Raw genomic sequence first — 72,089 nt, forward strand, 5'->3', positions numbered from 1 at the left:
AATGTCAACCCTGTTTCATCCAAAATGCAAGGCACACTCCACAAATCTCCACCTTGACTCGTATTTCTAAAACGCCTTCTTTATCTAACCTCACTAGAGGCTTAACTTGATATTTGTAGAGTGTTTACCAAGTCTAAGCAATGCTCAAACTTGGAAATTGGAAGACTCTTTGTTATATGTTTGTTGGATTGTTCTCTATACTGGTTTTATGAATCTGAACATCTCATTGAGCAATCACCTCTTGAACAAGGTGGTATCGAATATCTATATGCTTTGTTATTTTATGATACATCTGATCTTTCGTGAGATGTATGGCACTTTTACTATTGGGATATATGATACTTTTTTGTCATTTTTATCAACCAACTCCCTAAATAGACCTCTCAAGCAAATCGCTTCTTTCACGACTTCTGTGATTTCCATGTACTTAGCTTCAATAGTCGATAGAGTCATAGTGGCTTGAAGGACGGCTTTTCAACTAATAGTGCAAATTTTGAAGGTGAACAAATAACCTATAAGAAATCTTTTTTTATCTAGGTCTCCGGCATAATATAAATCTACATAGTCAATACTAGACTTTCTGAACATCTTCCGAATTCCAAAAAAGTACTGAAAGTCCATCTTAAATATCTTAGAATCCACTTAACAACTTGCTAGTGTAATTTTTTGGGTTTTGCCATATATATACTTATTACTCTAACAATATGTAAAATATCAAGATGAGTACAAACCATTGCATGCATTGAGTACAAACCATTGTATACATTTGGCTTTTGCGACCAACCTCGCATTATATTTTATGTCACTTTAATCCAAACTTTCTTTCTTTTTTAACACCCACTTGCAACCAATTATTTTATGCTTTGGTAGGTCTCATTCTTTTGAAGAGACTCCATCTTTTCTTCTATAGAAACAAGCCACTTGTTAGAATCAGAAGCCTGAACTGCCTCTGAATAATTTGAAGGGTCAGCTAAATTGATGCTCTTCATGACACTTAGAGAATATGCTACAAGATTTCCTTCAAAATATTTTTGGGATGGTTTGATCTCTTGCCTTTTTCTGTCTTGGGCTAACTTACAATTCTGAAAGGTTTCTAGTTGGGATGGAGAAGCTTCAGAAACCTTCGCTGCATCAAAGAAACAATGATTTCAAAATTTTTATGCGATGTCGTGATGTTACAATTCTCCTCGCTAGGACGTTACCCTTGTTCGTCGTGTCGTTATGATATCATGCTCTGTGACATCATGATGTCACCATCTATATTTGTTTTTGGCTCTATATTGCTCGAAACACTAGACTTTTCGGTGTTATTTTGACTTAGTGATCCCATTTGTGACAAAATCATCGATGTTTCATCAAATGTAACATATCTATTGACGATGATCTTACTCATTTCTGGGCATCATAACTTGTAACATTTTATCTTAATCACGAAACCCAGAAAAATACACTTTACTACCCTTAGTTCAAACTTTCCCTAACTAACTCAAGCATAAGTAGGACAACTGAATACTCTAAGGTTAGAGTAATTAGGAGGATTACTTGACCAAATCTCTTCGAAAACCTTTCCATCCAAAACTCGATATGGAGATTGGTTCACCAAGTAGCTTCTGAGATTAACTATTTCGGCCCAAAATTCATTTTCTAAACCTGCATTGGAAAGCATACATCGGGCTTTCTCAAGTAATGTTATGTTCATTCGTTTGGCAACACCATTTTGTTGTGAGGTACCAACAGCTGTGCGGTGCCTTTTAATTCCTTCCCATTTGCAGAAATCATTAAATTCAGCTGAACAGAACTTGAGTCCATTATCCATTTTGAAGCACTTTACAAACTTCCCAATTTGTTTCTCTAGTAGGGTCTTCCACTACTTAAAGATCTCGAACACTTTGTTTTTGTGCTTTAAGAAGTATACTTAAACTTTTCTAGACTGGTTATCTATAAAAATTAGTAGATATCTACCACATTCTTTAGAGACGATTGGAGCCAGACACCATAAATCAGAATTAATGTAGTTAAGGGTCCCTTTAGTCTTGTGCACTATCGAATCAAAGCTGACTCGAGTCTGCTTCCCATAAACACAATGCTCAAAGAAATCTAACCTTCCCACTCAAATGCCTGTGAGAATACCTCTTTTGCTTAACACGGTTATACATTTTTGACTCATATTACCAAGTCGTAAATTCCATAGCTAGTTTGATTCAGAATCTAAAAAGAGAAGATTTTGTCGCATCGTCATTACGTCAGAAAAGTTTTCATCAAGACGTAGAGACAATCTCACCTCTACTTTCGTAATTTCTATCAAATTGAACATCTTTGCATCTTACAGAATGTAAAGGTTGTTGACTTTCTGCCCTCTCATCAAAACAAGGGCTCCACAAGATACCTTTATGTCATTTGGTTCAATGACAATCTTGCAACCCATTCGATGCGAGAATATCCAAAGAGATGAGATTCTTCTTTAAATCAGACACACGTCTAACATCTGAGAATGTTCTGATTATCCTGTCATACTTCCTAATCTAAGTGGTACCAATACCGATTATTTTTCAAGGTGAGTTATTTCCTATAAGTACACCTCCCCATTCAATCGAGCTGTATGTGGAGAACCAGTCCCTGTAGAGACACACATGAAAGGAACACCCTGAATCCAATATCTACTTGGATGTGAACTTAAACCTTTCAGCCATTGATACCAGTAACTAACAAAACAATAGAGCCGTTGATCCCTGAAATTTTTCTATGAATAGGGCAAATAACAAAACAATAATAGAGCTTGATCTTCACATCAATATGGGCCTCGACAATCTTTAGGTCATTAAGGAGAGTGAGAAATTCATTACTGTGAGCCCTAATAGACTCACTTCTGCCATACGAAATGTATATAATCAATGTTTCAATAACAAGCAATTTGCGAAGGACTTTGTCATATAAAAAAGCTTCTAATATTTCCTCCACAAGGTTGTTGTCGTCTTCTCCATAAGTACCTCTTACCATACATTGTTAGTGAGGCACAACTGAATTGTTGACAATGATTTTTCATCAAGCTCTTACCACTCTATTTGATTCGCATCTGTAGGCTTTTACTATGTAACAACCTTTTTTAGGCTGTTTTGAACTAGAATTCTCATCATCCAAACTTGCCACAAGCTGAAATTTGTAATTCCATCAAACTTCTCGATGTTATACCTCATTACCAACTCTGAACGGGTTGAATGCAAAAAATTGGATCGATGTTATACCTCATTACCAACTCTGAATGGGTTGAATGCAAAAAATTGAATCAAATTCTAATACCAGTTTGTTGGGTCAAACCCAAATTATACAACAATCTCGAACGAAAACTGAAAAAATTAAACACAAATATTTACGTGGAAAAACCCCTCTGAAAAGGATAAAGAACTACAAGGAAAGAAAACTTCACTAAAATGGCAAAACCAAAATGAGAATATAAGATGGAGAAATAAACTCTAAACTCAAAATACAAAAATTCCCACAAATTCCCACAAATTCTCTCTTAATTTTTTTTATTCTATTCTCTTTTATATAGGGTTGCTAAGAGGACTATTTATAGGTTAAATTTCATATAAAAATATGACTAAAACATCCCAAGAATAATAAAAGTTAGATTGGGAAAATATAACAGAGTTTAACTAGGAGAAGAACCCGATTGAATAGGGAAAGCATCGCCACATCATGACATGACATTCTGCCTCGTTGGGACGCCCTTCATCATGTCGTTGGGACATGAAGAATCTTCTCGTCGTGACATCAGTGTCGTGTTGTCGTGACGTTGGCTCTTCCTCATCTCGACATTGACCTTTTTTTGTCTGAAATGTGAGGTACACTCCACACTTTCAATCTCAATAAAAATGCACTCGTTAGAAAACTTCGAAAACTTAAATTTAGGATTTTTAGTTGCGTTGGGTAGTCTAGAATATATATATGCACACACATATGAGATTTTTGGGCTTTTTGTGAAAAATAAATAAGTAGGATAAACTATTTATGATATTTATGGTTAGAGTTCTAACGATTTTTTAAACAAACTTTGGCACTCATAAATGCAAATATATATTTAATTTTTTTGAGAATCTCTCTAATTTTAAAGAGACCATTTGCTATGAGGGTTCATTATGATTTTTAAACATACTTCAAGACCTTTAAAATTTAAAACAAATCATGTTCGTAACTTTTTAAGATTAGAAAGCAGATTAACAAAGGAAATTGTGAAATTTAAAAAAAAAATCTCAACACTTATAAGTGTTGGCATCAGTTAACATCATTACTCAATGATTGAATTTCAAATTTTATCATAATTCTCATAAAATATAAAGAACCTCCACACTCATAAATATCAAAATATCTCTTAAAAAAATCACATGCGGGAATTAATCCCAGTACTCCTTATTTTGGATTTCTATTTACAACAATAGGATAATAAAACTGAGATTCTAATATAACCTTAAAAGTAACTTATAAAAGAAATAAACATCTAACAAAACATATTAATAAACGTTCAAGTTTTTTTTAAAAAAGAATAGATTTTTTTAACAATAAACTTATACTTTATTGAAAAGAGGTGTCAGATACAATTCTCATACCCCACTGACCAACTTTTCTTCTACCTCAACCTGATTGGTCAAATGGGTGATACATTGAATGTAAAAGAATTAAATCAAATGGAGATAAATGAAACCTAAAATAAACCAGAACAAAGCTTCAAACAAAAAACCAAAATAAATAGTAAAGAAACTATGAGAAACAAACCATCTTTCTCTCCATTTTACATTCTCAATTGGTACATCAGTGATTAATTGAGTAGATCCTTTTTTCTTTCTTCGATTGCAGGTGTGATTCCGTGTGCAGCTCGATCCCTCCATGTTGGTCTGAATTCATCGGAGTCTAGATGGTTGTAGTTCTTCTGGTCTCAGAAAATTCATTTCTCAATCCTCTTCTTGTAGTCCGTATCGTTCTTGATCTGTTATTTTTTCCACTCTTGTTGGGCCTTTTCGATCCAGTATATGGGGGTGTCGTATCACCTTCCCTCCTTTGGCAAGCCATGTGCTACTTCTTTTACTTTCCGAGGTACATGTTGAAACTCTATGTTGTCAATCTTCGAATTCTTTCTTTTAATTCTTTCACTAGAATGTTGATGTTTGATTTATCCTCCTCAATGACCTTACTTTCTTAATAACAGTTAAGGCGTCCCCTTCTACCAATATCTTCTTAAAACCCAATTCTTTTGCAAAACTTAAGGCTTGCAAACATGCTCACGTTTCTGCCTAGGTTGAGTCTTACACATGTTCATTCAGGTGATTACACGCTGCCATACCAATACCTTCCCTGTTTTTAATTAAGATCCCTGAAACCGATCTATTTGATTGTTGATGAAATGAAGCGTTAAAATTTGCTTTAATGTTTTTGCCATCTGGCGGCTCCCATTTGGTTGCTCTTGGGTTTTGCACTGGTACTGCTATATCTTCTAATTTCTCCGTTTTTGAAATATAAGTATTGATAAACGCTAATAATTCATGCATATTTTTCCTTCCACCTTTATGATATATTTTGTTTCGATTGTGCCATAGTGTCTAATAGATGATTGCTACTTTTTTCACATAGGTTGACTATTGTTTACAAATTCCCTTACTAACTAAATTTTCCAAATTTGCTCTCTATTTGTGGTTGAGAACGCCATACTGAGTCCATGCAGGATTTACCGAGTGAATGGGCATTAACAAAACAAGTGCTCTATTGATTCCTCTTCAGATTGGCAGACAAGACAAAGGCTTTCTACTGCAAGCCTTGTTGTTTGTAAAATTTTTAAAGTAAGAATATATAAATTGGCTATTTTCCACATTGCAATCCTGATTTTGTTTGTGATATTTAAATTCCACAACTTTGTATAGAAGGCTTTTAGTGTTGTAGAATGTGTTGGGCAACCGTCTCTTAATTAACCCAAGTCCTCTGTCACAAGTAATTTGTCTCCACGCCACACCACTTCATCTGTTTGTACACTATTAGAGAGAAGGATTGCCAATGTCCTTTTCACCTATTCTTTATCTAATAATGACTTTAATACATCAGATTTCCAGGTAATGATGTTTGTATCAATTAAAGTTGAAACAATTGTGTAATTTATGTTGATGTTCTGAGCTTACGATCTCCCTAGACCAGGTCTCGGTAACCAAGAATCATTCCAGAGATTAATTGTTGCTTCATTGTCAACTTTCTAACTTGTGCCTCGCTTGATTAGTCTTTGGGCACTCTATATGCTATACTAGGAATAAGAGGGGTAAGAATCTAAAATTCCACTCATAAAATCTCCCATTGAGAAATATTTTGCCTTCATAACTCGTGCTAGCAAACTATTGGGTTTCGCAATTGATTTCCAGCCTTGTTTCACTAAAAGGGCCACATTGAACTTGGATAACTCCCTAAATCCTAGCCCCTTTTGCATTTTTTTATTCGCACATTGAACTCTACTAGCACCAACATATGCTTTTATTCATTTTAGCATTACATCACCAAAATCTACCAATTATTTTTTCTAACTCATGACATAACTATCTTGACAAAAGAAAGTATTGCTTTGCATAAATCAGAATTGCTTGTAAAATCGACTTAATATACTTCAATTCTCTACCCTTTTGATAAACCTCTCCTTAATATTAAGGAATGCATTATTCTTTCTTTACCTCACCATTATTGGTAATCTGATATACTTTTCCAAATTGCTTGAAATTTGCACTGCAAGTACATTACTAACTCGTTATTTCATCTCCATGGATACATTCCTAGTAAAATAAATGAGTGATTTATCGAATTAACCAATTTTCCTGAGACTCCTTCATACTTTGACACTACTGCTTTCATGACATTGACTCCCTCTACATTTGATTCACCAAACAAAATATATCATCTGCAAAAAATAGATATGTTAGTGATAAACTACTTCTCCCCACTCTTGCCCCATGAATTAATCCATTGTACCTAGCCATATTTAGTAGACTAGAGAAGCCCTCCTTATAGATTATGATTAATATGGACTTAATGGATATTGTAGTTGCGCAATTCATCACTAAAGAAATCTATTCATTGTTGAAACCTAATCGAAACATCATCTTTTCAAAAAGCTCTATTCTACTCTATCATAGGCCTTGCTCATGTTTAACTCATTATAACCTTCCCTCCTTTTCTTTTTTTTTTTTGAAAGAGTGCAATATTTCAAATGTAATAAGTATGTTATCTGTAATTTGTCTCCCAAATATAAACACTCCTTGAGTTTCATCAATACAAAAATTAAGTATCCGTCTAAATTTGTTAACCACCACTTTAGAAATATTCTTATAGATAACATTGCAAAGACTAATTGGTCTAAATTGAGCCATGTTTATTGGTGTATTTATTTTTTTTATTAGCACTACATTTGTTCAGTTGATAGCTTTAATTTCTCTCCTTTCATTTAACATATTCATGCAATACTGAGATATATCTCTCCCTATGATATGCTAATATTTTTGAAAAAAATAATTTTGGAAAGCCATCCTTATCTGATGCTTTTAGAAAAGCCCTGCCCTTAATTGCTTCCACAATTTTCTCAGCTATCAGTTCTTCATTCAAGTTTTCAAAAATGCAATATTGAATCCGAGATAAAACATTTCACAGTCCTTCACAAATGTCAGTGTAAACAAATCTTTAAGATAATTTGTTACAATTCCAACCATTTCCTTTTCTCTAGTTACCCAACCTCCATTCTTATCCTGCAACCCCCTGATGGTGTTCCTTTTCTTGCGATAAGACGCAAAATTATGAAAAAACGTATTTTAGTCTCCAAATCGGAGCTAATTTGCTCTTGCTCGTTGCTCCCAAAATATCTCCTCCTAATTTGCTTTCATATTTAAAGCCAATTTAACCTCTGTTAGTTCAACTAAAATGTCCTCATTAGGATCTTTCAAATTCAACTTACTTAGCACATTTAGTGTTAATTTTATGCGATCCCTATCTATTTAATTTGTTTTTTCCCATTAACTTAGCTTGGATCCTAGTTTATGTAGTTTTGTAGGAACATCCGTGTTATTTAACTCCCAAAAACTCAGTATCTGATGCTCACATGTTTCTTTAAGTACCCAATTCGCATTAAAATAAAATTGAGACTGTTTCCTTAACATCTGACCTCTATTACTTCCAATTGTATCAATCAATACTGGACAGTGATTGGAAAAACCATGAGGGAGATGTTTAACCATGTAGCCCAACAATAGATCCCACCAATTCGAATTGGCCACCCTTTGATCTAGTCATTCTCATATATTATTTATCGGTAGCTTACCTCTTTCCCATGTAAACCATTGTTTTGAAAACCTTAAATCACTAAGATCACATTCCTCCAAAACTCCTCAAAAAGCTAGCATTTGTCTCTCTTCTCGAAGACATCCTCCTCTTTTCTCGAATGAATACATTAGTTCATTAAAATCTCCTATTGCTAACCATGACAATGTATTATTTCTACTAAAATGTTGTAACAGGTTCCATGATTCTACCCTTCGACGTTCTAATAGTGATCCATAAAATCCGTGAGCCTCCATGATACCGTCTCTTCCCCTTAAGTTAGTTCAACATCAACACGCGATAAAGAGAAACTCCTTAAATTAACATTACAGTCGTTCGTCCAACCCAGTGATAAACCCCCTATTGAGCCAAAAGCTTCCACATCGATGTCATTCACAAATCCACATTTCATTTGTACTTGCTTCATTCATTTTGCACTAATATTTGTTCTTACGAGAAATAACATTTGAGGCTGAATTTGTTTTAATTTGTTCTTGAGACACTTAACTACCCATGGTTGCCTTAGGCCACGGGCATTCTAGCTTATTATTTTCATTGCGACCAACTGACCTGCTTAATAACAGCCGCGTTCATTAGATGCTCCGATTCTATTGAATCATTATTGCTTGAAACAGTTGGAATCATTTTATATATGTATGGTTTTTTCTTGCCGTCAATGACCTCAATAAGGTTATCCTCCATGTCCAAGCCCAGTTCTTTTTGCCCATCCAAGTTTGGCCGATGATTTAATAAGTTATGATAGTCCTTGTTTAAATGAATATCAATTTTGGTTGAGGAAGTTAAATAATCTCTTGTTTTCCTTCCCCTTACCAGATAAGAATGAGGAGTTTAGATGTCCTTAAAACTCCTCTCATCTCTTCTCCGATCCAAATCTATCCCTATCATATTACCATCCCTACTGTCGTTCCGTAGCCACCTACTTGCCACCAACAACGCCTTTCTTGATGGTGCTCTCAATGATATGCCCCATCCAAACACCACCTCTTGTGATCCTAACGTCAGTCAAACCAGACAGAAGCCTTTACCGTGACCCAACTTTCCATACAGAAAATAGACTAATGTAATTTTTTTCATATTGAAATAAGGCGTAAGTTGATTTATTTTGATCTAAGGCTATTTGTTTTTTCCTTTTCACAGGAAGTCAAACATCTAGCTTTAATCTTATGTGCATAAATCTCTTAACGCCCCTTGTTACTAAAGCAACATCATATTTTAAGAACTTACTGATGAAATTTCCAAATTGCCACACCATTCCCTTTGACATAAACCCCCATTGGCAAATTGTAAACTTGAACCTAGAACTCGGTAAAGACTAGAGGGGCTTGTAACGAGTCTTCTCCCTTTTCTAATAGATGAAATACGATGAGATGCCTATTGAAGAACCAGGGCATACCTTCAAGTACTTTCTTCATATCTATCATGCAATAAAAACGAAACAAGCTTCTTTTTTCCCCAATATCTGTAATGGACACCGCTCCCAACAAATGCCACAAATTTGCCAATATGTTTCTCATTGCCGAAAAATGGACCACATTGTTTGTTAAAACTCGCCACACCAGGCATAAATTATAATCTTTCTTGACCACATCTGTGTTTCTGTGGGCATGTAATGGCTCCGATATTAAGATTTCCCAATTCATCCTTCATCTTTCTTGCTCAAAAAAACACCTCAAATCTCGTAATTAAAACCAACAAAAACTATGAGAAAAATGTGTTGTAAAAACAAACAGAGAAAAATATGCTATGAGAGTAGACCCAAAAATTCATCTAAAATTATAAATTCAATTAATGTGTAGAGATTTTTTTTATACATAATATATTTTGTGGGGAATATGAAAATAAAATAAAGTAATAATTATTGCTTCTGCCTTTAAGCTTTTATTTTACAAAATTAAATTTTAATTTCCCAATTTTTTTTTAAGAGCAAACTCCAGCAACTAATTAACTCCAGCCATAAAACACAGTTCAATATTATTAATTCATTTTTAGCATTGAGATTTAGGGGTTTGATTGGACCACACCAACACAATCGATGTTTGTTAAATGTTATCATTTTTGTTAGACTTTCAAGTTCATGTTGTTAAAAATAATCAATTTTTACTTTGGGTAAAGTAAATAAATAAATTAATAAAAAATATATTGTCAATATTTTTTTTTATTTCTCATTGAAATAAATTCAGTTGTTAGTAAAAATTTAAAGATAAGAGGTGTGTCCTGATTAAATCCGAATTTTATAATTAAAAATATTCTAATAATAATTTAGTTGAAATTGATTTTATTTAAGTAAATGATGATTAGCTCATCATCCTAAGGAAATAATAATAATAATGTAAATTATTATTGATATAAATCAAATCCATAATGGATTGCGGAATTACGCACTAATTAATATAAAACACGCTAACGAGAGCATGAAATAGATGTAAATTACGTATAAAATGGTATTTTAATTAAAGGTGAAATATAGTTGGCATGTCCATATCATCCATACATACTACACATTACTGTTGAATGTTCATGTTCTAAGAACAAATCCCATGTTACTTACAGCTGGCAAGGTGTCGGTTTTAATATAGGATCATCTCATAACACTTTATGCATTTCTTAACTTTATTTGTATGAAACAGAAAAACAAAAATATCATTTAGAATGTAAGTTTAGCTATTTTAATGTGTCGGATTTAATATAAGTTAATGTACTAAATTAAGCATTAAAATTAAATAGGTATATTTACCCTTTATCTTGAGAATAAGTGCCTTTTTTTTTTTCAAATTATAGGGATTTGGAAGAATATAAGATTAAATAATATTTTAATAAGTGAGGATAATATAAACGCTATTTACTTTAAAATAATTTTTTGAATAAAATTTATATATTTAAATTATAAATTAAAAAAATAATAGATAAGTGAAATTAGAAATGATTAGTCTTTATAAATTGTAAAACGAACATGAATGATACCTTGATCATACTAAAAAAAATACCATATAACTTTTAAACAGTATTTGGTGCTTAGAAATGTGGTTTCGGAAAATATGACTTTAAAATGTTTGTTTACATTAGAATGTATTAATTAAAATCCCGATAAAATTATATTATCTCATTTAGTTCACTAAACACTTTGCTGAAAGTATAATGATAATTTTCAAATTTATTCTTATTTATATATTTAATATTTCACAATAAAATTTATTATTAAAAAATATTTAAATTACAATAATATTTCACAATACCATTTAACAAGTTAATGGCCCAAAACAAAATAAAATAGGGTTAATTTTGTCTTAATATTTTTTTACAACTTTTCATCTACATAAAAAAGTATCTTTCCCGTTTTTTACCATAAGAATCACATTGTTATGTTCATGAGAATATTAAATTCTAAGTAAATAAATTATAATATAACAAATGTTGGAATCACTTTTCAATTAATTAAGTTTTTAGGAGTGTGATCACTTTTTATTGTACTAAACATTACCTTAATGTAAAATGCATTTCCCTTTGTAGGCTTAGTGTGAAACATACTTACCATATGGTTTCAAGAATATTTAACACTCAATTTGGCCCTCGAACTATATTCGTTGTCTCAATTTGACATCTAATTTTTATTGTCCCACATTTGTGCTTAGATCACCATTTCGTTACCTGGCGCAATCTAATTTTTTCTAACGACATTAGAAAACTAATTAATATATGACATCAATAGAATGTGCTTGTGGCACCTTTATCTATTTAGAACTTGACTTATACTCTACATTTTTTAAAAATATATTAAAAGTATTAAAATTTTAAAGTTGGTTATACTTTAACATTTTTTAAAATTTTTAAATTTTTTTAAGTTTTTTGAAATTTTAAATATATTAAGAATTTTTTTTTGTCTTTACCCATTAAAAACAAAATATAATTATGATTGATAATATTTTCTTTTTAAATTTACCTTAAATGAAACTTCAACTTAATAAACGAACTTTTAACTCTATAAAAACTATTTATTCTAATTTATGTTCCATTAATGTGGACTTTATATAGATTTATTCTAGTTATAGAATTGATCGTATTTTATAATGATTAATTTTGATTATGATTATTTAAATAAATTATTTATAATTGTAATTGTAATTATAAGTGTAATTCGGAAAAAAAACTTATATATTAATTGAAAAATGTATTAAATTTAATATTAGAATGTAATACAGTTTATAATAATTAAAATATTTTTATAAATAATTAAAATTTTATTATTTATAATTGAAATATATTAAGTATAAAAAAATAGAAGATATAAATATTTTTCATAAAAAATAAATACTTTTTTATCAAGCCCATTAGTTTGAATATTTTAAATTAATACTCTTATAGTTTTTACACAACAAGGTTAAAATAGATCTTGGGAGCCTAAAGGCAAAAAGCAAGTAAACAACTGTGTTGGGTGGTTACTCTGTCTTGTCAGGTCAATGTTAGTTAGGTGCTGCTAATGACAAGATAGTAACAGAAACTGTATTTTCTTTTTTTAAATTTTATCCATCTAATACAATATAAAAAATAGTTAATATTTGATAAAAATAATTTATAATATTTTGTCATAAAAACTTAAAATATAATATATAAATAATGCTAAGATGGTATAGATATATGAATATTATAAGTTTAAATTTTTTTTCACATTATAATTTATTTATGTTATAATGTGAACTGTAATAAATAGAAAAATATAGAGAAATTAATATTTTATTGGAATTATTATTTATCAACAACCAGTTGAAGAAAATAGGAATGTATTTTTTCTAATATATTTAGATTAAGATTACTTTATTTAAATATCATCCCGATCCGAATTATAATTGTTTTGACTTGTACGAAAGAATGATTAAAACTTTTATTAATCACCTATATATAGATGACTACAAACTATAACTTTAATCCACTACGTATGTAGCTAATTCAACAAAACATTTTTTTGTTGATTTCAATGATGCATATAAAAAGTTTGACACGTCTATTTTACTCACAAATCGATTTACCATTTAGATCCAACTCATTTAATTAGAAAACGAATATTTCTTTCTAAATTTATAAGTTAATTAAAAATATTTTTTTAATTTACAAAAGAGGCATGACTAACCTTAAAAAAAACCCAATTTCTCGGTAAACATAGACCCAATGGTTTTGAATTAGATTTAAGCCCAAATATAATAATAACGGAACTGAACTGTTAAAAACAGAAGAAAGTAGGGGCTAATTAGTAAATTGACATTAAAATGGAAGCGGAAAACCTACGCATCTTTTTTTTTGAAGTAAAAAAGCCGTCATTTAATTTCCCTCCAATTCGCTCGAAGGGCACGCATTCATTTTTGGGTTTTTCTTTATCCCCCCATTCCCATCATTACTCTCGCTTGCACCACTCTTCACCATTTAAAAAGGCTTCTCCCTCTTTCCTTCTGTTCTAAAATCCAATCCTCAAAACCATGATACTCTGAAAGAAAGCGGAGATAAAGGTGTTTAATTTAATTAACCCATCCTTCTTTTTTTCTCTTTCTAGTCTAGGGTTTTGTTTTTCTTTCTTTCTTTCTTTCTTTCTCGAGAAAAACAAACACTCTAGGGTTTCTTTCATTTCTTACCTGCTTCTTGGTTATACTACTTGTTTAGTTGGTTTTATATAGTCGCAAGCAAGAAATTTAAGTGGATTAACTATTTTTTTTTCAGGTTCTCGTTGAATCGGGTGGTGCAAGGTTAACAAAGTTATCGATTTTTTGTCCTTTTTGCTAGCCATTTAGTACTAGGGGTAAGAAATTGAACTCTTATTTAATTGTATTTATTTATTTTCACTTACATATTATGTATTCAGTAATTTTGTAAGTTCACATTTTTAGGGTTTTGATTTTCAGGTGGTGCAAGATTAACAAGGTTTCTCATCGTTTGTTTGTTAAGTTGACGTGGACTCTTAAAGCCCAACGTTTGATTGGATAAATTAACTGCAAGTTTATCTTTTTTCACATGATGTTTTATGTCATCTCTATATGATTTATTGACAACATAATGATTGTTAATGAAGGAATAATACTAAATCAATGTGAAATAGGCCTGAGATGACTCTTCTTTTCGGAGAAGAGAGATGGCTTTTGATTAAGTGTGCAATATATTTTGCTCAATAACTTTAGAATTAGGGGAGAAGGGAATATGTGCACAAGAACCTAAACTCTCTATTCTTGATTGGGTGATCTGTTTGCAAGTGCGGAAGTTTTAACTTGTTTGTAAGATGTTGCTACATATGATGTTCATAGACCAAAGATACAATGAATCTGGATCTATACATGAGTTCTCTTATCGGTTAGCTTCAATTTGTATCCCCCCTCCCCAAGGAATGTAACTTTATCTACAATCCTCCATAATTATTATTGCCTTTACTGTTTCACTTATGCTCTTTCCATTAAATCTCTGGTTTGTAGAATCTAGGATTTGCTACTCTGCTATCATTAATAATACTTACATTTTTCTAATCCTTCAATGGCCGCATGCTATCACTGTCAGTATTGCTAATGTCATTTTGGTAATTGGTTCTGCTGTAAGAATAACATGTAATTGAAGTCATGCTGGTTTAGTTAGAATAAAATAAGACTGCTTTTGGTTATTTCTTACTAAAGTTGCATAAACTGCTTGTGAAGGAATTGGCTAATGAATCTATCATGATAAGAATTTCATAGCCAGAACCTATATGTTGTTCATACCGGGTGGATTTGGAAATTAAGTTTCCTTTTTAGTGTTACAAAGTTTCTGAGTTTTTGATTTCTTCAATTTTTATTTGTTCTATGCCATTTTTAGGTGTTCTACTCATGTTCTTACTATGTTGTATAATTACTTAATTTAACAAGAACTTCAGCTTTGTTGATTGCTTTGGTTTTTGTTACATTTATGGGTCCTATATTTTTTCGTCTCATCTTTATGATGTATTTGCAATATCTGGTGGTCCTAGGTCAATTAGATATGGAATCTGGAACGCAAGCATTTCAACAACGCTCGCTATCAGTGAAATTGTGGCCACCTAGTCATGGCACAAGGCTGATGCTTGTAGAGCGGATGACGAAGAATCTTACAACCCCATCCATTTTCTCTAGAAAGTATGGCCTATTAAGTAATGAAGAGGCTGAGGAGGATGCTAAGAAAATAGAAGAGTTAGCTTTTGCTGCTGCAGATCAACACTACAAGAAGGAGCCTGATGGTGATGGTAGTTCTGCAGTGCAAGTATATGCCAAAGAATCCAGTAGACTGATGCTGGAAGCTATTAAAAGAGGCCCTACTGTAAAGGATGAAGAGATAGCTGATAAAACCAGTATTCATGAAACTGTCTTTGATATATCTGGAGGTCGCAGGGCATTTATAGATGCAGAGGAGGCTGAGGAGATTCTGAAGCCACTTAGAGAGCCAGGAAATTCATATACTAAGATATGTTTTAGCAACAGAAGTTTTGGCTTGGATGCAGCAAATGTTGCTGCACCCCTCTTGTCATCCGTTAAGAAACAATTAACTGAGATAGACCTTTCAGATTTTATTGCTGGAAGGCCAGAGTCTGAAGCACTTGAAGTCATGAATCTTTTTTCTTCTGTCCTGGAAGGTTGTCAGTTAAGGTACCTGAACCTTTCAAACAATGCCTTGGGTGAAAAGGGTGTTCGGGCATTTGGGGCTCTCCTGAAGTCACAGAATAATTTGGAGGAGCTTTATTTGACTAATGATGGTATTTCAGAAGAAGCTGCACAAGCAGTTTCTGAGCTAATTCCTTCTACCGAAAAGCTGAAAGTTCTTCAGTTTCACAATAACATGACAGGGGATGAAGGTGCAATTGCTATCTCTGATATTGTGAAACGTTCTCATGCATTGGAGGATTTCCGGTGTTCATCTACAAGAGTTGGCACAGATGGTGGTGTGGCTCTAGCTGAAGCACTGAAGACATGTACCCGCTTAAAGAAACTTGATCTGCGTGACAACATGTTTGGCGTGGGAGCTGGAGTTGCTTTGAGCAAAGCTCTCTCTCTGTTTGCAGGTCTTACTGAGGTTTACCTCAGTTACTTGAACCTAGAGGATGATGGGGCGGAAGCACTTGCCAATGCTCTGAAAGAGTCTGCACCTTCACTTGAAGTTCTGGACATGGCTGGAAATGACATTACAGCCAAAGGTACAGCTTCTTTAGCAGCCTGCATTGCATCAAAACAATTCCTCTCAAAATTAAACTTGGCTGAGAATGAACTCAAGGATGAAGGTGCTATTTTGATTGGTAAGTCATTAGGGGAGGGTCATGGTCAGTTGAATGAAGTTGATATGAGCACAAATGCTATTAGGAGAGCTGGGGCAAGGCTTTTGGCCCAGGTGGTTGTGAAAATACCTGGATTTAAGTTGCTGAATATCAATGGAAATTTCATATCTGATGAAGGGATAGATGAGATTAAAGAATTGTTTAAAAGTTCCCCTGACATGCTTGGTTCTTTGGAGGACAATGATCCAGAAGGAGAAGATTATGAGGATGAAGACGAAGATGAGGAGAATGCAGAAGAAGGGAATGAATTGGAGTCCAAGCTTAAGGATCTCAAGATCGAGCAAGGAGAGTAGTCATATGCTATGCATCCCAGCTGCTTTTGCGGCATCTGAAAAGCCTGTCTATTTTCTATTTTGATTTATTATAAGGTACTATAGCTGTGCAACATTAGTGTGGTAGATCCAATTGTAGTTCAGGTTTGTGAAGCTTAATTCCTCAGTCAATTGAAACATCCTGAATTGTTGTAGCATTATTTAGCAGGGAGCTGAATTTAGTTTGAACTTTTTACTGAGCTATGTACTTCTTGGACAGTCTATTATCATTCCTTTAGTTATAGCTGCAATGAACTAGGATTCAGCAGTCTTATGTTCCAGATCATATCATTGTTCAATGGTTTAGCATGCAATCCCCACCCCCCCCCTTCAAATGCATAATTCAGAACGACATCCTGCCTAATGCCATCTTGCTCGTGTTGTCATCTTGTTCAATTATGTTTGTAATTACCTTTTTCTGTTGTGGGCTTGCCACTTTTACTGCTTTGCAATTGAGACCTTATCCTGACGTCAAAGTACGTCCACCCAATACTTCTTTGGGATGACAAGTTGCTTGGATTATCAATTACGTAACTGTATTATGGTAGTAGGTTTTATTCAATTATTCTTCTGATTTCTTTATATTAATAAATGCATGCCTTGCGGAGGGTAAATGATCCTACGCTTGTTCCGTCTTGAAATGCATTATGGAAAGATAAAAGCTTTATTTATTATCAGAGGAAATGAATTATGTAACACAGAAATGAGGTGAAGGGGAAGGAAAACAAAAATGCATCCTCATAAAGTATTGCAGAATGGAGTGGATCTGAGTTTAAAATGACACTTGATAGTGGTCGATCAGACAGCTACTGGAACTTTAAGGGACCCTAGTATCTTATCATCCATCTCAAACTGCATAGGCTTCTTGTCACGCCCTATCTTCACATACTCCTCGAATCGCTCCTTCAAGTCTTCTGGCAGATTTGTGGTGCTCTTCCACCCCAGTATGTCCTTTGCAGCCCTTGGTTCGGCGTAAAAGTGCTGCACATAGGAAGGATAATGGTGATTATATACTACAGTTCACATCAGCTTTGCATTTGTCTAATCGGTGGATTCAAGACGAAGATATCATAATGATATTTACCATATTACGGAAAGGAAAAGCTTTCTTTGCATCGATTCCAATAGCTTTCGGATCATAATGAACAATTTCAACTGGTAAGCCAGCAGCTGCAGCACACAATTTGGCCATTCCATCCAGAGTCACTGCCCGGTCACTCACACAATTGAAGATATTACAACATGCAGCTTCTGGCTTCTCAACAGCTAGGGTAAGCATAGAGGACAAGTCCCAAACGTGGGCGATGTTTGTAAGTTGCATCCCTGAGCCTGGGATTGGCACCGGTCTCTTTCTAACAATTCCTATATATATTATAAGAAATGTCATCCATGTCATTATCTGATAGTGAAGTTTTACGGATAACAAAGTCCAAAATGTTTCTTCACTTACGATCAAAGAACCACTCCTCGCAGTCTTTGTTGTTTCCGGATCCAATCATGTATTGTGGCCGGAATACAGCCCAGCTACTGAAAACTTCTGCAACATATTTCTCGACTCCAACATGGCCGGCATCAGCTTTAACAACATCCTGCAATAGCCAAGATTTTGCTTAAACTATGCATCCAGTAAAATTTTTCATGCTTGAGGCATTACATATACATAATGACATATTGTCATATACCCCTTCAACATGAGGAGGCTCGTCGGTTGGCTTATAGATTCCCGCACTACTGATGAACAAGAATTGCTTCACTCCAGAGCTCTTTGCCCAATCTACCACCGGCCTATGTTGAGAAGACTGGAATTAGAATGATCTGCCTTTTCCTTTTTGGCCATAAAATGAAACGCTCTACATTAAATACAGGTATGCAATTTCTTACTTTTCCTTTTCTTTAGCCTAATGATTGTTACTCTTCTTTGATGTTTCCAATTTTAATCAATTACTATGGTAACAGGTATATAGACGGACACATGTGCGCACGAAGGTGGCATAAACTGAAGGATGAGTTTGTTTGGAATTAATGGTAACAAACCTGACAGTGTCCAAGTCCTTGCCATTGTTATCCAACACCACATCAAAGGTTGCCCCTGCAACAACCTTGCCAACATCTGCAGGGTCTCCCCACACCGTCTTCCCTCCAGCACTCGTAATTTCCTATAAACATTTCTCAAATTCCACATTAAAATAGTGATTACAAAAACCAGAAAACAAGGCCTGGAGGCGGTTGCTATTTGATCTTACAGAGAATCTGTTGAAGGGGGGCTTCTTCATTTTATCAGAGCCCTCTTCTCCAACAGTGAAGATGGTAACCTCATGGCCAGAACCCAGCAGCTCTTTGGCAAAGTAGAAACCGATAACTGCATGGCCGCCACTGTTTGTATTAACTATAAGGACCTTCTTCTTCTCTGCAGCAGAGGCCCTGATAGTGAAAGAAGAAGCAGAGTATCGTCTAGAGCTGGTGGGGTAGGCATGGGAGGAAGGAGAAAGTGAAAGAGAAGAAGAGAGAAAAGAAGAAGTGGGAAGAGACAAGCGTAGAGGAGGATATAGAGAAGGTGAAGGAAACTTGGTAGGTGGAGATGAGAAGAGGAGAGAGGAGGACGAAGAAGAAGCAAAAGCAGCCATTGAAATGAATGTTACCTTTTCTTTTTGGTGCTTGCTTCAGAACCAGCAGTTTCATATGGATCATGGTCAAGGCTTTATCTAAAGGTAACGGTTGTTGATTGGCCCCTTGCATTTACCCCTAGGCTGCTACTTATTTTTTTAGTAAGTCGGTATTTAATTTCACTAATAATTTTTTTCATTTTGGTAAATTTATATAATAGTTTGATGAACGCTAGATTTATATATTAAATATTTTTCATATAAAGGATCTATTAAAAATTTTGATATATTATAACAAATTACGTGTATTATTATTATATTTATTATACATTTTGATAAGAAAAGGATTTATTGTTTTTTTTATAAGATTTACCAAAAATAAAATATTAAATTATTATAAAAATATATTCTAGAATTGGGGCTTCAATTTTTTTCATTACTTGGTAATAATTTTATGTTAAAAGAATCTAAATTGATGTTGAGTGGTCAATTAATTAATGTAGTAGTTATGATGGTGAGTTAGCTAAAGTGGTTAATTAGCTGAATAGTTAATAAGTAGTAAATTATTAGTGATAATTATAACAATTTTCTCTTTGTTTTTCATTGTTTTCGTCCATCATTGATGTGTTTGACATGGTATTGGAGCTTGGATAAGACTTGAAAACATTTTGTTGTTTGTTCAATTTCCTAGATTTTTATTGTAATTTCTTTTTTCTTGTTCACAATATTGAGTGAACCAAAAGATCACCAGTGGCTCTTCAATGGTAGCTGTTAGTTTCAACCATTCACTCTATCTACACCTTTTTAATACGTCAAGTACATTCTTTATTCCGTAACAGTTGCTGGGTTTTGAGAATTATAATGTGTGGAATAGATTGATAAGGATTGATTTGCTAATTAGAAATAAATGGGGTTTTGTTGATGGCAACAAACCCTGGTGGGGAGAAATAATCCTATGATCTGATGCTTTACTCATAGTAGGAAGTAGCATTTATCATGATACGTGAGTGAGTAAGGTCTTGTCAAGTCGAGAACAGAGCAAACAAGAGAAATTTGAGCTATGAGGTTGTCGAAATATCTTGAAAGATTCTAGAAGTCCGAAGAAGGGACCGAATCTTTGTAGAGCCATATAGAAGATTATAAAACTCTAAAATCATCCACCCATGTATATCATTTAATAACATTAGGTGTGAAGATTCTAGAATGTAATTTGGAATGTCCATTGTAATCATTTGTAATCATCGAATCAAAAAGGGTTTTCCTATATAAGTAAAGCCTCCCCTCCCTCATTTGTATACACAAACTAGCTTTTGAGAATAATAAACACTTCCACATTTCCCATCTTTTTCTTCTGCTTGTTTAGGTTAAGTGTGCCAAAAGCTCTTCAAGTAAGTATCGACTTGTTGTCATACGAATCGAGCTGAGGGTCAGACATGACTAGAGCTAAAGTCTCGACACGTGACATAATGCTATCTACTTTCTTGGATTTTAAATACATTGCATGGAGAAACATCTAATGCCTCTTAGATTTGGCAAAATTTTAAGGAAAGATTTGAGAATTTTGATGGCTTGAATATATTTTATTTGTAGAGAAATTTCATTGTAAATTAATTCCAAATCAATTTATTTTTCTTACTTAGGCAGCTATGGAATGAATATGATGCATTGTTTTATTTTTCTTTTTATGCTTGTGATGCATCACCAAACAATGTTCAACATGTGATTTAACAGATGCTCTTTTAGTTTTTGTGGTACTAAATGAAACCTATACTATTGTCAGAAGTTAAATTTTGTTGATATAGCTTTTGTGGTTTATCAACCAAGCATATTTTATACAAGTCCAAAGAGAGGCAATGGGAACGCTTGGTAGGTTTCAATTCCATACATTTATATGTGATAATTTCAAACCTTTTAAATTTATAAAGAAAAAATTGTAAGGTTATTTAACGAACAAATTTACAGCATTAAACAATAATAGTACACCTAAGTCGGCTCTTGTTTTACTCAAAAAAAATTTATTTATTAAATAAATGATTGTTGGTTTATGTTGTTGTCAACTTGACAGGTATGTTGTATAATTCAGTGAAAGATTCATTTTTGCATTGGATTTTAGTACATATTTCTCATATAGGCTATGTACTAGGCCAATTTCAGCCCAATCTCATTTACAAATTAAAACCCCATTTACAAAACACTAAATCTCTTAAAACCCAAACCCATTCACACTTTTACAAACCCAAATACTATTAACCCAATAAGCCCACTAAACAAAACAAGCCCAAACCAATACCAAATTAACTTAGCCCAGCAGCCCAAAACAAATTAGCAGAGAGGAAACCGTAATTCCACTTGCCTCCCTACTTGCGCCGCACGCCCTTTTGCCCTTGGCTACCACGCCCCACTTTCTTCTGACACCAGCACTGGCCACCTGCTCCACCATGCCTCTGCCACCGCCGTTCGCCCATGCCCTGCAAGAAACACACGAAAAGACAACAATATTAGATTAATATTGACAAATGGTTATAAAAACCAAAGGGAAATACTTTGTAGGGGGTTCTTTTTTTTAGATTTTTATCAATACAGACATATATTTCAAAAGAGAAACAAAAGCCAGTAGACAGAGCAGGAATATCATCCGAAACAGACATCAACACACAAAAAAAACACCAAATCAGCGCACCAAACACAAAATTGCAAATCGAAAATAGAAGGTGATTTTATATTTATTGTCATTTTTATTTATTTTCTCACAAATACATATATCAGAAAATACGACAAATATACGAAAATATAATATAAAAATGTAAGAAATAAAAAAATAAAAAATTGGAGTTTTTTACCTCTCCGGCCACCGTGTACGGTGGCCGGCGCCGGTGCCGGCGAGGCTCCGGTGGCCGTCCGGTGACCGGCCCCCTGCCGGAGCTCCCTCTTCTCCCCTCTCTCTTTTCTTCGCTCTCCCCTTCTCTCCTTTTTTTTTTCTCTCCCCCTGATACAAATGAAATTTTAAAAAAAAAGTTGACTTTTATAGGGGACCAAAACGCACCGTTTTGGTCCCCCCGACCAATAAAACGATGCCGTTTCAAGGGTGGGTCGGGTCGACCCGACCCGCCCCAGCAGGATCAGCGTGTTTTTAAATGCGGAAGGGCTATTTGCGCAATCAGCCCTTCCGCATTTTCAGTATTTTAAATCAAGTTCTGTTTTAATTATAATTGGGCCCTGTTGTTTTGCTCCGCGTTCGATTTGGTCCCCCCTTTGCTACACAGTGTTTTAACAAACGAGGTTATTGCGCTCTTGGCCCCTCAATGTTTAGAGCGCGTTCAAATAGACCCTCTGACTTATCTCTTATTTTAAAATTCGGCCACAACTTTGTTTTTTATTTAATTTTAGTCCTTTTTTTATTTTTTTTGTTTATTCTGGTTTTCCTATTAAATATTCTTATTATTTATATAATATTAGTACTATTATTATTATTGCTATTATTATTATTATTATTATTATTATTATTATTGTGTATTAGTTTATGTTTTATTATACAATTATATACTTATAATACGTATACACGCTTAATATATTTTGTATATACTTATATAATATTAGTACTAAAGTTTTTATTTTAATATGTATATATTACCTAAATGATTAGTATTATATGTATACGCATATTCTTCATATATTATGTTCTTAATACTATATCTTACATATATCGTATATTTTTAATATTGTATTATTATGGTCTAATACTATATTATGCATATTTTTTTTAACATATATATTGTGTACATATTTTCTAATTTCTTATATATTATATTTTATGTTATTTGCTATATGTTTCTTTTGTTATTACACATATCTTTATACCGTCTTTATTATTATTAGCCTCAATACACATTTTATATACGTATATATTATGTATATTTTTCCATTACATTATATGTACGTATTCAAATTATAGTGTCTTTAGCTACACATTTTAGTACTATATTATTTTATTAGTTTCGCTATTATAATTATTAGTTTTGGTTTCAACAAATATTATAATATATATATGTATATATATACTTTAGTATCATAGTTATATACTTTCATACGGTCTTGTGCATATATATTTACATGCATATTTTCTTTTATATACATTTTTATCATATGTATATATATGTTTTACTACACTAGTTAATCTTTCCCCTATTTTATATATATATATATTTCTCAAATACTTGACATAGTATATTTATGATTCTTTTATTATATGTATACGCTTTTAATATATTATTAGGTACATTTTCGTCTTTTTTTTATCTCATGTTTAATATTCTCATTATTTACGTTTGATATCGCACGTATAATTATTGTTTTTAATATTATCATCATAGCTATTATTTATCTTAGCATATACTTGGTACTTTTATTCATTTCTATTTCATATCAATTTGCTTTGCATCACTTCGAAAACCATATTCTTGTTTTCCCATTAATTTCGATAATCAAAGGCAATGTACCGATTTAACATTAAGTCATCGAGTTCATTGCTAGGTTGGGTGAATGTCAATTGACTCGTGTTAAAGCGATATACCCTTCTCAAAAACCGGGATGAACCAAAATTTCTCGCCTTTTTAACCGGATCACGACTAAATTTTGCATTAAACTCGCATTTTTGAAAATTTAGACAACACGTGTTTATGAGATACCAATTTTTGGGCGTCGCGAGGGTGTTAATACCTTCCTCGCGCGTAACCGACTCCCGAACCCTAATTTTCCTCTGGCTTTTAACGTAGACCTAAATTCAGCCTTCCTTTTGTTTTAAAAAATGAATCTAATAGGTGTCCGATCACACCTAGGAAAAAGGATCGGTGGCGACTCCCTCTTTATTTTAAAATCAAACTTCAAGTTTTCAAATTTTCAATAAATCGCCACAATTAGCGACCGAAACCAAAATTTTTACATCGCTACAGGCTATATGTAGTTACCAAAATAAAAAAAATGAAAACTTTACTAATATTCTTTATCTACTATAATTTTGTTACAATTTATTTCAATCCCAAAATTAACTTAGATCTAAATTGTTTCGTCTTTTTTTTTTTTTTATCTTTGACTTTTGCATAATCTAAGATCTTTGTACTAAAAGGATGAAGGAGATTGATAAAAAGCAAGGTCTCTACATCCTTGTGTCTAACCAAAAATCAATCAACATTGTCTCAATCTTCTTCCATGTATTTTTTTTGTTTTCTTCTTTTACCAATTTTCTTACTTAATTTTGTTCTTCTACCGATGTTTCTACTTTAGTTTGGCACGCTCGACTTGGACATGCATATTTGTAGAAAGTGAATTAGATTTCACATTTTTAAATTCATTTGTAAAAAGCACACTACAAATTCTTCTATTTGCCCAAGTAAGTTCGTTCACACTTTCTTATTAGTCATTCACAGGTACAAGATACTTTTTCACTCACACACATTGATCTCAGAGGTCCTTATATTATATCAACATATGGTGGTTGATGATTTTTTTTTTGACCATTTTATATAACCACACTAATATTACTTGGCTTTATCAATTTAGGTGATGCCATTATTTGCCTTAAATAATTTATTTCTTTAGCACAAACTCAATTTTTTGTTCCCATCAAAATCATTAAGATTGATAATGGCAGTGAGTTTTTCAACATTGAGTGTAACCCTTATTTGTCATTCCTTGGCATCATTCATTAAAGCTTATGTGTTTGCATTCCACAATAAAATGGGCTAACTATATAAATGTAGCTTGTGCTCTTATAATTAACTCATATAAGTTATACACCAACTTAGGAAATTTCTAGATGTTTGTTAGCTATGCTTCAATTTTGGTACCTACACTTTGATGCACATCTTAGTTATGAACCCTGGATTCATCAATTACTAGAATACATTATTAAGTTCGATTAACTAAAGATTTATTAACCACTAATTAAAGATTTGTTAACCACTACACCACTACAATTTCTCCTTGCACTTGTTTATTTTTATGTTCTTAGTGAATAGTAGATTAGATTAGATTAGATTTAGTTATACTTTCTCTTGTTTGTTTAATTAATTTTAGTTGATTTTAGATTTAATAATTAGTTACTTTAATTAATTAACTTGGGTTGTATTATTTATTTATTTAGTTTGGTTATTAATTTTTCTGTGAGTTTAATAAAGTTATTTCGTTGTAATTTATTATTTGATAACAATTTCGTATACTTGCAAGGAGTTAGTAAAGTGATAACAGTTTTTGAGTTACTATTTTCATCACCACCTTTTGCAATACCACAAGTCACAGAACAAATGTATTAGTATGCAAGTTGCACTTCACATAAATCTTAATCTATAAAAAATATCGATTGGACTTCTCTTAAACTTGGATAGGTGAAGCTAAACTATAAAATCCTCAACTAGAGAAGTGTTTCGAGATACTAATGGAGCTTGGGTAATCAATTATGGTAGGAATGTAAAGGTAAGCAAGGTTACCTAGGTAGAATTATGGAAAATCTTTAATGGTGGCATAGGATAGAAGAATTTGAAAATTAGTACCGGAATGTAACAAATCCATTGTAGTACACATTCTCAATGATGAATCTAAAGAAGTGAGTCTATTTACATTGGTTCTTAGCATCAAGGAACTGTGTCGGAGGAATTGAGAAGTTCAAGCTAATTCCATACACATGGAGGCAAACTTAGCTACCAATTTTATGACAAATTTAGTTGCATCCCGAACAATTAACGTGACTAGCGTGACTTGAACTCAAGTCACATCTGGGGCGGTAAATACCCTTAACCATCATGCCATCACATAGGATTCTAATTTATCTAATTTTTGAAAGTCCACTGATAAGGATAGAGAATATTTTACTAAATGATATCATAGGTATTATTACGACTTTACCTTCCTCTTTGCAAAAATAAAGAAAAAAAGAAGATAATTATAATAATTACAATAAAATCTTATCCTATTATGAATATCTTATTAATTGGATGTTTATTAAGATCAAGATAAGTTTTGATAGACTTTAAACTCTAATAGTCATTAGAAGTAGATAGATCTACTTCATTTATACTTCTTATACCTGTAATAGAGACTTTGAAAAAGTTTTGTAAATATCCTGATTGATTAATAAAAATACACTCTCTCTTTGCTCTCCCATTCTTTTTGTTCTTTATTCTCTTCTTTTATTTTATGACATATATATCCTTCATTTTCTTTCTAGTTTTTCATTTTTTTCCCACTATTTTCTTCTTTTATTAATGAATTTAACAATTAAATTATTAATTATTAAAGAAAATCAAAATATAAATTTACCAATTGATCAAATAATGGTATAATAACAAATTACTTGTTTCTTTAAATTAATAATAACAAATTAAGTGTTAAAGCTTTGTTTTCTAAATTTTAGTTGGATAGCAAGTTGAATTTCAAATTATAAAAGTAGGGCAAGAGAGAAAAGTAAAATCTTCTATTATATTGTCTGAGTTCTTTAGTTTGTTTTAAATTTTTGAAATTGTGATTTATTTTTTTCTAATTTATAATATAAGGTACCCTACTTTTTTTTTTCTAAACTTGTCATTTCTTTTCTGTAACTTAACTACTAATTGATTGCATTTTAAACTAAATTTTAGTTATGAAATTTTGAATTTTTAAATTTATAATATAAAGTGTTATTCTTCTCCAAACCTACCATTTTTTCTCTTAAATTTTATGTCAAAATTTTACTTCTAGTTATAAATATAACATATATATATATATATATATTATTTTTAATGGTCCAAGAAGAGCGAAGTTGACACTAATCTAAATTAAAAAAAAAAGAATAAAAGAAATATGAAAATGAAGAGAGTGTAAAATAAGAAAGCAAATGAAAAAACAAGTAGGATATAAGTGAATGGTTATTTAATCTTATTTTATTTTGTGAAAATTCAAATACTGTGATTGTCTATATGAATTTTTTAATATATTATTTCAATATTTTTACAATTATTTTTAAAAAAAATTAAAAATATCAAAATCGAATTTTTAGTTATAGCTGAGAGATCAAATTAACTATTAGTGCTTTGAATTCAGGGGCAACGTTACTTTTTTTAGCAGAAGTTAACAATTGACTGACAAAAAAATAACAATTTAATAACATTAGTAGCTATTACATAATTTTTAAAAGTTAGGTCACTAAAAATATTTTTAAACAAAGTTTAAACACAATTAATGTAATTTTTTTATAAAAAAAAGGAAAAAGAAAAGACAAAGTTTGGGCTTGAGCCCAACTGTTTTAAGAAATCCAGATTCCAGCATTTACAAAATTAGCCTTAGCTAAGCTATAAAGTAGGAGGATGGTCAAACTCAATAATTCCCTAAAATTCAAAGCATCATAACAAACCAACAAAATTCAAATCAAACCCAATCTTTTCAATTTCAGTTTAATTAATACAAATAAACAATGCTGAACTGATTAAAATTCAATTAATTTTTAAAAAATAAGCTACTAATAATATATTTTATTTTATTTTATTTTATTTTTAAAATAGTAAATATTTGAAAATTTAACCTTTTTTAATATATATTAAAAACTATTTCATTAAATATTTAGCATATTAATTTTTAAAAAATAAAATCATCTACATAATTTTTAGGTATATAACAATTAAAAACAATAAAAATAAAATTATTTTTATCGTATTAGATATATGAACGTTAGCCTTAGCACCGATCGGCGCACTCTTTTTAAATTCCCAGCGTCAAAATTAGCCGTTACACTCTTACTTTTCTGCTTCTTTCTCCCCTTTCGCTTTTCTCCTCCAATAGCCATGGCTGCTTCAGTCTCTGTTGATACTCCCTCTCCACCTCCTCTTACGAAGGTTCTTTTCTCTTTTCTACCTTTTCTTTCCCTTCTTCTATGCTTTAGTGGGGTTCTTCTTCTTTTGTTTCTCCATTCTTCTAATATATCATTTTCTTTGGTTTGTAATTTGAACACGTTTGCAGGATCCCACTAGTTTAATGGCTGCTTCTTCTTCATCTCCACTCTTCAGCCCAGCTTCAGACAAGCGTTTTTGGAGCACCCTCCGTAGCCGGGTCGATGCACTCATTGGTGACCGGAATGCCAAGATCTCCGTCCAAAATGTGGATCCTTCCTTCCCTACGGAGATCGTAAGTTTTTCTTCATTTTTCATCTTTTTGAAGTTAATTGTGCTATGCTATGAAAATTTGCTTGTGGGGGTGATGTTGAATTGATAAGGTTTTTGCTCCGTTATTTTCTTTGGGGGTTGCAGAATTCAAGAGAATCCAACAGAGCTAAGCGATTGAAAGAGGATTCAATGCTCTTGCTTAGAGGGTTTGATTCCATCTCACAAACACTCTCTCAGCTATCTAATAACCTTGACAATGCTCTTCAGGTAATTTTAAACAAATTTTATTCCAAATTTAAAGCAAAACGGCCCTTAGAATTATGTTCATGAGATTAGCTTTGTAGCTCAAATTTGCTAAACTTCTGCTCTGTTATAAAGGGAACTAGAGAGCTGGCTAAACCTCCAACGTTGACCGATTTGTTTCATAGTAAACTGAAGAATTCGGAGACTAAAGAGGAAGACCCAAAGCAAAAAGGAAACCAAGAAGAGAGTAAGATCGGTCTGAAAAGGAAGTTTGATTACAGTGAGTGCTCAGATGATAATAAAGGAGATGATGGTTCACAAAAGGAGAATGAGCAAAGCCCCCAAAACAAGAAGATGATGAAGAAAACCAAAAATGTAAACTTCTTACTTTGCTTTCACTTGTTCATCAACTAATAGGCCACGCTCTCTCAAGTTTCACAAACCCTTTTTGCTTCCCTTCTTTCAGCTTGCAATTTCGATGGCCACCAAGGCAGCTTCACTTGCCAGAGAGTTGAAGTCCATAAAATCTGATTTATGTTTTATGCAAGAGCGTTGCAGTTTGCTAGAGGAAGAGAATAGAAGGCTTCGAGATGGGTTCACCAAAGGGATCCGACCCGAGGAAGATGATCTGGTGAGTTTCTTCTGTATCCACTTACAGACAGTAGTTTCTCGTCTTGGCAGATTGTAAATCACTGTTTGCCTTTTTTGGGACAGGTGAGGCTTCAATTGGAAGCACTGCTAGCAGAGAAATCAAGACTGGCCAATGAAAATGCAAACCTGGTGAGGGAAAACCAGTGCCTTCACCAGCTTGTAGAGTACCATCAAATGACTTCCCAAGATCTATCTGCATCATATGAAGAAGTGATAAGAGGAATGTGCTTGGACTTCTCATCTCCCATTGCAGAAGAAGAGGAAATCAATGGAGGAGGGGATAGTGATGATGCTGATAATAGAGTTACTCAAACACCTCGAACTGATATCTTTGGCATATCCACGTCCCTTGATCACTACTTTGATGAAGAACAGCATTAGGTCACTCGCAAACCAAATTAAGAAATAATTTTGTTAATTACTGTGTCAAGTTTGAAGTAGGTTTTAAGATTGTATACTTTGCTTCCACTTCCATCAATCTTGGTGGAAGTTATCAGTGTTTCCTTCTCAATTGGAGATGGTTATCATTGTCCTATGAATCTCAAATAATATACAACTCTTGTTTTTGCAGAATTTGTCATCATTTTTTTCTGCCTAACTACCATTTTCATTACACAACAAAACATTGTTTTCCATCTGTACAAGTTATTTGATGAATATCTTTCAAATGCTGCAAGAATAACAAGATGCTATGAGTTTGCATAAAGAGAAGGGTTTAATTTCTAAATTCTACAGTAGAAGCACCACCATATACTGTACTTTTCTGAATCATGACTAGTTTTAAAATATGCCTAGAAAGCAACATAAGAACTACTCAAGTATGGCAAGCAAAACAATCTCAAGTGCTATCGTACTAACATATCATCAGATGGCCCTAAGTGTTGAGCTCGGGCTTCTGCAAGACTAAAGGCTTAAAAAATCAAATAATCCCTAAGTGTATAGGTCCTTTACCCAAAAGAGATTGTTGTTCTGTTGATTTTAAGATTGTGCTTTGCAGGATGGAAGACTAGGTACCCATTTATCAGTTCACATTCGAATATTAACACCATTCCCAACCTTCCAGCATAAACTGTCCACGAGACATGCCTTGCATTCCAAAGGCTTCGCCAAGTATAGGTGGGTTCCTACCCACAGGGAAGTACCTAGCTTATAGAACTTTGCTTACCAATGATTGAGGTTTTGTAGTATTTCACCAAATTTGTTTGGCAAGCATAGCTAAATTGAATGCATGCATGTCCCTAAACCCCAATCCCTCACTAGTTTTTGGCACGCAAAGTTTTGACCACTACAACTAGTAGATACCCCGACGTTCCTCACGCATTGCCTTACTGGTTTCAGCACACACACAATTGTAATTCAAATATGTAGGAATAGATTGAAGCACTGACTTGATAAAAATTCCCTCACCACTCTAAGCAGTCATGCACTCCACTGGTTCTCTTTAGCAGCAATGCACTCTGATTCCAGTAAATGCACATTTTTTGTTCCACCACTAATGTAAGTCCAAGGTATCTATCTGGTCCAATCGTAGATTCCACCTAAAAAATATTTGAGATAGAAGCTTTAACATGATGATTTGTAGTATTAGGACTAAAATAAATGATGAAATTAATAACTTGGCAATTTGCAAAATTTCCTTAATCTCAATTGAGGCTCTGCTAAAAACCTGTTAAGTATAAACAAATAAAATTTCCTTAAATCTCAATTTTCTTAATTTCATCATATTTGATAAATTGTTAAAATGGTTAAATTATTTATTCATGAAAATAAACAAATTTCATTCATTATATATGTTAGATTATCCTAAATGATTTTTTCTTGTAAAGTAAAATATATAAGTAAATATTTACTCATTCACTAATTAAAGTTCAACCAGTATTAAATTGCATTTTATGGTCAAATTATAATGTGAGAAGATAACATATATTAGTAAGTAATCTAAATTGCCTATAGTTTAAAGAATCAAATTGAGCAAATGATTTATTCAAAGGACTAGTATATAATCTATAAATTTGATTGGGGAGATAATTTATCTTGATTATCTGAGCATAATTTATCTTGGCTATCAAAGCAGAATTGGCTTCTAGAAATAGAGTTATAGATGTGATTATTTGGGCTCACAATATATTAGATAAGACTCAAGTTGAATTTATTCTAAATTCGTTTACAAATTTATTCATTTGTAACGTTTATGGTATGATTAGCCTAAATTAAGTATGTGAATGATCATATACTTTGATATGTCGAAAACTTACAATCTTGGTAAGGGGCAAAAAGTTAGCATATTGAGTATATGACTTATGTATGATATGACTTCACTTACAATAGTGGAACCATAGCTCGATAAAAAAAAGTAAATGGTATCCTCTCAATTGTATTGTATGAATTATGAAAATGGGACAAGGTTAATGGTATTTATCAAGGACAAACATTTTTTCATTATTATTATTGATTTGATTAATGATAATTTTTGTCATGGAAGAAATAATGGTGACTTTGACATAAAATGGATCGAATTAGGTGAAAAAATTTAACCTAGAAGGATCATGGATATCTTATAAAGATAACACACATATGATAAGACCATTGAACTAAAGTTTAAAATAAGTAGCTTTCGTAATGATATATAATGTGGAGCTCAATCGTGGTACCTTTGGTAGATTGAATCCATAACGAAATAACTATGTAATTAATAAATGAAGAGTCGGAACTTAATTACATGTTATTTTAGCCTTCATTATATATGTTCAATTGCTCCCTTTACTACCTCAACATAACTCTTTAAGAGATTGCATGTAATATGAACACTTGTATGGAATAATAAATGATTGAACAAAGAAAAATGATTCACTAGTTTTACTTATTGGAGTAATAAGTGTTTTTTTTAAATTTAATGATTAATTTGATATAAGGTTAATTTAATCACTTTGGTATCCGGATGATTGAATGAAAAATCCTAAGTGGAGCTAAATTAAAAGATAATGTTATCTAATTATTTGAAATGAAATAAAATTAATTTAATAAATTTATGCATGCATTTTAATATAGTAAAATTGACATAACTTTAACATAAATTTTTTTTGAAATAACACAGTTGGAAGATATTAATAAATAAATCAAAATAGTCCAACAACCATAACAAATGGAAGACTAAAACCCCACAAACAGTCAAACCCAATTTCCTAAAAATAATAACTATACCCCAGCCTAATTAATGGACTCTGCCATTTGGAAACACAAATCACAATAAAAAAAAGTCCATTTCCAAATATTTCCTTTCCCAAAACCAGATCCTTATGGCTCTTAAAATCAGAAGCATTCGACAATGGCTTGAAAAACACCACTATCTATTTTCTCCTATTGACTCTTACTTCCTTTCACTACTGCTTTCCCCGGTCAGTGTGCAGCCCAACATTACCTTGAACTTGATTTTCATTGCACAGTACCAGAGATACTCCCCCCAACCGTTCCCTGCCAATATTTCGCCACCGCCTCCTTTACGAAATTTGGCACCTTATCAAGAAGATAAGTATTCCTTTCCCCTTTTAATCCTTCAATGGCCAAAAGATGACCCACTTGGTTCCCCTACCTCTGAATATGTGAGAATACAAAGTTTTTAAATCTCTTCATCAAAGGGTTTAGATTTGAGATGTAAGCACTGATGCATGAATCATCTTTTCTGTTTGCCTGCAGTTTCTTTATCACCGTAAGTGAACCGCCTTTGATCATCGCATCTTGAAACCCAAAATCAATGCCCAATCAGATTACTTAGAGACATGCAATAGCTACCGCAGCGAAACCCATTGGTATGTGATTATTAATATTTTTTGTTGACCCCAAAATAACCCCATTTGATTTCTAATAACAATCCTCGCTCATGAGTTTAGGGAGTGAGTTTGAAAAGCCCCATCAAAATTTATCTTTATGAAAGCGTTCTCTGGAGGCCTCCATCCTACAATCTCAACTCTGGTAACAAGTAACAGTTTGTTTAAGGCATCTAATTCTTCTAATTGAGCTTTAATCCTTTCTGGTATTGTTTGAGCCTGATTTTTAATCCCATCATGCACATATTTATTTATTTCAGTCCATAACACCTAAAGGGTACACCCCATTATCCTACAAGTTTGGTTAGACGAGGTAGAAACTAAATTATCAAGTCAATCCTGAAAGATAAGAACAATGAACTCTATATGCTATTAAATGTTTAATTTGTTCCACACTTCTACTACGATGATACAATCTCGAAATGAGTTCTAGACTGTAAATTTTATCTTCTCCGGTAGGTTAAGTTTCCACAGCTTGAAAAAAATTGTATAATTTATTTGATTCCAGTAAGGCCTAGATAAAAATGAATTTTGTATAAGAATGTTGTACCCACTACGAACCGAGAATACCCCAGGCGCCTCGCCTCGCCAGGCAATTGAATCCCTCTAAAGTGTCTGTGTTAAAGGAATACATAGAGTTTTCCTTGCTTCCTTAGCACTAAACATACTGGTAATAAACTGAAAATTGCATTGCCCAGTTTGTTGATCAATTAAATCAGAAACATTTACTAAATTTTTGCCAATATATATTGTCTAAATTCTGTGCCCCTCCAATCCAGGAACCCACGCATCTATCCAAACATTAATTTTGGAACCAGTACCCATACGCCAGCACAAACCCTCTTGAAGTAATCCCTTTGCAGACCATATATTCTTCTAGGTATAAGATGTGTAAGCTCCCAAGTTTGAACTCATGAAATCCAACTTCGGATAATACTTTGCTTTTAGCGATCTTACTAACAACATGTTTGTATTAGTCATTAAATGCCAACATTGCTCTGCCAGAAGCGCCAAATTAAACTTCGTTAAACTTTGAAAACCCATTCCCCCATTATCTTTGAGATCACATAAATTCAACCATTCACATTAATGAATCCCTTTCTTTTCCCCATGCTTTTGCCACCAAAATTGACTAATAATTCCTTCCAACTCTAAGCACAGGGACTTCGGTCAAAGAAAAGTACATAGCATAAGTAGAGATGGCCTGAAGGACACTTTTTATAAACACCTCATTACCTTCTTGTGATAATGGCTACACACACTAACTCTTAATACAATTTAGCATACGATCTTTCAACAAATTAAAAGTTTGTTTCTTTTTCATCCCACCATATCAGGAATGAAAAATATACCTCTAATTCTTTAGAGAGCATTCTTCTTTGTTGTTCTTGTATTTTTGAACTGAAAAAATAACTGATTTATCAAAGTTAACACATTAACTCGAACTTATGTCATACTCCTACAAAATCTGCTTTAAGACCAAGGCTCCTTCTTTTGTGGCTTCACCAAAAAGAATACAATCATTGGCAAATAATAAATGAGATATTTCTGTTCTTCGATGATAGATTTTTGCCTTTTTTAATAAACCATCCCTCATCGCTAATCTCATAAGGGTTGAAAGACCCTCACTACATATGAGGAAAAAATAAGGGCTAAGTGGATCACCCTGTCTAAGGCCCCTAGTTGGTGTAAAGACCTCTCTCATTTCCCAATTAAGCACTATGAAATAAGAAACTGCACTAATGCATTCCAAAATGAAATCGGCCCAACCAGTTGAAAAACCCATTTTTTAGCATTACTTCCCTCAAGAACATCCACTCCACTCTATCATACGCTTTATTCATATCAAGTTTCAATGTAAAAAAGCCTCTCATTCTTGTTCTTTTTTTTTAAAAAAAGCATTCAAAACCTCATAAGCTAAAAGAATATTATCCGTGATTTGTCGACCCGAAACAAAAGCACTTTATGCCTCGTCAATACAATTATTCAACACTTTTTGAAATTGATTTACCACTGTTTTTGGGATAATTTTATAAATGACTGAACATAGAATAAGAGCAATGTGAGTCCGATTAATCTCCAATAAGGAAGTGCCTCCATTAAGAATATCTAGACAAAATGAACCAACATCTTGGCCTACAATATGCCAATACTTCTGATAGAACAAAGCAGGTATACCATCAGAACCCGAAGCTTTAGTTGGGGCCATCTTTTTTAACTCAGCAAGAATCTCCTTCTATTCATATTTTGATGATAAGATCCTGTTTTGCTCTTCCATTTTACACTGTCTCACCTCTTCCAAAATATGATTCGAGTTGCCAAAACCTTGAGATGAGAATAGATTAGAGAAATAAGTATTCGCTATATTTAACATACTTCCTTGCTCCATTATAATCATTCTATCCTCGCCTTGTAACCCCCTAACCCAATTTTTCGATGACGTTGAGAAGTAAACCGATGAAAAAACATCGTATTTCAATCCTTTAATTTCAGTCAATTAGCTCTCGCCCTTTGCTTCTAATAACATTCTTCATTGTCTATCTCCAAATTGAGCATCACTTATGTATCCAAAAGCTCCGCAATATTCATCTCATCTCTGATCTCCAAATTCAAATCACCTAATTTTCTTTGAAGCGTTTCTATATTACCTTTCTTTCTCTTTTTCAACGAATTAGTCCACTTCTGCAAACCTAAACATAAAAATTTCATACATTCAAGAACAATCCACCCATTGGTACTCCACAACTTACGAATCTTAGGGTTACAAGACTCCTCTAAAGTCCACCATGATTTAAAGTGAAATTTGTACTGTGGTTTCAGTTGGAAAACGGGTTTGGAAAACACAATGGAAAATAAATTTAGGGAAAACTAGAGTTTAAAAATTTTCTAAAATAAGATATTGGTTGTGATATCTGAAGTAATAAACACTTAATCAAAATTGTACATTTTCGATTCGTCTAGGATGAGTGCTTCGACTGAGTAGTTTTCTCCGCTATACTCAAGCTCATGTCTGTTGAGTGTGGGCTCGCTTCGAATTTGAAATTTTTTCACAAAATTACCAATAAAATAATTTTACAGTTTCTCTAAACTTTTGGGTCAAGTTAAAATCAGAAAAATATCTTTAGAAATTTTCTGGAATAATCTCTTCAGCGAATTTTCTCTCTATAACTTTCTCTTGAATTCACGTGTGTGTAAATAATGACCTAATACTCTCTTTATATAGGGAGAGTTTAGAGAGTTCAACTATGATTAAGCTTAATCACTTTAATATTAAATTAATATAATATTTATCAAGATAAATATTGAATTAAATTTAATATTAAATCTTATTAAAATAATAGAATGCTTATCTACAACATAAACATTAAATTAAATTTCATATTAAGATAATAACTTTAATATTAAATTAATAAAATACTATTAAGATAAGTATTAAATTTAATTTAATATTAAAATATTAAAATAATTTTATTTTTGAAATAATTAATTTGAAATCAAATTCTCTGGTAGAATTCCAGTGGAAATGTAACTCTTCCACTGATCAACCACCGATGACCAACTGCCGTCGGCCATCGGGATGCTGTTGTCGCAGCCACTTGCACGGTCGTGTCTGGTGATGTAGGTACGGCACCCTTACTGCACCTTAAGTCGGTTCGACTGCTGTCAGTTTGGCCTGACGACTCGATCGATCCGGTCTATTTAGACTGTTGCCTGATTTTACATGCCGAGTCCGATTAGACCAGTTTTTGAGTCTTGGTCTCGGTTTGGGCTCCTGGGCCCAATTTACTATCTCAGGTCCAATATTCAAGTTCAATTACCCATTGGGCCAATTTTCTGACTTGAAAATTAATTTTCAAAAATGTCATGTTAATTTTAATTAATTTAATTTTACTTAATCAAAATTAATTTTTTGAACAATCACTTAGAATTTCCAAATTAATTTTTTAAGAAAATTCTTTAATCAAATTCTCTAGTTTAACAATTCTTACGACCATTTAATTTAATTTCACATCTAATAAATCAACTCAATTAAATTATTCTCGAAGTCATAGAATTTTCTTCTAATTCAAATGCAATCAGATCAAACTTTTGTTGAGCTAGCAGATGGATCAACCTGACATATGCAATTAGGCTCTAGTGATTGCAATTATGTCCAGATGTATCATTCCGATAACTTGCAATTACATAATCATAGAATCAATTCAGAAAATGTATCATGCTTGAAAACTCCTTATTGTATACTATTTACGAAAGTAATTCATCCAATTGCTTTGTCCAATGACCTCGTCATGTGTGTTACCATTATATGATATCCTTCATTCTTTTGAGTTAAATCCGTTCATTCAATACAATAATATTTTATCTCATTGTCACCATTGTGTCTTCTTAATGATTAATATGATCACTATCAACAAATGACTGTGATAAATTGCTTGTTCGAGAACAAGCAACTCGTGGCCACGTTCCATATTTATCAATCCTCACAATACCAATGAGAGGATATCATTAACTCTTTAATTAAGCTATGAATTCCACGGTTGCTAGTAAAGCCATGCTATACACTTGTCATGTGCCCAACATATGACTATGGGCTCGATCATTTTTAGAGCATAAGCCTCTACTTATATCAAATCATATGAGTTGCATACGCATGGTCAGTGACTAACTCAGGATTTAGGTAAACCACACCATGAACGTCACAAGTGAATTAATTCACAAATGAATTTAGAATTAATTCATCTTGGGTCCAGTCCAATGTATCATTCTACCAATGAATACATCTATGTCTTCGTGGAGCCAATTGCTCTGATAGCCAAAACTAGCCATCTCTCCAATTGGAATTGTAGACGACATAATAATCCTTCTTAGTATTTGAATCAAATACTTACTTTGATCCTTTTACGAGATTACAGACTCATTTAGATTATCTACTGAAGTAAGTTTGTCTTTTTTGCAATGTAAACGTTCTTTACAATGCCACTTATTCTTAGTTTGAATTTTAGATAATCAATGAACTAATATTTGCTTGTCAAAATTTTTCTATGCATGCAAAATATAAAAGACAGAAAATAAAAAAGACATAATAGTGGAATGTAAAATTAATTTTATTTATTTATTCATCGTTCAAATAAATAGAAAACAATTACATGTTTACTACAATATGGAAACATTTCCCAACAGTTTTATCTTTACTACATCGTCCAACCTCTCTAATATTGTTTTCTGCAAAGTTTTATCTTTCCCATGTAAACCATGGTCTTTCATATCCTAGATCTTCTAGGTGACATTTAGTCAATATCTCAGAACTCCTTCACACGCCCTTCCTCCTATGGTAACCCACCATTCTTCTTATAAGAATAAAGAATCTCATTAAAATCTCCCCATACCATCCAAGGAAAATTTTGATCTTGACCCAACCATTTTAAGATATTCCAAACCTCTAATCAACCCCTCACCTTTGGAGAGCCATAGAAACTCTTCGTCCTTCAATTTTCCCCACTTGAGTTTTCTTGAACCTCTATATTTATGTAATGCTTCAAAAAACTTCTTAAAATTATAGATACATCTCATTTCCATCCCAGACAAAGCCCACCTCTTATACCCTCAGCTTGTACATCAATTTTGTTATAAAACCCACATTTTCTATGAACACCCTCCATCCTTCGTGAATCCAGCTTCATTTCTATAAAAAAGACAATTTAGGAATAATTAAGTTTCAACGTATGCTGAAGCTTTCTAATTGCTCACGAACTCCTCAACCTGCGAACATTCCAACATAAGAGTTTTATTGCTGCCGATCGGATTGCCTTTTGGCAGTCGTTTATAATTCTGAGGTAAGAACCTGCATACTCTCTTCAATTACCACCAATGCATCTGAACTACCAGAACCATTAGCAGTAGAAATCATTTGTCTCATCCTCTTTTTTCCCTCAAGACGTGCTATTGGATTTTCCTCTAGATCATATGCCATCAATTCCTATCCATGCCCAATTAACCAACTTAATCGATCTCCATTTTCCATATTCAGATTACCTTCCAAATTTATACCCAATTTGGGTTAATATGCTTTTTATAATCCAATAGTATAGTATCCCTACCATTCGATCCCAAGAGAACTTTTCAACTCCTCCTGAATTTTCTGTTCCCTTATCCTCGTGCAGCTAAATACTCAATGTCCCTAAACCCTAAACCCTAGAAACTATCCCATCCCATATCTCCCTCTTGGAAATCGTTATTCAACCGAACTAGATAGAAACTATCCCCATGACCTTTCGCACACATAATAAACAGAATAATGTGAGTTTCTCATTTTTTAATTTCGCATAAATAAAATTACCAAGTGAAAGCCGAAGTTAATTTTTACGTTTCAGTGGCAAACGTACATCAATCTTCACTCGAATACGCATATACTGTTTCACCCCTCTAATAAATTTCCTTGAATCGCACTCTTCAAACATCCAAATAAAATTACCAAACTATTTTACAACTACTTCAGTGACAAATTCTGACGAAAGATCATGAATTTGACCCAAAAAAATGAATAAATTAGCCCAACTCGCATAAGATCTTCATTCCTTTCCATATTATGCTTAAGAATTCAACGTTAAAGACAACAATTTGTTACTTTTTCCTTTTTAAAAAAACCCTAATCGATAAAGCAAAACAAACAAACCTTAAAATTAAAACCTAGAAACCAAGAAATGTGCCACAATAGAGCAGACGAAAAAATAAAGAAAACATGCCATATTGGTAGACTTCTCCAAATTCTTTATGACTTTAACATAATTAAAATAAAGTTTTTGTAAATTATTTAATTAGATAATTAATTTTAGTTAAAAATTTAATTAAGAGTTTAAAATACATATGTAAGTTTACTCAAATAGGGTCATAAGGTGGTCGGCTTATATAGGAAGCATGTTTGCTACCTAAGTAAGCATAGATTGTGGAATAAGAGTCTTTATATAACTAGGATTGCCACCAATGTTGTTAACTCGCCTAGGACTTTTTTATTTTATTGATAATTCCAAATAACTAGGTTCATAATAAGGTCTTTAAATATCTAATATTGGCTAAAAAGAAAAGATTCATGAAGATTCATGAATTAATACAAATTAGAAAACTTTAGTTGTCAATTTACTCATTTAATTAAAAAAGAGAGAGTTTGTTCGGAATCGATTTTTTATGAATTTTTAAGTAAGTACTTATGTTTGCATTTAGAAAAATATCCACTATTCGTTCAATTTGTGAGTTAAAGAATAGTAGAGAAGATTTGATTGGTTAAAAAAAATGATTTAAGTTATCTGAGAATTCAGAATTAATCTAATAAGATTCCATGAAGTCCATTTCAACTAAACTTTTCAAGTTGTTTTGAATAACTTTTTGCACAATTCTAGTTCCTAAATCGTAGGTCTTTGAATTATCTATGAAATGGTTTTTGAATCACTTGATTTTGAGGTATGCAACTCAAGATATGGTTGTTTTAGTAAAGTAGTATAGTCTTTACGGGAAGTTTGAGATTAATAGAAAGATTTCACAAGGTTAACTTTGACTAGACTTTCTAAGATCTTCTAACTATCTTTATGTGAGAAGATCTTTGAGTTTTCTTTGTAACAATTTTTGATTCACCTGATTTTAAGTTTTTCAATCTGAGATATGATTACTTTTATAAAGAAGTGCAATTTCTTGTGGGTTGTTCAAGATTAATTTCAAATCAACTTCTTTAACTTGTGAAAGCATATTAAAACACATCAATGTATTAGATTGCTGATGATTTATTATTGTTTAACTAACCAAGTTGAATCTGATTGTATTATTCTTTTAAAATTTTCGCTAGCACTCGTTCCATGTTTTTAGACAAATCTTTTTTGTTGTAAACAAAAAGTAATGGCAAAATAGTAGGACTTGCTCGACTTACTTGTAAATGCTGAAGACTCTAATTTGCTTTATAAATTGGACAATTTTTGTAAACAAAATATTTAAATGATAATTTTTACTGATATTTTAGATAAGTACAAGACCGGGTTAATTAGCAAATTAGGTCGTTTTCCCCAAATTTAGGGAAATATGTCGATTTCGGAGAGAAAAATATGGTCATTTGATCCAACGGTCAAAAAGTATAAATCGATCAATTTTTTTCTCAACGGTTAAAATTTTAGACGGCTAATTACATTTTTGCCCTTAAACAACTATTTCATTTTCTATATAAAGCCTACTTATTTTTTTTTCTTCATTCAATCCTATTCTCTCAATTCTCTCTACTATTTTATTCTCATTTTTTTTATTCCATATCTCTCAAATTCTTCTTGTCTTAATTTTATATTTCTTAATTTCTTTGATTTTATTTGATTTTTATAATTTTAAAAAAATCAATGCCTCTTATTTGTTTGGATGACAAACACATTTCTGACATCTAATTACAAATGGTAAGAAAACATTATTAATTTTTTCTTTTAATTAATATAATTATTAAGTTGTTAAAATTATTAATTTTTTTAATTTTTTATGTTTATATAATCAGACCAAAGATCGAATTATCGAGACATATATACATAATTTAAGTGCGACGGCACTACGCGTTATTGAACAACACTTGCAAGAGGCGGGATTCATGCATTTGTCTCGTATGCTCGGGAGACTAAATTGGAGCCCGCACTTATCAACGCTTTGGTGGAAAGATAGAGATTTGAGACACAAATTATCACACCCTAAAAATGGGCCTAGAAGAATCATGTTTGTGAATTAAGAGAGAATGGTCACGCCCTTATTTTTTATTTTATCTGTGCATTTTCTAAAAGTAAATTGATTTGGTCTAGTGGTTAAGTGTTATGGATTGTGTGCTTGAGGTCTTGTGTTTGATTCCCTTTCCTTGAAAATTTTTATTAATTTTGTCTCAATATCTGGATTAGCACGTATAGCTCATCTTTAATTTTTGTTTGCTCATTATCAAGAATAAGCTTGTTGGTTTAATGCTAAGATTTTAGATTCCTAATATATCAAGTTTGAATCTTGTTATGTGAAAAAGTGATAAATATTTTTGTTCTTCCTCTATTATGTCGCCCTTGCTGTTAGAGGGTGGGTCAAATGCAAACTCTAAACCACCAAATTGTGATAAAATTGTGATAAAAGATAAATCTGATAGGTTAGGATATTGTTTAATATATTTTTTAAAAAAAATTGAGAATTATTCCCCAAAATTCTCGCTTTTTTGTCGTCCCACTTCCCTCTCTTTCTCCAACTTTTTTGCACATTGTTTCCTTTTGTTGTTGTAGTTCTCCGTTGTTGAAATTTTCGGTGTTTCTTCTTTTGGCTATCTTTTCTTTTCATTTCTTACTGCTCTATCTTCTGTATTAGTAGTCATCGCATTCTGTCGCACGCAATCGGCATCCTTCGATAGTCATTGCATCTTGTCATATGCAATCGACAGCCATTGCAATTTGTCGCTCCCCGTGTGCCATTAGCCAACAACAGTAGCAGCCCTTTGGTGACCTGTAGTTGTTTCTCTCAATATTCGACAAATCTTATTTGTCGCCCTTAGCCATCTTCTATATAGATCAGGTGGAGTTCCTAACCTTTTGTAATTCGTATGTGTGTGTGTGTCTTATTCATAAGTGAATTGTGTGATTTGGTGATAACCGAATGTATGTATAAATAAATATTGTTGAGTCATATATGTGTGAATCCTAACCCTATGTGATCTATAAGTGTATGATAAGAATTAAATGATGTTGTGTTTTAATTGGTATCGTTCAATTGTGACTTATGTTTTCTTCTGATGGAGGTTGAATGTAAGTATTTCCCTTAACTGTAAAATTTGGTGTAAGTTGATTAACTATGGGTATGTTTCAATTATGGCCAAATACGGGTAAGTGAGTTGGATGACATGATCGAAGGTGAGTATGCTCTAATTTGAGTTAGCCGAATGCGTATGTGTACCTATTGTGTTGCTGAAAATAGGGGTGAGTAAAACACGATTTGACTCGAAAAAATAAAAAAATAATTTAGAGTTAAATGGATCCAGTTATTCAAATTAATCGAATTATTCGAGTTAACTCAAATTTTTTTTCAGATTTCGAGTTTGAATCGAGTTTGGTTTTCGAATTCGAATAAACTGAATATCAAACTATAATATTTTACATTTTTACCCCAAACTCCCAAACTTCTTTACTTTTTCCCAAAACTTTTACTCCTCTTCCATCCCACTCCACTTTCTACCCCCTCCCCCCAATTTTTCTTTAATATGTCCCCCCCCCAAATTTTACTCCCTCAACCCCCAAAACTTTTTATTTTCCCCTTAAACTTTTACTTTTCATCTTACCCCTAAATTATTAAATTAAATTAAAATTTATCTATATCTACTATTTATATTATTAAATTAAATTTTACATTTTGTACTATTTATATTATTGAATTGTTTAATCATATTGAATCTTTATAAATTTTTGTTAAAATAGAATTATTTATGATGTCATAAAATATTTGTGTTAAAATTTTATGTTGGTATTAATTTCACATTTGATCTTTAAGATAATTTTTTTTAAAAAGTCACATTTTTTACATTTATATATTTTATAATGTCAAAATATATAGTGGCAAGAATCACAAGATAATTGAAGCAACTAAGCAAGCAAAGAAGCTAACCCATATATAAAAGATTAATAAAGAAATTAGGAGGGGATGAAAGTTAATAACAAATTTAATTTCGGTGGACAAATTTGATTACGGCGAGTGATAGTGATTACAAAGACCTAAAATCATTTTTTAATTTAACTCGAACAAATATATTCTATTCGAATTTCATCTCACTTGACTCGATTCGAGAAAATTTTAAATTGAGTTAGGGTGATAAAATAGGATTCGTCAACTCGATTAACTCAAAATTTTTTTCATTTGATTCGAATCGATTCAATCGAGTGCTCACCCTTAGCTGAAAATGATACTTGCTTGTTTTTGTGATGGCCGAATGTGCCAATAGCATGTTTTGATATGTTAAACTATAAGTGCAATTAGTATGTTCTGATAAGTTTTATTTGACTATGCCAATAGCATGTTTTTGATCTGTTAAACTATATGTGCAACTAGTACGTTTTGATCTGTTTTATTTGCATATGGGAATGTCTGATTCAAGTAATATCATTTACATATGCATTGGGGTTGGGTTATGTATGATTTCGAGGAAGTTTTGACAGATTACGATATGCGATTTTGGTAGTTTACCCACAAATTTTGATTTGGCTGTTAAACTGCATTATCTATTTTTATCGATGTTTTCGCAATAAATCTGGCAACTTGTCTGCATAATTTCTGGTGGCTAAAGATCATTACTTTGGTGTGTTAGGTTGGAAGGGCTTCTAATTATCCTAATTGGTGTGTTGAGTGGATAGAGATGGTGTGTAGCGGATGGGGGTAAGATTTGTTCTATTGAGACTTTGTATTGCATCATTTGAACATACCCATGCTCATGCACTGGTTGATAATTTTCATGCTTATTACAAACTTTGTATTGATGGCACTGATTGATGATGTGCTATGTACTATTATTGACATTGTGTGGATGGTTATTGTTTTTCTAAGAACGACTTTATAAATGAATTGTTACATTTTTACTCAAACTGAGCTTCTCAAAGCTCACCCCCCTAATTTTCTCCTTTCAGATAATCCTCCAAGTTAGGATCAAACACGACATTTGGAGGGCTTGTTTTAGTTTTTGCTAATTAAAGTATTTTAATTTTATAATTTCATAATTATTTAGGACTGTAAATTTTTTTATACAAACTATGGTATGGGATTGGACTTCGGGTTTTATTTTGATTTAGCATGCATGTAATATGTTTAAAGAATTGGAAAACCAAAAAATTGATCATATAAGTTTGAAACATTTTAAATAACAAACTAAAGTCATCGTATTTTTCTGCTGCAAAATCTGTACTTGAATTTCTGAAAAGTAAATTATAAGTAAAATATGTTTCCAAAATTAATAAGGACTTATGTTTAATTGGATCTTTTTTAAAAAAAAAACTTGGTAACATTAATGTTTTTATAAGTAAAGAAAATCCCAATATGGGTTTTCTGAAAAAGAAGCAAACACTTAAAAAAATCAATTTCTGAAGGCTTGATTGTTTTTACTTAGCCATTTCGGTGGCTAATGTGACCTCCAGAATTTGGTTGTAATGTCTAGGTCGGGTTTGGGGTGTTACACACATTCCATCTTTCGTGCAGTGAATGTACAATCACACTCGATGATGTAATATTACAATTTGTTATGGGGGTAGTGGGCATTAATGATTGGAGCGCAATTTGCGACCAACTATTAGACAAGGTGTCAGACAAGTTTAGTGATAGTCGGATAGAGATGAAATGATTAGAAGAAAATTTCTCAAATATCGACAACTCGGCTAGTACTGTTGAAAGACAACAATACGTGTGAGCATTCATACTGAGGTTAATCAGGGGTCTTCTAATGCTAGATAAATCTCAAAATCTAGTACATTTAATATGGCTTCTACAACTAGTCGACTTAAAAGAAGCCGGGCGACTCAATTAGGGATCAACTGTGTTGGTGACATTGTATCGAGAGATGTGTTGGGCAACTGAAGCATAAAAAATTTAAAAAGATGGTTGCATACTCCTTCTTCAGTCATAGGCATGGTACCACCGAGCATTTTTACGTCCTCGAGTAAATGTTCTTTATGAATTCCCACTCGTAATAAGGTAAAATTCATTTAATAATATAGTTATCTTAATATTTTCCATTATTATATTTTTGAAACAACATATTATTTGAATAGGTGGAACAATAATGCAAGTTATATGGGTATATCGAATGAGCTTAAAGATACTCAGCTATTGTTAGATCAATGATTAGAAGTCGAGGTTAGTTTTTGAAATTTTCAATTATATAATATTTATGTAATGATTTGAAATTTAATATTAGGTACATAATAAAATTTATAATTTTGTACTGTAGTTTGAAAGGATGCCATATTCTGATCCAATAATTCAAGAATGCATCCAGTCGAATTTTTGGTGAATTGTAATATCTGGCATGTTAAAGTGTCATTGATCATTTTTGCAACGGTTGAGATGCACGAATTTGATCGAGTGATGTGTTAGTTCGAGTTTAGGAAAAGTATTCTGCCGTTACCTTATGAGGTCGATGAACGTCACAAGATTGACTTGCGGGGGAGAACTAATGAGAATAGGCCTAAATTCCATGCCAAATATATCTACATCTAGGAACATAGTTACAATATCACACCTATGTTCAAACCAATTGTTTGACCGGATTTGGCATCCTCTTCAGATTACATGACATAGTTTAAAGTTTATGTTAAACTATATTTATTACCAAAGACCCACATGAGTAGGCATTATTTTCTTAGAAGGCCAAAAAGACCCCACACGAGGCCACAAATAGGATTACATGTTGACCTCATTAACATCAACTCCAATCCCAAATACTATATCGATGGGTGCACCACCTTCCAATCAGTATGGTTCATATTTTTTTAGTGCTTTCACAAACCCCATTTTTTTACACAAGCACCATATTATGCACCATCATACCATGTATCAATACCTTTTCCAGGAATATTTTTTTCACCATCTCTATCCCTAGGATCATGTAACACCCCTAACCTATAATCGTCGCTGGAATAGGTTAAAAGGCATTACCGGACTTATAACTCAATTCAGAACAATCATAAATCAAATAACATCTCATGTCAGTCAATATCATTCATTCACATTTAATATGTACTTAAATCGAGCATACAAAGTTTTAATCATGCATTCGGGACTAAATCGGTAACATATTAAAATTTTGGAAACTTAGAAATATTTTCACATTGAATAGGCCGTGCGCCTCACACGGCTAGTAGACACGCCCATGTCTTAGACCGTGTGAAAACAGGGCATACATACTGACTTGTGACACATCGCTGAGGACACGTCTGTGTGCCAGGCCGTGTGAAAACTGAAGAGGATACTGACTTATGCAACACGGCCAAGTCACACGTCCGTGTGCTAGGCAGTGTGTCATTTAGAGGGTATACTAACTTGTATCACACGGCCAGTCACACACCTGTGTGTGAGGCCGTGTGGAGTATACTAACTTCAATTCTGTTTCAACACCAGGGGACACACGGCCGTGCAACATGACCGTGTGTCACACATGGCTGAGACAAATGCCGGTGTCCTTGCCCATGTGGACAAAAATAGGCTATTTGCAAAGCCATTTTTCCATCCTAAATACACAAATATTCACAAGTATAAATGATCACATTTCATAACCCAATTGACATTCATTCTATAACATTTCATAGACAATATATATACCAATTCAACTTGATATTCAATTACCTACTTAATACCATGTATAATCCATTTATATATCAACTACATAACAAAACTTCACTTACACATTTTCATTCCATCATTCCTTGCCAAAACATACCATAATTGAACACTTCAATTCAACCAAAACATAACATCAAAATAAGCCAAATCTCAAGGCTTATTTATACACAAAAATATACCAAAATCATGATATCAAGTGACATAACTCACATCTTTCAAACTAGCCTATACATGCCATATTCACATATATCCACAAGATCAAAAGTACTAATCGAAAATTGGATAGTGTGATGTGCAACTCCGACTTGTCCGAAACAAGCGAGCTAACGAGCCTCTATGAAACACAGAAAAAGAAACAGAGTAAGCTTTATAGCTTAGTAAGCCCGTATAATACATAATTAAACTTACCATTTATACATAATCAAAGAAATACAAAAAATGCAACCAATTTAATTAACCAACACCTAATCACAAGTATTCATCATATGTTAGTCATTGTAAAAATATACATGAAACCATTCATTAATACAATGCTTAGCATCATTCCAAATTCATATATCATATATAACATTAGTAACATTTATAAACCGTAACTCGTCTGTATAACATTATTTAAGTCCATTGAACCTATTAGAACTTCAAAGGATAATCGAGTGAACAGTGTCATAATCCGTCAATTCATCATCATATATGCTCTTTCGAGCCATGATCAGTAAGCTCCTCCTGAGCTGATGAACAGTAAGCTCTATTGATCTTAAACGGTAAGCTCTATTGAGCTAAAACTGTAAGCTCTATCGAGCTGAACAGTAAGCTCATACGAGCTGAAACGGTAAGCTCCAATGAGTTGAAAATAGTAAGCTCTTTCGAGTTGATACATCGGTAAGCTCATACGAGCTGTGGTGAGTCGGCAACAAATACAGGAGTTCGACCAAAACGGTAATACCAGTATCATGTCCCTCGTATCCTATGAATTCATACGGTTCAAACATGGCTCGGTAACATATACATTATATCAATAAAGCATTCATACTTGAAGTATTTCAACTATACATTTTCATTTCAATAATTACAAATATAGAAAAGTTCGATTCTAATTATACGAACTTACCTCGTAACCTCGAATAAAACTATCGGCTATTCATCCACTTTTCGTTTTTCCCGATCTAATTCTGGTATTTGCTTATCTTAATCTATATGATATCAAATTAATTCATTCAAATTTTCATTCAATTCAATTTAGCCTAAAACATTCATTTTGTCTAAATTATAAATTTACTGCTAGACTTTTGACTACTTTGCAATTTAGTCTTTAACACATAAAAATACAAAATTACACAATTAGGCTATAACCCATGATAGCCGAATTTCCTATATACTACTAGCAGCCTAAATCTTTCATTATTTCACACTTTTAACTACCACATTTTACAATTTCACAATTTAATCCCTATTTGACATTTTTATCAAAAATCACTTTATAAAACTTGTAAAACTATCATCAAGCTTCCATAATCTATCATTAAACATCAAATAACTCAAGTATTCAACAATGACATCATTTAAAATCTATAGCAATTTCAAAAACGAAGGTACAGTCTAGCTAGATTAAGCTGCAATGAGCTCAAAAATGTAGAAATCATTAAAAATCGAGATAAAACCGTACCTTAATTTAGCTAAGAATGTGCTGAAACCATGGAAGCTTCAAACCCTTATTTTCTTTCTCAATTTCGGCAATAAAGATGAAGGATGAGCTAAATTTTTGTTTTGTTTTATTTTATTAAACATAATTAACTAAATTACATATTTAACCTTATTATAAAACCTTAATATATCATGTAATTCATGGACATAAATGTCCACTAACCTTAATCATGGTCAAATTTCAGTATAAGGACTTTTACTTTAATAATTCATAGCTATTTAATACATTTAAACAATAGAACTCAACTTTTACGCGTTATGCGATTTAGTTCTTTTTACTGAATTAAGCATTTAAACGGTAAAATTTCTTAATGAAAATTTTAGTATAAGGACTTTACTTTAATGATCCATAGCTATTTAATACATTTAAACAATAGAACTCAACTTATACGCGTTATGCGATTTAGTTCTTTTTACCGAATTAAGCATTTAAACGGTAAAATTTCTTAACAAAAATTTCATATAGTTAATCTATCATACTGTAAACCTTATTAAAATAATAAAATAAATATTTTGACTTCAGATTTATGGTCTAGAAACCACTGTTCAGATTTGACCTAAAAACGGGTTGTTACAAATCATATTACACGCCACTGACGACAACAACACCAATGTATCTGCCATCACTTGCAAGTCCAACATTCTATCCACAATTGGGTTATTTGGCACCATATACTTTTCCACCGATAGTGTCGCAAATACCCCTAACATCATCTACAAAGGTAGGTCATCTTCGTATCTACCTATTAATACCACAGACAATATACAATGGGAAATTAGGATACAAATGCAATCTAGCACGGAGGAATGCGGTGAAGATGAAGATGAAGATGAATATCAAGATGGAGGCGAAGGTGAAGATTATGAGCCAGAACTCCAACTACGATGAAATCCTCCTTAGATTTTTATCATCAACAATCTTCTCATTATGAAAAAAATCTGCTCGAAATTTCAATATGGAACTTCATTATACAAGCTTAAAAAACGCTTCTAACAAGAAGGGTTTTCCTGAAAAGTTTGAAAAGTTTTTAAAAAAAACGCTTATGGGATGTGATGTCTAAAATGTTAGAACCATTTGTCTAAAAATTTTTAGATGTGATGTTTGAATTTTATTCCAGATTCTTAGGCCCAAGAATCCCAGTTTAGAGTTAGAATTCAATAAGGAAAAAAATGTCTTCCTTAACCCAAACCCTAACAGGAAATCTCGTGATAAAATTTTAGAATTCAGAAAATCCTGGGATAATTTTAAAAAATCTCATCCCAAGAATCCTAGACAGTCATTAATGAGTTTTTTTTTAAAGAATAAAGCTAACACTATGTTGACAAAAGAAATGGTTGGAATAAAAAACTTCTCTTGACGTGTGTAAGCACTAGACCTATTAATGGGCCGGGCTACCCACAAAAAATTTGGGAAGGTTTGGACAAAAGTATTAGGCCCGAAAAATGGGCTTGGGCAAAAAAATTATGCCTACTTAAAATATGGGCTAGGCTCGGGTTTGAACATTCAATGCCTGAGCCCGGCCCAACCCGTTTTAAGTTTATAATATTTTATATTATGTTATTTTGATATATTATGTAATTTAGAACACATTAAAAAAAAACCTATACTAAATGCATAATATTACTGTAATGTAAACATTAAAATAATGTTCAGATGACTATATAAAAAAATTTAATAAATAAAAAATGTATAAAATTATTAAATATTAAAATAAATATTTTTAAAAAATAAAAATAATTTGGGCGGGCTTAAATTGGGCTTGGGTTAGTTGTTTGCAAATATGGATAGGTTTGGACAAAATTTTTTGGGCTGGACTGGGGTTAGGCAAGCATAAAATATATTAATATCATGCTTAAACTTGGCTAGACCCGACCTATGAAAACCTTTAATAAACATTCTTTTCTTAAAAAAAAAAATACTCTGGCATCATAAAATTTGTAACCCTTAAAAGTATCTAAAAATCAACGGTTAGAAATACTCACTCTTTTCTTAAAAAATAATACCTTGGCACCCTAAAATTTGTAACCCTTAGATTTTTAAAGTATCTAAAAATCAAAGGTTAGAAATACGCAGTCTTTTCTCCACAAATAAAAGACAATGGTAGAAGTTATTTGACGTAGTTAAAAAAATATGAAGGAAATCATGATTGCTTTTTCATTGTTCTTCAAAAATAAAAAGATCTCATTGACCTTCTACTTGGTTGGTGAGAGAGAGTAGTCTATATATACCTACTTTGGGTTCTACTTTAGCATTATCAAAACCCAGTTCACTCTACCTTGAAACAAGAAAATATTGAGGCATCCATATACTGTAGTCTATCATCATCACCAGAAATAGCTTTTACTATGAAAGAAACCCTTAAATACAGGGGAAAAGCTTTGGTTTTGCTAATCCTATTTGTTCTTTCCATGATTTTAATTATATGCAGCTGTAGGTGCATCAAACGTTGTATAAATGGTTGTTACGTCGATAGCCATGGCAATGGAAACGCTCCGAGAATCGAGCAATCTATGTTGAAAAACTGATCATGAATGAAAAAAATACTTTGTGATATTAGTAAGTACAATAAGTGTCTTAAATCATAATTACAAACTTATTGACCTTTTATAGATTATTTGCTAATAGTCTAACTATATTAACAATAAAGCTAACTACTCAAACTAATTATCAACTGACTTCTCAACATTCCTCCTCAAGTTAAGGGGTGAAATAGATCTTTAACCCCTAATTTGGACACCAAATATTCATGTTGCTTGATTCCAAGTGCTTTAGTCATCAAATTTGCAAGTTATTTAGTTGTTCCTATATGCTGCATTTGAATCAAACCTTCTCAAATTTCATCTCATACAAAATGACAATTGATCTCTATATGTTTCGTGTGTTCATGAAATACAAGATTGGCTGCAATTTGTAATACTACCGACTATCTAAAAATAGTAAAGAAGTGTGCCACTGATCAAGGCAAATTTCTTTCAACAAGCCATCCAACCAAATAATCTCTGCTACTACTGATGCCATACTCCTGTATTCAGCTTCTGCTAATGAACGAGACACAATACTTTACTTCTTTGACTTCTATAGAATTAGAGAGTCCCCAAGCTTAACACAAAAACCAGTGATTGATCATCTGGACATGGGACATGGAGCCTAATCTAAATCACAAAACGCAACAAGCTGTGGTTTATTAGATGCAATCAACATAATACCTTGGCTATGATTTTTCTTTATATATTAAACTACCCAAAAAGTAGCTTCCAAATGAGATTTATTTGGTCTGTGCATGAATTGGCTTAAGTGTTGAACCGCAAAGGATATGTCTGGTCGTGTGCTGTTCAAATAGAGTAGTCTTCTGGGAAGTCGTTGATATACTGCAATATCTGAAACTAGCTCATCACCACTGACAGTTGGTTGTATAGTTTCGTCATATTCAGTTGAAGTAAGTTTCTGATTTTGTTCAAGAGGTGTACTTGCTGGTTTTGCTTCTATTAACCCAACATCGGCTATCAACTCCAATGCATACTTTATCTGGCTTAACACAATACCTTTACTTGACTTCATAACCTCTATACCAAGAAAAAAATTTAGTACATCCAAGTCCTTCATCTTAAAGTTTTGGTGCAGAACCATTTTAAGCTCATTGATCACACCAATGTCACTTCCTGTGATTAACAAATAATCAACATAGACAATTAGTATGACTACGTTACCTTCCTGCCTTTTTGAAAATAAAGAATAGTCATGTCTGCTTTGTTTGTAACCTTCTTGCAATAATGCCTCATTGAGCTTCAAATTCCACTATCGAGAAGTTTGCTTCAACCCGTACAATGATTTGAGCAAACGAAACACCTTGTGCTCCCCCTGTTTGCGAAAACCTTCTAGGATATCCATATAAACCCCCTCATGCAGATCACCTTACTGTAGACATCCATTTGGAAAAGAGGCTAGTTATTCATGGTAACCACACTAATGATTGTCCGAACAGTAACATGCTTGACTACAGGAGAAAATGTTTCCTGAAAATCAATACCAGCCTGCTAGTTGTATCCTTTCCCCACTACTCGAGCTTTAAATCACTCAATAGAACTTTCAGAATTGTATTTGATCTTATAGACCCATTTGCACCTGAAAGGAACCACACCAGAGGGTAAAGAAACAACCTCCCACGTACCATTGTCTTCCAAATCACGAATTTCTTGTTGGATGGCATCGACTCATATTAGATCCGAGATAGCCTCAGTATATGTTTGGGGTTCAGACATGGAAGAAATATGGGCTGCAAATGACTGAGTATGAGCAAGTAAATACAAAATAGAATACACATGAAAAATGTGGTATGCACCTAAAGCAAGGGAAATGAAAGATTGGTTGGAGCAAACATAATCCCTCATCCATGCAGGTTGTTTAACAGACTGTGTGGTGCATCGTAAGGAGATTGAAGTGGAAGAGGTTGGCTGAACAAACGGGGAAAATGATGGCTCATGAAAAGTACAAGACTAACTCGGTGAAATATTAGTAGGTGGTAAGATTGGTGAGGTAGAGGCTGCTGGTAAAACTGGCGATGTGAGAAATATAGGATGGAAGGCATGGGCTCAAGAGCAAGGAAATGAGAGCAATAAATTGTAGGGAGAAACACAAAATTTTTGTTGGGAAATGTAAAAGGAAACACAGTCTCATGAAATATAACGTCTCGATTAACAAAAAAAACTTTTAGTTTCAAAATTGAATAATAGGTAGCCTTTTTGAACATTAGAATATCTCATAAAGAAAGAATGAACAACCTTTGGAGAAAATTTATCTCGATAATTAGGTGTGGTAGCATAGCAAAGACATCCAAACACATGCAAATGAGAAAGATCAATAAGTTTACGATATAAGACTTCAAAAGGACTCTTCCAATTCAAGAGAGGAGTAGGTAGGTGATTGATTAAAAAACAAACAATTAAGACACATTCACCCCAAATTTTACTAGGTATATTAGACTAAAATTTGAGAGACCTAGCAAATTTAAGCAAATGTCGATGCTTACGCTCGGCAACCCTATTTTGTTGAGGAGTATAAGCACATGAGCTTTGATCCACAATTCCCATCATACTAAAATATTCATTACACCATTGTTAAAAAAATCATATCCATTATCACTATGAACATTTTGATGTTGATGGAAAATTGATTCTTGATCAAGCCAAAGAATTATTTAAGAGATACAAGAGCATCACTTTTGGATCGCAACAAATACACCCATGTCATTCTCGAATAATCATCAATAATAGTTAAAAAATACCTATGACCATTATGAGTAGAAATTCGATAGGGCCTCTACAAATCTATGTGAATAAGAGAAAAAATATCATCAATACGAGTTGTGCTTATAGGGAATGACAATCTAGTTTGTTTAGCAAGGGGACATACTAGACACTGTTAGATGCTATCATTATTCGAAACTGTGCAAGAAAGATTAAGCACCTTATTTAATCTTGAAACAAAAGTATGGCCAAGTCTAGCATGCCAAAGGAAAGATGGTTTAACATTTGCTGAAAGAGTTGTAGTAGGTGGAGTTGCAACTATGTTAGTCTGTTGAGAGGGTTGCAGGATATAAAGACCACCTTGCTCCCTACAAATCCCCCTCATCTTTCCACTTGAGAGGTTCTAAATAAGACAAAAATTAGGATAAAATGAAACAAAACATTGGAGATCATTAGTAAGTTTAGAAATAGAGAGAAAGTTATAATTGACATTTGAAACATAGAGAACTTTGGTAAGCTTAAGGTTAGGTAGAATAATGCAAGTGCCAATGTGGGTAACCAAAACAGAAGAACCATTCAGAATTCGAACACAAGGAGAATTTGATATATATACAATAGAAAATTCTAAGAATTGGAAATCAGATAGCATGTGGTCAGTAGCTCTACTATCCATAATCTAACTATTAGACATACAAACCATACTTGCTAAGCGCGCAACAACTTCAACAGTAGGCTCCTTGTTCAACAAGCTTAACATTTGTTGATATTGTGTTTTAAGTAAACACAGGCGTTTGTGGACCAATCACAATACCAACATCACGAACCACTTCACCATTACTAGCAGAATCATTGATTGAAGCATTGTTTACCTTAGACCCTGAAACATTATTTGTCTCATTCTTAGTCAGCCCAAAATCAGTCTGGTAGCCAATTATCCTATAACAATTCTCTCTTTTATGCCCTTTAATCTTGCAATGATCACACGTTCCATTAAATCACTTCTTTTGAATGATATGTGCTAAGTGTAAAGAAACTGGATCTGAACCTACAACACTCGAACTATGCTGCCTCTGAGATTCCTCTTGTATAAGCATGGAGTAAGCTTGATTTACAGTTGGTAATGGGTTCATCAACAATATTTGACTGTGCATCGCATTATACGACTCACTCAACCCCATCAGAAACTGAACTAGGCACTGTTACAACACATGTTCAACATTTTGCCTTGACTGATCACAACCATATAAAGAAAAAGGTACAAGAGCATCGTATTCATCCCAAAACAATCTCAGCGTAGTGAAGTACACATATATAGAATTAGTATCTTGAAGATACAAAGTAATTTCTCAATGTAAAAAAAAACCTAGAGCTATCAACCTTATGAAAACGTTCTCCAAGGTCTTTCCACACGGCTGCTGTGCTAGAGGCAAAAATGATTCCTGCTGAAACTCACTGTTAACTGCATTCAGAATCCAAGATAATACAATAGCATTACATCGCTCCCATTGATATCCCAACTCATCTCGTAATGACTCTTTAGAATAAGTACCATCTACAAACCCCAATTTATTTTTAGCTAACAGCACAATCTTCATTGACCGACTCTAGACATTGTAATTATCAACTCCAAGCAACTGATGAGAAACCAACAAGGCACCTGGAGTATCCAACGGATGCAAGTAAAGAAGGTGATTAAAATCAATAACCAAATTAGAATGATTCACCATGATTGCAAAGCAACCAGTATTGAAGAAAAGAAGTCTATCGATCAAGAACGATGCAAACAAAAGAAAACAGCCACAAGAAAAAAAAAGCCCTAAATTACCAATTGGACCACACCCACCAAAAAATGTAATTGGACCAGTAGAAAAATAAAAAAAAGGCTTAGTTTTTAACCTTTATAACCCGAAACAAATTAACATCGAATCAGCAAACCAAACAGATTTTGTGACTAGACTTTGGTGATTGGAAAGTTAACGATCGCCGGAGCTCTGATACCATTGTTGAAAAACTGATTATGAATGAAAAAATACTCTGTGTGTAACACCCCCTACTCGTATTCTAAGCCTAGAATAGGGTACGAGGCATTACCAAACTTAATATGATCAATCATGTAAAAAAATCAGCCATAAAATTTTTTCTAAATTAAAAACTTTCATACATATGTTTAACGTCTCTTATATGGGCCTACGGGGCCCAAAACATACATTCAGGGTGGTTCGGGACCAAACTGTAAACATATGAAACTTTTGCAACACTTAGAAAATTTTCACACTTTGGAGAGTCACACGCTCGTGTTTTCAACCCATGTAACTCTCTGTTTATAACTTCATCACCCTTGTCAGTCGTACACTTCATATAAATAATAAGAAACGTGTATGAGCTTAATTCTCATTCAATTTCTCATATATATACACAATTTCACGTTATGTAATCATACAACATATATCAGCCATATCTCTGTAATCTAAATATATTTTCATAACAACTTATCTTGATTTCAGACTATTTCATATTTAAGCTTAAATAACCAAAGTATTTGAAATATCATATTTATGTAAATAGTACACATGAGGTATATAATTCTATAATTATGAATAAACACATTTATCAAACATTTTCTATATTCATATATCAATGTCTCATGTCTCCATATATCAATAACTGTCATTTTCATGAATTCCGAATTCAATTTCATAATTATTTGTCTCGTGTTCAATTTATTTCATATCGGAATTTTATTCATTAAAATATTTGAATTATCAATATATATGGACAGTACATTCAAGATGAACAATTATATAATCACAAATGAATTCATTTATCAACCAAGTTCTATACTCGTATTTTATCAAGTACTTCCTTGTATCACATAATTCCATGTAACACTTACCAAACTTTGTCAAATTAGTGAACGTCTTACGAAATTGAGTACTTCATTTTCTCGATGCCATAGTTCAACTATGGTTTTACACATCTTCACATAATGATGCCATAGCCCAACTATGGTGTTACACATATTCATATATCGATGCCATAGCCCAGCTATGGTCTTACACGAATCACATAACTCACTGATGCCATATCCCAGAAATGGTCTTATACAGTAGCATATATCACACCGATGCCATATCCCAGATATGGTCTTATACGGAAATCACTTGTCACTTGTAGCCGAAGCTACCACTATTCACTGATTAGGTAGCCGGAGCTACCATTTTTCACTGATCAGGTAGCCGGAGCTAGCACTTTTCACTGATCAGGTAGCCGGAACTACCACTTTTCACTGATCAGGTAGCAGAAGCTACCACTTTTCACTGATCAGGTAGCTGAAGCTACCACTTTTCACTTGTCATTTGTCATTGATCAGATAAGTGTAGCCGAAGCTATCACTTATCACTTTCACTTTTCCTTGATCAGATAAGTGTAGCCGAAGCTATCACTTATCACTTGTTGCCATGGTCCAACCATGGTCTTTTCCTTCAATTCATCTTGTCACTGAACTGAAATGCTCAATTTGATCATTTATTCAATTTTCATGCTTTTACATTATTCACGATTTTATCATCAATACATATGAAATAACACATCATGAAATTCATAAAATTAACAAATAATCACTAAAATTTAGCCATATAAACTCACAAGTTCAATTTTTTTATTATAACGATAATCATAATTTCATAATAAATATACCAAATAAAACATTTTATCATTTCTAATCCAACATTTATCGATTATGATCGGGCATGTGATCAATTTATACACGAGTCATTCATATAGTTTTGTATATTTCCCTCCTCCTCCTCTCCATCCACATCCTTAGTATAAACAACACACTTGTAGGTAACATTATCCATAATTTTCACTATCTACTTATTGAATATTCAAGCTGTCCATCTGTGTCATAGTCACTAAATTATTTTTATCTTGAGCTACAGAACTCTAAATTAAGATCCATAAAGTTTCCTAGAAACTAGACTTATATGTCTTCTTACCATAAAAATTTCATAATTTTTGGTTGGGCCAATTAATACAGTTTATTCATTGAAGTCTCCCCCGTTCTGCTGTCTGACAGTTCCGACCCTTCTTCACTAAAAATTAATTATCTTCTCGTACAAGATTTGAATGATGTCCTTGTTTGTTTCTCTTGAAGATAGACTCATTCAGGATTCTAAACATATAAATTTAAGCCTCTAATTATTTTTATCCAATTTTTTTTATGATTTTCCAAATTTAGAACAGGGGAACTCGAAATCATTCTGACCTTGTCTCACAAAAGTTATTGTATCTCATGATTTACAATTCCATTGCTTACATAATTTCTTTTATAAGAAACTAGACTTAATAAGATTTAATTTCATATTTTATTCATCCTCTAATTCGATTTGTACAATTTTTGGTGATTTTTCAAATTTAAACTACTGCTGCTGCCCAAAACAGTTTTAGTGCAAAATGTTGATTTCCTTTTTACCCCAAATTTCACAATTCATACAATTCAATCATTACTCAATTAACCCCTCAATTAAGATAATTTTCTAAATTAATACTTTTTATAGACATTATAAGTTATTTCATAACTATTGAAATTCAGAATTTCTACATAAAACTCTAACTTCAAACTCTTTTACAATTAGGTCCCAAACATTCACTTTCTATTCAATTCTTTCAATAAAATCAGAATATAAACAATTTAAAGCTCTAATTCCATGCCAAATCATCATATACTTCCAGAAATCATCCATAAAAACTTCAAAAATTAGACATGGAATCAAAAACTAATGAAATAGTAAGTTGGACCCAATTGTAAAAGTCCAAAAACATAAAAATGTCAAGGAGAAAGCAAGAATTAAACTTACATGGAGCTAGAGTATGAAAACCAGCTTGAACCCTCCTCCATGGCTGTTTTTCAGCTGATGAATATGAAGAGAAATGAAGAGAATTATAGATATTCCAATTTAGTTCCATTTTTATTTAGCCAATTTTGTCAATTTTCCAATTTTGCCCTTATTTCTTATTTTTCTCAGCTATTGCCGCCCAAAATATCTCCTTTGGGCTTATTTGCACTTTAGGTCCTTCCTCATTTGACAATTGAGCTATTTAATCCTTTTAGCAACTTTTACACCCTTTTCAATTTAGTCCTTTTTATTTAATTAACCACCTAAACGTCAAAATTTTCTGACTAAATTTTATTGCTACCTCACCAACACTCCATAAATATTTCTAAAAATATTTATGGCTCGATTTATGAATTCGAGGTCTCGATACCTCATTCTCGACCCAATTTACCTAATTAATTCTTTTAAACACCAAATTCACTAATTCAAAAATGTTTTTATATTCACATTTGACTCATAGGTATTAATTTATTAAATTTTCAACTCACCCGTCGGACTTAGTGATCTCAAATCTCTATTCCCGATACCACTAAAAATTAGGCTGTTACACTGTGATATCAATAAGCACAGTAAGTGTCTTAAACCATAATTACAAACTTATTGACATTTTATAGATTATTTGCTAACAGACTAACTATATTAACAATAAAGCTAACTACTCAAACTAATTATCAACTTACTTCTCAACAATCTGTTCCTGTCTAAGTTCTCGGTAATGTTTTTTTTCTCAAGTTAAAAACATGTAGATTAATTATTTAAAAGCACCTTTAACCTTTAACATGGTGAAAGGGTGGTAAGACTGATAATAATGAGAATGAGGTGATGAGGGAGATGGTGAAAGTGGAGATAGGATGGTAGAGACATAAAATAGGGTGGAGATGGTGAGGGCACAAGGGTGGGTGTGAGGAGGTTTTGTGCCTAAAAGACAATGGAGATGAAGGAGGTTGAAAAGATGTGTAGGACTACATCGACACACAAATGGCTGTACTAGATACTTGTTTGACATGGTGAATGGGTGGTAAGACTGACAATAAGGAGGAGGAGGTTATGAGGGAGATAGTGAGAATGGACATAGGGAGGTCGAGACTGGTAGTAGGTGTAAAATGGGGTGAAGGTAGTGAGGGAGAGCGTAAGGATGTTAACAGTCTTTGTTAGATAATATATATATTACGCAGTATGATGTTTACTTTCGTTTTCTTGAATCCCAAACAGGTGGAAGCATCTATTCCAGGATGGCTATGTTTGGGTCAGATAAAAATGTTAAAATCTAGGTCCGGTCTATCTATATTAATTTTTATATGATTTTTTTTAAAAATAAAATATATCAAAAATATTAAAAATATTAAAATAAATATTTTCCCTATAAATTGAAAAAAAATATGTATACTTAAATTTAAATAACATTAAGATAGGTGCAACTTAACAAACAAATATCGCTAAAATAGTAATAAAATTAATAATAAAACAAGAGTTATATAATATCTAATTATAACAACAAAATAGTAGCAATATAATTGTGAAATGGTAGCAAAATAGTAAAAAAAAAAACAAGAAAACAATAAAAAAAATTATTTTTTCCATATTCAGGCCGAGTAAAAAACTGGCCTGTTTTTTAATTAGGTATTATTTTCTTACCCAAATTTATTTTTCGAATCTATATTTTTATTTAAATTCTTTCACTTGAAAATGTACTAACCTAACCCATAGATAATCTAATTCCTTTATATGAGTTTTTTTGTGGATTCTTTATTTATCATGTTATGTATTAACTTGATTACGTGAAGTAGTAAAACATAAAAAGAATAATTTAAATTTAAAAGAAAAATCCTAATTTGTTAATTAACTTTTTTATGGCTAAATGGTTAAAGTCACATGCAAGAAAAGAAAAAAAATTTAATAGAGAAAGTAAGAACAACAAACACTACAAAATTATTAAACAATTGAACTTTTGTTGACAAAATGTTTGTTCAGAAAAGCAAGTTTTGGTTTTGCGAATTGCCATGGCGGTGGGATACAATTGAATTCAGCCAAGTGGGTCTCCCACCTATTTTAGTCTTTCAAAAGCTCTCCAATCCAATGAACTAAAAGCTGCCCATTACGGCTTCTTAGCATAGTGACCGTCAGATTTTTATTTTTAGCAAATTGGTGGTGGGTTCATCGGTATCAGTCATATCTCCAAAGGATAAGAAGATAACATCTCTCTTAACACTCACTGTTTCGCTCAACCTCCACCCTTTCTTCTTTTCTAATCTCTGCCTCCATAGCCAAATTACTTGCTTCACTTACCACAAGTATCCCACAAAAAAGAAGTTCCCTTTTTCTCCTTTTCGATGATCCCTCTCCTTTCCCTCCGGTCCCCCGCCTCTCCCTCCTCCGCTCTTTTCCACTTCAGCCCATCTCCTCCTTTCTCCTCTCGCTTTACTAAATCCCCTTTTCGCCGCTTTCTTCCTCCGACGAAACCCTCCCTTTCCACCAATTCTTTCAGCTCTACTTCCCAACAGCTTGGACCCCAAGGCCCTCAAAACCAGGAGGCTCCCAGAACTCTATTCCCTGGTGGCTACAAACGTCCGGAGATCAAGGTCCCTAATTTTGTTCTCCAGTTGGACCCCGACGACGTCTTGGCTGACGACAATGCGCTCGATTTCATTGACAAGGCCGTCTCCAAATGGGTTGGTCTTGTAGTGCTCAATGGTGGTGAAGGAAGTGGCGGCAGGGTTTATGAAGCTGCCCGTTCGTTAAAAGCGGTTGTTAAAGATCGCGCTTATCTTTTGATCGCGGAGCGCGTTGACATTGCCGCCGCTGTCGGTGCTAGTGGCGTGGTCCTCTCTGATCAAGGTGGGCTTTTTGCCTTTTTCTTTTTTCTTCTAAAGTTTGCTTATTCAAGGTTATTGGACTATTCACGTAAAAGTGGATTTATTTCTTTTCAAAAGCTTATCAGAGTTTAAAGTAATGAAATTGTCATGCTTGTTTTTCGAGATGAAATTGACCCAATGTTAAAGTGAAGCTGTTAAAGTCTTCAGTCATATCAAATGCATTGGTATCTATATCCAACATCGTTGTATTTGTTTACGAGAAATGCTTCCTTTACAGGCCTTCCTGCCATAGTCGCAAGAAACACCATGATGGATTCAAAATCAGATTCTGTCTTTCTCCCTTTGGTAGCTAGGACCGTGCAATCTTCAGATTCTGCTTTAAATGCTTCAAGTTCTGAAGGTGCTGATTTTCTTATATATGATCTGGGTCAAGAAGAGCACGTCAATATGGCAATGAAGGCTGTTTATGAAAATGTGAAGATACCGATCTTTGTTGTTAATAATAATTCACAAGCAGAGGTGCCATCATATACTGAGTTGACCAAGATTTTCAAATCAGGTGCTAGTGGTGTAGTTTTGTCATTGGAAGATTTGAGGTTGATTACCGATGATGTTTTGAGCCAGTTTTTTAACATTGTATATACAACTAATAACAAACGCCAGGATGAGAGCATCGATGAACTAGAAATGGCGGAAATCAATCGTGGCTCTCACCAGAAAGTGGGTGTGGCTGGTTTTATTAAAGTGGAAGATAGAGAAAAACAACTTATCGAGAAGGAGAGATCAGTGTTAACCGAAGCAATAAATGTCTTCCAGAAAGCTGCACCTCTGGTGATCTTTTAATTAAGCTTTGGTAGTTCAAGTTATTTTCCATAATGGTTATGAGATTGTCAATTATTTAATTTTCCTTTTTTGGTTGAATCTGTGTTTTCGATTGTCATTTTTTTTCCTTTTTTGGTTGAATCTTTGTGTGTTTTAAATTCCAGATGGAGGAGATTTCACTTCTTATTGATGCTGTTGCTCAGATTGATGAGCCATTTCTACTGGCTATAGTGGTAATTGTGTGCTGAACTTCAACAAACTCTGGTTGCTGGGATTGCATTGGTATTAGCTCTAAATTTCAAATGAATGCCTATCTCTTTATTTGAGAACATATACCGATAGAATGACTATTTACTTTCTATTCACTTTCGGTTTAGGGAGTATAAAATTAAGGAATGCTTAAGCTTTAATGTCTTCAGCTTGGTTGATATGCTACCTCATATATTTCATTAGTTGTCACAGTGGTTTCACGAAGCGCGTTCATATTATATAGGCAATTTAATTAGATTCAATGAGATCGCACATGTCCACTAGGAATAAATTAGATTAACCTTGTGTTCCTTTTCTGCTATGCTCATGTCTCTTTCTTTTGATGGCCACTGCACCTGCCTCATTATCCATTAGTTCATTATTCTGGCTTTTTTTTTTTTGTTACGTGTTACATTTGCCTGTGTTGAGCACTTGAATTAATTCTTATTTAGTTATATCATTCTTGCTGTTTTACTGATAAAACAATAATTTTAATTCCGTCATATTTGACAGAATGTCTTTACCGAATCATATTAGAATATTCTATTAGTATTGTTTCAATTTAAATTAATTGATTGCTTGTGTCTTTCTTAGTATTTGTTTGTGTGTTTTCATTTTGTCTTTCTTACTATTTTGTTATGAATGCTCCCTAATCATAACTTAAGATCATGCAATGGTATTTCCTGTCTCTATGATATTGGCCTTATATTAATCAATAAAAGGAAATATGTTCTGCAGTGAGAAAACAGAAATTGTACGGAAATTGTTTGTTTATTCATGCATAGAAATTTGCTTGATCCTGTTAAATTTTTGGCTTTGCTATGACTTATTCATATATAAAATATGATATGATATATATTGGATTCTCAGGGTGAGTTCAATTCTGGTAAATCCACTGTCATTAATGCTCTTCTTGGGGAAAGATACCTCACGGAGGGGGTTATTCCCACGACTAATGAAATCACTTTTTTGCGCTATTCTGAGTTGGACCGGAAGGATATGCAGCGTTGTGAAAGGCACCCAGATGGTCAACTAATATGTTACCTTCCTGCTCCAATTCTTAAAGAAGTGAGTCCTTTTGGCATTTCCTCATCTGTATACCTGAATTTAAAAGTTCAGAGATCCTTTGGGTCTGCCAGGGGCTGGTTTCTCTGTAACTATTAATAGTAGTTTTTGTATTTTTCCATGCACTGGCATACCATCATACTAAATGTTTGTTAGTTTAGAAATGTAAACTTTATGCATGTAGATGTTAGTTGATTCTTCATCTCATGTATTTTGTCTGTTCGTTATATTGCTTTAAATCCTTGCTGAAATATGCTGTTCTCTATATGTTATAGTTGTTAACCTTGTTTGAAATTTACATAATTACCAGGCAAATCCACCTTGCTTATTTGTGTTGTACTTGATATCATTCATTCCAAGTTACCTTTACAGAATCTGTTTTTATGGGTTGTGCATGACTGTTGGATATGGCGTGCAATTTTTATTGTGATAAAACATTGCAAAGATTTTATTATCACATGGGAATGAATCAATAGCAATTTTACTTTGTAAAAGAAAATCAGGCACAATTTTCATAATCCTAGGTGCTTAAAAGTGAGTTTTCAATCCATAATACAAAGAAAGTTTGAGACCTGCTGAACATCATTTAGGTTGAGCATATTAGATGAAGATCAATGAGACAGGGAAGATTGATAAATTGAAAAGTTTGGTGAAAGTAAACACAATGTGGATGGTTGATTATCTTCTTTCTGTTGCCTGCTTTCCTCTCTTTTTTGTTTTGTTTTCTTGGAAATTGGTCCGGATGTCATTATATTTTTTTCCATAACTAATTTTTAAAAATTCCTCCCGAGGGCAGATGAATATTGTCGATACACCAGGGACCAATGTGATTCTTCAAAGGCAACAGCGCCTGACTGAGGAATTTGTGCCTCGTGCCGATTTGCTCTTTTTTGTTATTTCTGCAGATCGCCCATTAACTGAGAGTGAGGTAAGATTAGTTTTGCATGTAATGTGGCATAGCTTTCTTCTTAATGTTCTCCATTTCTTGTGTGAGGCAATCAATTTTAACCCTGGAGGCACTGATTTTCTGCAGTCAATGCTGCTTGTTGTGTAGAAACGCAGTACTTGATACTAAATGGATTTAGAAAAGTTTTCCATGATATGATATTACCATGTAAAAAGTTAATCATTTTGAAGTTTTATCAAGCGTTTGTTCATGGGGTTCTATGGAATTTTTCTTTGACACCTCTCCCTTTTTTCTTTGAAATTATTACAAAGTGAACCCAAAGGCTCATTAAGTGAAGGCATAAAGCTAGTTGAGATATCAAAGAATGGATTATGAGTTACTAATACTGATTTGGGAAATGTTGCGCTGTCCATAAATGCTTTGTGTTTAGTTTCATGAATTTAATTTCAGAAAGTTATAAATATTGTCTTACTAATGGTCAATTCTTATTTTTTGTGAGCTGATCCTGAGTGTACGTGTTCTTTTTTTTTTCCAGGTTACTTTTCTTCGTTATACTCAGCAGTGGAAGAAGAAAGTTGTGTTTATTTTGAATAAATCTGATCTTTATCGGAATACGCAAGAGGTTTAATTCTCACCTCCCATTGAGTATTGATGCTAGTATGAAGTTAGTTAATACATTTACATTGACTTATAACTTATTATGACACTTTTTGAGACTTATATTGGTTATCTTCATTTATTGCAGCTAGAGGAGGCAATATCATTCATCAAAGAGAATACAAAGAAGTTGCTAAACACAGAAGACGTGACATTATATCCCGTGGCTGCACGATTAGTTCTTGAAGAAAAGCTTTCAGCTACTTCTGATGATGGAAAAAAATATAGAGAAATAGTGTTCACTGAATCAAATTGGAAAACCAGTAGCTTTTACAAGCTTGAAAACTTCTTGTATAGTTTTTTAGATGGATCAACTAGTAGAGGAATGGAGAGAATGAAGCTCAAACTTGGAACACCAATTGCAATTGCTGAGCGAATACTTTCTGCTTGTGAAACTCTTAATAGAAAAGATTGTGAGTCTGCAGAGCAGGACTTGTCTTCTGCAAATGAAATTATTGATAGTGTGAAAGAGTATGTAATAAAGATGGAAAATGAAAGCATCTCTTGGAGAAGACGAACTTTGTCAGCGGTACAAATTTAAGAATAATAATTTTTGAGTCTGCAAGTAGATGACTTTGTTTCTTACATACTGTTGTCTATATCTATGTTGTTTATTCTTGTGCGTGTTGTCTATATCTATGTTGTTTATTCTTGTGCGTGGTATTGCAGATTGATGCTACAAAATCACGTACTCTGGAGCTCATAGAATCTACCTTACAGCTATCGAATCTTGATGTTGTGGCTTCCTTTTTACTCAAGGGGGAATCGTCGACCACACTGCCCGCCACTTCAAGGATTCAAAATGAAATACTTGGTCCTGCCATTGCTGATACACAAGTGAGTTAATGGTTCAGACCTCTTCATAATCTAGGTTGTGTGAAAATTAGATGTCTATTTCAAATATCAAGTTTTAGGAGCCATTTTTTTAGAGCTGCACGAGTTACTTTTCCTTTTGACTTTGGATTTATGGTATGTAATTGCATACAGAACTTACTTGGAGATTATGTGACATGGTTACAATCAAATAATGCACGTGAAGGAAGGGCTTATAAGGAATCTTTTGAGAAAAAATGGCCCTCCATTACCTTCTCGGACAAAAATTATCCTCTGGAGACCTATGAAATGCTGAGAAAGTTGGATGAACTCAGCTTGAGAGCGATAGCGAACTTAAGTGCCAATGCTACTTCCAAACAATTTGAACGAGAAGTTCGTGAAGTGGTGAGTTAAGAATTCCTCTTAAGTAGCAATAAAACTTGTCCAAACTAGTAAAGCAAGATAGTGGTAACAGGCAGTAATCTCTATGATGTCTGAATGTAAGGCATTTGATTGAAAAGCTCTAACAACATTAAATATGAGGGTCACATGCAGGCATGTCATAATGGAACTGCATTTCCTTGTTCTGCCACTACTTGATTATTGATGACAATCACCATTGTAATTGTATCATTACCAATAATACATTGATGTATAGGAAAGAATAAAACTTTAAAGCAATTTTTGCAAAGAATGATTTTTTACTGCCCCTAGAAAATCTCCAGGGAGCCAATTGTTCTTGTTTGGGCTCTAATGCGGCCTGGTTATGCTGGAAAACTTTGTTTTTACATATTATGTGAAAATAAAACTGGTGTTTATCATGTCCTTTAGGATTGCCAGAAAGAGCATATTGACAGTTATTTGTCGTTGAATGTTCTTAGATCTCTTTTTAAAATGGCTGCTCCTATGTTGTTGCTTTTGGTTTTTAATTACCTTGTGCTAAAATTTACTTTCAAATGTTAATTTTTAATACGATTCAGTTGGCCTGAATGAAATGTCTTTCTTCAACCTCAGTTCTTGGAGACTTTTGGTGGACTTGGAGCAGCTGGTTTGTCAGCTTCACTTCTAACATCTATATTACCTACCACCTTGGAAGATCTTCTTGCTCTCGGCCTGTGTTCTGCTGGCGGGTAAGTATCTTCTTAAGTTCATAAATTAATTCTTTATCTTCAAGCTGCATGCCCAAGTTTTCATAAAATAGTCAGTTATCTGTGTGACTTAAGGTCCTTGCTGTATTAAATCTATGCGCCTTTCATTCCTAAGTTACCTGTAACTTGGTCCGCTTGGCATCGGATTTTACTTTCTTTTGACCTTAACAAATTCGTTAAGGGTTTAATGTTTCCAACCGCTTATTAATTAAATATTGTTATGATAGGTTTATAGCCATTTCAAATTTCCCAGCCCGTAGACAAGGAATAATAGAAAAGGTGAAAAAGACAGCAGATGCTTTAGGACAAGAGCTTGAAGATGCAATGCAGAAGGATCTTCAAGAAACCACCCAGAATTTGGAAAAGTTTGTAAGAATTATCGGGGAGCCTTATCGAGATGCTGCGCAAAATAGACTGGACAAACTTCTAGAGGTAAATGATGAACTATCAAATGTGAGGGGAACACTTAAAATGCTGCAAGTAGAAATTCAAAATCTTCATGTATCATAACACCAATATGATGGCTAGAAGTCGAGGGCAGGTTGTATATGTAACGGCGTCATACCATTTCTAAATCCCAGTTCTTGGGGTCTCAAGTGTACAATATCTTCATGCACTAATAATAAAAAAAAAGCATGTTTTTCCCCAGTAATTTTGCAGCATCTTTAACAAGCACGAATGTGTGAATGGTATGCAGCTGCAGATGCAAGCAATGTAAGTAAGCATCTTATTCTGCTTTTACATTTTTAAGATTGGATGAGAAATTTTTGAGTAAAGAAGAATGCATATTCCAGTTAAATTGCCTATAAGCTTTAATTTCAAGTTTATTCCTTTTGTCTTGTTTATTATATCAATTACCGGCCATAAAGTTTGTGGTCAGCCCGTGGTAAAGCAATTAATAAACAAAGTTTCAACTGTGGGCATCTTTACTTTGCTTTACTAATTTTTAAGAATCTTGTTTATATAACCTTTTGAATTTAGATTCAGCAATATTTAATATTTTACAAGGTTTTTACACGTTACATGGGTCAACATCTATATACCTATAAAGGTTTGGACCTTCCTTGGTTGACACGTGCATAAGTTACTCTCAAATGATCAAATTTTAAATTTAGTCTTTATACTACACTCGAATTTAAGATTATAATAATGATCAAATTTTAATTTTGATCTCTGTGCTACACTAGAATAGTGTATTTAAGATTCAATTTTTATACTTTTTAACTTTTTGACATAATTTGGTATTTTAATTTTTTTATGATGTCACTTATTAGTCTAGAGATTTTATTTTGATTAAAATGTTGATGTAACTTTTAAGAGTTGTTAATATTATTAAAATTATTTGTTAAATTTAAGTTCATTGTAAGTTTTTATATAGCTATTAAACGAGTACTTTTTAAAAATTTTAAAATGTCACATCAATAAATTTAATACAAGAATTTAATAATGTTAACAATTGTATCTAAATTTTTAAATTAAAAAAATAGAGATTAAAATTTTAAAAATATAAGTACGAAGACTAAATTTCAAATATACCAAAAACATAGAGACTTGAAATATATTTTAATATTTAAATATTTACTCTATAATTAAAAAAAAATTAATAATTAACCAAAGCAACTAGTTCATAGAATAAATTAATGCTGAATACATATATTGAAAAAATGAGAGGAAATTTTGGATAAAATATAATTTTATATGGTGGTCCTGAAATAGTAAAAAACTTTATGTAACAGATCAGTGGGTCGACATGTTTGCATAAGCTATGAATTTGATTCTATCATCTTTCATTGATATAATCATATTTAAAGTGGAAAGTATACATAAATAAACAAACATGATTTCAATATTTAAGGTAAAGCAGAAAACAGGCCTAACTTTGTGGCTTTTTTATTTCCTGAATTGTGTGAGATCAATGTCAATATGCACCCTTTTCCTTATTGATTTAAAGAGTCTCACTTTTCCATCGGTTGGCTAACCTTAAAAGAAAAAGGGAGATTTTGAAAGCAAATTTGATGGTTGGGGCAAAGTGTGTGTGCAATTGGCACATATTCTTCATCACCCTCCCTATCATATATGCTAAACTAAACCCTAGAGCCAAACTATCACCCAACACTGCCTAAGCAAAGCAACTCAACTCAATGGTCCAATCCTTTCCACTTACATTGATAATTGAGAAATTAAGGAGGAATTGAGATCGAGAACTTCAATTTTGTCTAATAAATATCATGAGTATTTTTGAATAATTACATATTTAATCAATTATCAAATAAATACATAATTTTTAGTTTTTTTGAAAATATGTCTAATGGTAAGTTGTGACAATTTATTATGATACGTGGTCTACTCATAAGTTTTGGAGTAAGTACTAATACAATAATACGAACAAAGTGGTAAACACGAGAAAAAACACAAGCAAATTGGTAGTGTAGTTTATTGCATCACTTACATCTCTAGGACCTTACAGAAATAAGAAATCAACTACTAAACTCACAATACATGCAATGATTTAAGATCAATCTATCCTAACAATTAGATAATTGTGGCCCCACCTTAGTACATATAATATGAACTCTCACCAAACAACCTCTCCTACGCTAAAAGCTGTTAACTAATTACTTAAAGTTGAATAAACAATAAATGTATTTAATAAAATTTCCTTATTATGAACATATAAGCTCTTTTAAAATGCATCATCCTTTTCACAAAAGTAAGTCTCCGTAAATAGGCTTTGAAGTAGGTTACTTTAATCTCATAATTATCTTCATATGACGTAGAATAAAATCCATTTAAATTCGAAAGCTTTATCTTGATCTTTATCTCCGTGCTTTTTTTTTTTATAGAAAGATTCAAATCATTTCACTAAACCAAAGCTCAAAAGCCTAGAAAAATAGGAAAATAAGCACAAGGTCAAACAAGCCCAACCCAAACCAAAAGGGAGCTAAACTTGGACACCATAGCAATTCTAGCCGCCGTTGCTTGAAGCAAAGGAGGAAAGAGTGTGACTAGACGAGCGCATAAAAACATAGCTGATGTACCCACATCAAGTAGAACCACCGGCAAGGAGGAGCTAAGGTTGCTATCACCATCGTAGAGCTTGTTGAGGGCATTGTTGAGCTTTCATCCCAAGCCTTTGAGTGGGTGTGGTGCAGCTTGATCAATGTTGCTATGTACGAGCCATCAAAGCCAGTTGTCAATGGAGCTCCACCTTAAATGGAGATCTTGTCGGATCATTAAAAAAAAGTTGAGAAGACTAAAGATGATCTATCAGTAGGGAAGAAGCAAGTCACCTCCTTTTACTGACGAAATAAAGTCATCACAAAAGGGAAGGTGGTTGCTTGGGTTATTTTACTGAAGAGAAATGCAAAAGGAAAGAGACTAACAACTGAGATTGAAGATGAGAGCCACGCCAACTCGACAACCCGACAGCCACTCGCAGAAAGGCTAAAACGAAAAAATAAGATCTTGAGAAAAGAGGGTTCAAAGAAGAGAAAATAGGGTTTTTTATATTATTTTCAAGTCTTTATATTATCTTTAAGGTTGATCTTCCATAATTTGATATGGAAAATTATGTTCTTTTCGATGCTTAATGAGCTTATCATTGATCATTTTTATGTCATTTTAGTAGTTTTATGAATCATATGTTAGTTAGACTTAAGTAAATAAAACAAGCCTTTTTGTGATGTTTCTTGACCAATTAGGCCAACTCAAGCCTAATGAAGTCTAACGAGTTGATGTAACGGTGTAGGAAACGACTTGAATCAAATAATCCAAGCAGTTAGTGAACTGCCTAGAATGTCGCGACATGGAGACCATAAAGTCACAACATTGAAGTTGCACAAACACTTAGAAGAATTTTCGAGCAACATCGATAAGGCTAGTAGACTGTGGCCAAGGTCGTGACATGAATGATATAAAGTCACGACATTAACAAGCAAAGTCCCGACTTTCTCGACAGTAGCCAAAGATGGAAGTCGATCCCAAGGTTGTAGCAAAGTCACGA

At 32.9% G+C, this 72,089-nt stretch overlaps 4 protein-coding genes and 1 long non-coding RNA gene across 10 annotated transcripts; 4 read left to right on the top strand and 1 right to left on the bottom strand.

The window, feature by feature from the left end:
- The first annotated feature begins 13,671 nt into the window (after positions 1-13,671).
- On the top strand, positions 13,672-17,254 carry LOC107951837 (RAN GTPase-activating protein 1). 4 transcript variants are annotated; one of them, XM_016887011.2, is made up of 4 exons: positions 13,672-13,847; positions 14,056-14,134; positions 14,223-14,256; positions 15,323-17,254. In XM_016887011.2, exon 4 carries the CDS (start codon positions 15,334-15,336, stop codon positions 16,948-16,950), a length of 1,617 nt encoding a protein of 538 aa, XP_016742500.2. In that variant the 5' UTR covers positions 13,672-13,847; positions 14,056-14,134; positions 14,223-14,256; positions 15,323-15,333; the 3' UTR covers positions 16,951-17,254. The 4 variants fall into 4 exon arrangements, with proteins under 4 accessions (XP_016742500.2, XP_016742483.2, XP_016742474.2 ...); XM_016886994.2 differs by having other exon boundaries at positions 14,238-14,326; XM_016886985.2 differs by having other exon boundaries at positions 14,238-14,256.
- Positions 17,255-17,613: 359 nt separating this feature from the next.
- On the bottom strand, positions 17,614-19,715 carry LOC107951862 (chloroplast stem-loop binding protein of 41 kDa a, chloroplastic). The gene is made up of 6 exons (XM_016887026.2): positions 19,212-19,715; positions 19,003-19,124; positions 18,651-18,753; positions 18,419-18,557; positions 18,053-18,330; positions 17,614-17,949 (listed from the first exon to the last, which is right to left on the bottom strand). The coding sequence occupies exons 1-6, from the start codon at positions 19,590-19,592 to the stop codon at positions 17,767-17,769; spliced, it is 1,206 nt and encodes a 401-aa protein (XP_016742515.2). The 5' UTR covers positions 19,593-19,715; the 3' UTR covers positions 17,614-17,766.
- Positions 19,716-28,259: 8,544 nt separating this feature from the next.
- On the top strand, positions 28,260-30,163 carry LOC107951868 (uncharacterized). The gene is made up of 6 exons (XM_016887038.2): positions 28,260-28,429; positions 28,554-28,718; positions 28,841-28,963; positions 29,075-29,314; positions 29,406-29,570; positions 29,654-30,163. Exons 1-6 carry the CDS (start codon positions 28,379-28,381, stop codon positions 29,969-29,971), a joined length of 1,062 nt encoding a protein of 353 aa, XP_016742527.2. The 5' UTR covers positions 28,260-28,378; the 3' UTR covers positions 29,972-30,163.
- A 2,670-nt stretch (positions 30,164-32,833) lies between these two features.
- Positions 32,834-43,456, top strand: LOC107951877 (uncharacterized). 2 transcript variants are annotated; one of them, XR_001698651.2, is made up of 4 exons: positions 32,834-33,189; positions 33,284-33,396; positions 33,478-33,559; positions 41,933-43,456. It is a non-coding gene; the product is annotated as an uncharacterized lncRNA (long non-coding RNA). The 2 variants fall into 2 exon arrangements; XR_001698649.2 differs by lacking the exon at positions 41,933-43,456 and having other exon boundaries at positions 33,478-33,668.
- An 18,084-nt stretch (positions 43,457-61,540) lies between these two features.
- Positions 61,541-68,734, top strand: LOC107951889 (probable transmembrane GTPase FZO-like, chloroplastic). 2 transcript variants are annotated; one of them, XM_016887062.2, is made up of 11 exons: positions 61,541-62,447; positions 62,703-63,256; positions 63,412-63,480; positions 64,367-64,564; positions 65,358-65,489; positions 66,004-66,090; positions 66,214-66,654; positions 66,795-66,962; positions 67,113-67,343; positions 67,953-68,068; positions 68,314-68,734. In XM_016887062.2, the coding sequence occupies exons 1-11, from the start codon at positions 61,943-61,945 to the stop codon at positions 68,594-68,596; spliced, it is 2,784 nt and encodes a 927-aa protein (XP_016742551.2). In that variant the 5' UTR covers positions 61,541-61,942; the 3' UTR covers positions 68,597-68,734. The 2 variants fall into 2 exon arrangements, with proteins under 2 accessions (XP_016742551.2, XP_040931803.1); XM_041075869.1 differs by lacking the exon at positions 67,113-67,343 and having other exon boundaries at positions 61,584-62,447.
- The last annotated feature ends 3,355 nt before the right edge of the window (positions 68,735-72,089 follow it).

Source organism: Gossypium hirsutum, chromosome A08 (assembly GCF_007990345.1).
Source record: "Gossypium hirsutum isolate 1008001.06 chromosome A08, Gossypium_hirsutum_v2.1, whole genome shotgun sequence".
NCBI classification, from domain to species: Eukaryota; Viridiplantae; Streptophyta; class Magnoliopsida; order Malvales; family Malvaceae; genus Gossypium; species Gossypium hirsutum.

What these genes read in the sequence shown, in the direction of transcription:
- LOC107951837 (XM_016887011.2), top strand. Translation starts at nt 15,334, where the DNA reads ATGGAATCTGGAACGCAAGCATTTCAACAACGCTCGCTATCAGTGAAA.
- LOC107951862 (XM_016887026.2), bottom strand. Translation starts at nt 19,592, where the DNA reads ATGGCTGCTTTTGCTTCTTCTTCGTCCTCCTCTCTCCTCTTCTCATCT. An exon ending in AAGGACTTGGACACTGTCAG is followed by an intron (nt 18,754 to 19,002) that starts GTTTGTTACCAT and finishes TTCTCAACATAG; the next exon opens with GCCGGTGGTAGATTGGGCAA. An exon ending in AGCCTCCTCATGTTGAAGGG is followed by an intron (nt 18,558 to 18,650) that starts GTATATGACAAT and finishes TGGCTATTGCAG; the next exon opens with GATGTTGTTAAAGCTGATGC.
- LOC107951868 (XM_016887038.2), top strand. Translation starts at nt 28,379, where the DNA reads ATGGCTGCTTCAGTCTCTGTTGATACTCCCTCTCCACCTCCTCTTACG. An exon ending in CTCCACCTCCTCTTACGAAG is followed by an intron (nt 28,430 to 28,553) that starts GTTCTTTTCTCT and finishes ACACGTTTGCAG; the next exon opens with GATCCCACTAGTTTAATGGC. An exon ending in CTTCCTTCCCTACGGAGATC is followed by an intron (nt 28,719 to 28,840) that starts GTAAGTTTTTCT and finishes TGGGGGTTGCAG; the next exon opens with AATTCAAGAGAATCCAACAG.
- LOC107951889 (XM_016887062.2), top strand. Translation starts at nt 61,943, where the DNA reads ATGATCCCTCTCCTTTCCCTCCGGTCCCCCGCCTCTCCCTCCTCCGCT. An exon ending in AACGAGAAGTTCGTGAAGTG is followed by an intron (nt 67,344 to 67,952) that starts GTGAGTTAAGAA and finishes CTTCAACCTCAG; the next exon opens with TTCTTGGAGACTTTTGGTGG. An exon ending in GGCCTGTGTTCTGCTGGCGG is followed by an intron (nt 68,069 to 68,313) that starts GTAAGTATCTTC and finishes TTGTTATGATAG; the next exon opens with GTTTATAGCCATTTCAAATT.